General features: G+C 47.9%; 1 pseudogene; it reads left to right on the forward strand.

Annotated features, from left to right (window-relative positions):
- The first annotated feature begins 17,778 nt into the window (after window positions 1–17,778).
- On the forward strand, window positions 17,779–52,481 carry LOC147096248 (zinc-binding protein A33-like; annotated as a pseudogene).
- The last annotated feature ends 19,608 nt before the right edge of the window (window positions 52,482–72,089 follow it).

A 72,089-nucleotide genomic window follows, 5' to 3' on the forward strand; every position in this document is an offset into this window, starting at 1 on the left:
TTGGGGGAGGAGCAATTTTATAGGTAGTAGCTGCAAAACTAACAGGAGCTCTCGACTGGTATACCTTAGAAAAGTGGCCTTTCTTACTAACAGCGGCTCTTGACTGGCATACCTTAGAAAAGTGACCTTTCTTGCTGCAATGATTGCAGGTCGCTTTACGAGCAGGACAAAATTTCCTATAATGGAATGCTCCTCCACAGAAGAAACACTTCCTTCCAGATTGTCAAGATACCGCTAGGGCGGGGTCGTCATCAGTGTAGGCTTCTAGGGTAGGGTTGTCATCAGCCGGGTTGGAGCCTGAGGCCTATTGAAAGAGTCACGAAAAGAGATAGCAGCAGCCCGTGCACGTGGTAAAAGATAGGTGTCTGCATTCCTCTTTGCTAAGTCCAGAGAACATGCCTGGTCATAGGCAGCCTGTAACTTGAGGGTTTTATTCTCCAACAGATGCTGACGTATGAAGGGAGATGCAATCCCATTAATAAAGGAATCACAAATTAACTCCTCCTGGTATTGCTCAGCTGTAACAGCTTTAAGATTACAATCCTTGCTGAGCCTGCGAAGTTTCTGAAGGAATTCGTCAAGTGATTCCCCAGGTTGTTGTCGAGTTGTGGCCAGTAGATGCCGAGAAAAAATTTCATTTGGGGACTTGACATATTGCTGCTGTAGTATTTGGATAGTGGTGGCATAGTCTACACAGTCTTCGATATAATCAAACACATGAGGGGATACGTAATTAGCAAATATTTCTAATTTATCAGGAACATTTTCACCACACACCCTGAGGAAGTTGCTAAAAGTACGATACCAGTGTTTCCATACCTTAGCAGCTGTAAGTGAATTTGGGTCCAAGTCAAGATGGGCGGGGCTGAGTAGTTTCTCCATGATGGATTGATTACGTGTCTGAGTTCTCTGCTATGGTTCAAGTCATAGCTGGCTGTTCCCGAAATAACCCAAAGCGTGGAGTCGATTAGATTGACGTAATAAAACTCACTACGCACTTGGTTTGAGCATAAAGCAAGGCTTTAATCAACTTGTTTCAGAACATGGAAGTCTAGTTGTACTTCACCAGTTCCTTGTCTTACAAAATATCCCTGGTAAGCTGGGGCCAACGCCCGAGTATTTATACTCCTTGGACGGCGCCACCAGCTGGCCACCCAGTGTTATTTCATAGGTAGTTTCTCGATGATGAGATTTATGACAAGGTCCTAAAAGCTGGATATGGGGAGTTAGGAGGTAAATTAAAAAATAGGACCTCAAAGGTAGTAATCTCAGGATTGCTACCAGTGCCATGTGCTAGTCAGAGTAGAAATAGAAGGATATTTCAGATGAATACGTGGCTAGAGGAATGGTGCAAGGGGGAGGGATTCAAATTCCGGGGATTTGGAACCGGTTCGGGGGGAGGTGGGACCAGTACAAACTGGACGTTTTGCACCGGGGCAGGACCAGGGCAGAAGTCCTAGGGGGAGTGTTTGCTAGTGCTGTTGGGGAGGGTTTAAACTAAAATAGCAGGGGATTGGGAACCTGTGCAGGGAGACAGAGGAAACATAGAAATATAGAAACATAGAAGATAGGAGCAGGAGTAGGCCATTCGGCCCTTCTAGCCTGCTCCGCCATTCAATGAGATCATGGTTGATCATCCAAATTCAGTACCCTGTCCTTGCCTTCTCCCCATATCCCTTGATCCCTTTAGCCTTAAGAAATATATCCAACTCCTTCTTGAATATATTTAATGAACTGGCCTCCACCGCCCTCTGTGGCAGAGAATTCCACAGGTTCACCACTCTCTGGGTGACGAAATTCCTCCTCATTTCAGTCCTAAATGGCTTACCCCTTATCCTTAGACTATGACCCCTGGTTCTGGACTCCCCGGCCATCAGAAACATCCTTCCTGCATCTAGTCTGTCTAGGCCTGACAGAATTTTATAAGTTTCGATGAGATCCCCTCTCAATCTTCTAAACTCCAGTGAGTATAAGCCCAATCGACACAATCTCTCCTCATACGTCATTCCTGCCATCGCAGGTATCAGCCTGGTGAATCTTCGCTGCACTCCCTCCATGGCAAGAATGTCCTTCCTCAGATAAGGCGACCAAAACTGCACACAATACTCAAGGTGCGGTCTCACCAAGGCCCTGTGCAACTGTAGCAAGACATCCTTGTTCCTGTACTCGAACCCCCTTGCTACGAAGGCCAACATACCATTTGCCTTCTTAACCGCCTGCTGCACCTGCATGCTTACCTTCAGCGACTGGTGCACAAGAACACCCAGGTCTCTTTGCACTTCCCCTTCTCCCAATCTATTGCCATTCAAATAATAATCTGCCTTCCTGTTTTTGCCACCAAAGTGGATAACTTCACATTTATCCACATTATAGTGCATTTGCCATGTTTCTGCCCAATCACCCAACCTGTCCAAATCGTACTGGAGTTTCACGACATCCTCCTCACAGCATACCCTCCCACCCAGCTTTGTGTCATCTGCAAATTTGGAGATATTACATCCAATTTCCTCGTCCAGTTCATTAATATATATTGTGAACAGCTGGGGTCCTAAGACCGATCCTTGCGGTACCCCACTAGTCACTGCCTGCCACTCGGAAAACGACCCATTTATTCCAACTCTTTGCTTTCTGTCCACCTGTAGTGTATGTGCCTTTAAGTCAGTACTACTTTTTACAGCTCCTGTATACTGTAGTACCGGCAGTGACCACACCGGTATATAAGCTGTGCGCATGCCTCTGTACCCCAGTCTAGAGATTACCCTCCTCCAGTAAAGATCTGTTATTTGTTAATGAACAGCATCCGTGTGATTATTTATCCACTGAACCACGGATCTAACAGTGGCGACGAGTGTTGATTCGAATCTACCTGCAACATAAAAAAAATTTAAAAATAGTCGAGTCCAGGAACATGGGCGTCGACCGTGAGCAACCGCCCAGCAGTCAGGCAGAGATCCAACTTTGCTGGGGAGGCTGTGGAGAGCCGGACTTGGTTCCCCAGCCACAACGAGCAGTAAGAGACCGACGACAGGTCCAGAGCCGACCCTTCCCGAGCAGCGGTGGCTGGAGACGACCGACGGCAGAGAGAGAGAGCCGAGCAGCGTCGACGGGGTAAGAAAGAGGGTGAAGAGAGCAGGGCGCAGCCGGGGGTTGATCACCGAGCGGCGTCGAGGAAAAATACTGCAAACCGGAGAGAGAGAGGGTAAGAAACAGCCGGGTTCTAGACTGAGTGGCGTCGACAAATATCAAGAGAAGAACGCGCAGAGCACAGCCAGGGATCACGGGCTGATCAGGGTCCACTGGGCGAAGCAAGGGGAGACGCCATTGAGCCGCGGAGAAGCAGGGAGAGTGCGGGAGACGCCATTGAGCTGCGGAGAAGCAGGGAGAGCGCGGGAGGCGCCATTGAGCCGCGGAGAAGAAGGAAGAGCGCGGGAGATGCCATTTTGCGAAGCCGCAGCGGAGAAGCCGGGCGAGCGCGGGGAGGAAGGAAAGCGCGGGAGATGCCATTTTGTGCCAGCGGAGAAGAAGGGGAAGCGCGGGAGGCGCCATTGGTGATAGTTAACGCACAACCAAGGATGCCAAAGAGTGGCAGTATCTCTACGTTCGACAATGAAGTCGAAGATTGGGTGACATATGTGGAACGTATTGAGGTGTACTGCAGGGCGAATGAAGTGCCAGATGCTAATAAAGCACTGGTTCTGTTAAATTCCATGGGTGCAAAAACTTATGGGTTACTGTGAAATCTAATAACCCCAGAGAAGCCGGTAAACAAGAATTTTGAAAGCATAGTAGAAATCCTACAGGACCACTTAAACCCCACACCGCTGCTGATAGCAGAACGATTTAAGTTCCATAAAAGGAACCAACACAAAGACGAAAGCAATGCTGAGTACCTAACGGAACTGCGCAAGCTATCGAAATACTGCCAGTTTGGAGCGGGATTAGCAGACACGTTAAGGGACAAGTTTGTGTGTGGGCTACAAAGTGAAGGAACCCAGAAACGGCTTCTATCAGAAAAGGACCTTACGCTGGACAAAGCTTTCAGTATGGCAGTATCACACGAAGCAGCCACAAGGGGCGCTGCAGAGATACAACGGAGACCGCAAGAATATGGCACCAGCGAAATGACCTATGGAACAGGGAAGTGCTATCGCTGCGGCAGAACAACACATGACCAGAAAGATTGTTGGTTCAAGGACCAAGTGTGCAGACAGTGTGGGAAAGCAGGACACAAAGCAAGAGTCTGCAGGTCTGGGAAGAAAACCAACAGTAAGAAATCTCCACAGGAGAAGTACAAAAAGGTACACCAGGTGATGGACAGTGGTTCAGATGAACAGAAAAGTGACACAGACTCCGGAAGCAAGGAGCTGGGTTGTCTGAAACTACATAATGTAACCGAAATGGAGGATCACCAGACTATCTGGGTTACACTCAAGATAGACGGAGTCCAAGTGGAAATGGAATTGGACACAGGGTCAGCTCTAACAGTCATAAATCAAAGAGACTACAAGCGGCTATTTTCACACATACCTTGAAAGCTACAGAGATTGTCTTGAAGACGTATACGGGGCAAAAAGTCTACCCCAAAGGGAAAATAAGGGTGAAAGTGACATATAAAGGTCAGGAAATACCTAAAATGGATATATATGTACAGGTAGACTATCCTTTATCCGAAAACCTCGGGACCAGCCGAGTTTCGGATAAAGGAGAATTTCGGATTTCGGAAGGTGGGTCGGCGGGGGTCCGCGGGGGGGTCGGCGGGGGGTCGTGCGCACGACTTACGCTGACGCTCAGCGTAAGTCTGTCGGGGTCGGCGGGGGTCGGGGCCGGCGGGGTCCGCGGGGGGGTCGGCGGTTGTCGGGGCTGGTGGGGTCCACGGGGGGGGTCGGCGGTTGTCGGGGCTGGCGGGGTCGGCGGTTGTCGGGGCCGGTGGGGTCCGTGGGGGGGTCGGCGGTTGTCGGGGCTGGCAGGGTCGGCGGTTGTCGGGGCCGGCGGGGTCCGCGGGGGGGTTGTCGGGGCTGGCGGGGTCGGCGGTTGTCGGGGCTGGCGGGGTCCGCGGGGGCGTCGGCGGTTGTCGGGGCTGGCGGGGTCGGCAGTTGTCGGGGCCGGCGGGGTCCGCGGGGGGGTCGGTGGTTGTCGGGGCTGGCGGGGTCGGCGGTTGTCGGGGCCGGCGGGGTCCGCGGGGGGGTTGTCAGGGCTGGCGGGGTCGGCGGTTGTCGGGGCTGGCAGGGTCGGCGGTTGTCGGGGCTGGTGGGGTCGGCGGGGGGTCGTGCGCACGACTTACCCTTTATCCGAACTTCCGCAACCGGAACCCTCTAAAAACCGAAGGTTTTTTCGTTCAGCGTAAGTCGTAGGAGGACCACCACTGCTAGGACGTGAATGGATCCGAAAGACACAATTAGATTGGCATTCCATACAGGCACTGAAGGTTGAGGCCAAAAAGGATGACGACGTCACACCTGGACGACTGTCAAAAATGCTAACTGACGCAAAGGAAGTGTTCCAGGAGGGACTAGGAACACTAAAAGGAATAACAGCAACAATTAAAATAGAGGAAAATGCAAGCCCAAAGTTTCTGAAGGCCAGACCAGTGCCTTATGCGATCAGACCAGCGGTTGAAGCAGAGCTGGAAGGGTTGGAATGTTCAGGAGTACTGTCCAAAGTGGACTGGAGCGAGTGGGCTACACCCATCATTCCTGTAATGAAGAGGTCGTTGAGTAATACGCCTGGGGAACCAAAGAAGGTCCGCATCTGTGGGGATTTTAAGGTGACAGTGAACCCAGTCCTTCACACGGTGCAATATCCGCTTCCACAAATTGAGGATATTTTCGCCTCGCTATCTGGTGGTAAACGCTTCACCAAAATTGATCTAGCCCAGGCGTACTTGCAAATGGAGGTAGAAGAAGCTTCGAAACATTACCTTACGATCAACACCCATAAAGGTCTCTATCAATACAACCGGCTGGTGTTTGGAGTAGCCTCGGCTCCGGCTATTTGGCAAAGGGCGATGGATCAGGTCCTGCAAGGGATTCCAGGGACCCAGTGTTATTTGGACGACATCTTAGTCACAGGCGAAAATGACGGTGATCACCTCGCTAACTTGGAGAAGGTGCTCGCCAGATTAAAGGAATATGGGCTACGAGCTAATCGCCACAAGTGCGAGTTTTTCCAGAAACAGATCTCATATTGCAGCCACGTCATCGATGAAGAGGGGTTACATAAGTCCCCTGACAAGATTGAGGCAGTAGTCAAGGCTCCAGCACCGGAAAATGTGTCACAACTGAGGTCGTTCCTCGGGCTGGTAAACTATTACCACAAGTTCTTACCAAATTTTTCTACGGTATTACACCCGCTGAACACCCTACTGCAAACAGGGGTACCATGGAAGTGGGATGACGAACGTAGACGAGCTTTCCAGAAGTGTAAAGAATTGATCACATCAAAAGAGGTGTTGGCCCATTTCAACCCAGCACTACCAATTCGTTTGGCATGTGATGCATCACCCTACGGCATTGGAGCGGTGCTGTCGCACAAATTCCCAGACGGGTTGGAGAGGCCAGTAGCCTTTGCATCTCGGTCACTAACCTCAGCCGAGCGCAACTACGCCCAGATTGACAGGGAGGCCCTCAGCCTAGTATGGGGAGTAAAAAAATTCAACCACTATCTGCATGGGCAGAAGTTCACCTTGCTGACTGACCACCAACCACTTGTCTCCATCTTTAATCCTAAGAAGGGCGTGCCAGGAATGACTGCACAGCGGTTACAAAGATGGTCCCTGTTTCTAGGGACGAATCAATATGAAATAGAATATAAAGGCACGAAACAGCATGGGAACGCTGATGGGCTATCGCACCTGCCACTGCCTACGGTGGAGGAAGCACCAGCAGTGGACCCTGTCGAGATATTTTATTCGTCGATAATTGAACGATTGCCAGTAACAAACGCGGATATAGAGAAGGAGACCCGCAATGATCCGATGCTGTCACGGGTATATGAATTGACGGTGAGGGGATGGCCAACACATGGCGACTCACTGTTGCCAGCATTCTCATCCAGAAGAGAACAGCTGTCAGTATGCCAGGGGACAGTGATGTGTGGATCCAGAGTGGTGATTCCACCCAAGTTAAGGGTGAGAGTGCTAAATGAGCTACATGAAGGTCATCTGGGGGGAGTGAAAATGAAAAGCCTTGCTAGGGCTTATGTGTGGTGGCCAAGAATCGATCAACAAATCGAAGACCTAACTAAGAGCTGCTTAGGATGCCAGAAGGTCCAAAATGCACCACCACATGCCCCTCTACACCCATGGGAGTGGCCCTCCTCTCCATGGCAACGGGTGCACATTGATTTCGCTGGTCCATTCATGGACTCAATGTTCTTAATAGCAGTGGATGCTCATTCAAAGTGGCCTGAGGTGATAAAGATGTCTTCAACCACTATAGAGAAAACGATTGCAGTCCTACGGACCATATTTGCCAGAAACGGTTTGCCAGAGCAGATCTGCTCTGATAATGGACCACAGTTTGTGTCTGACGAGTTCCAAAAATTCATGAAAAGGAATGGGGTAAGGCATTACACATCCACCCCGTATCATCCAGCCACCAATGGATTGGCTGAGAGGTTCGTACAAACCTTTAAGAAGGCGATAAAGGCCATGTGCGATGAGGAAATTCCACTACAGCATAAGCTGGACAATTTCTTATTAGCCTACCGAAACGCGACACATGCAGTTACCAACCAGACCCCAGCCATGATGTTCTTTAACCGAAGGTTGAGATCTCGTCTGGACTTGCTCAGACCAAATGTGCGAAGAAATGTTGAGGACAAACAATTCCAGCACATCAACGAGAAGCCGACAAGGAGCTTCAATGTAGGACAACCAGTCTTGGCCCGGGACTATCGAACAGAGAAGTGGCAACCCGGAACGATATGTACAAGGCAGGGGCCATTAATTTACACAGTGGATGTCAGGGAGAACATTGTGAGACGCCACGTCGATCAGACCTTAGCATCACAGGAATGCGTCAACCCCATGTCTCGAGTGCCTGGGGATGAACCCGACATACCGGTAGCATCTACTTCAGACCCAGTAGCAGTGGAACCCGATGAACTACCCGATGAAAAGGGGTCAGAATCGCCTCTGCACCAAGAACAAGAACCTCTGGAAAGGCGCTATCCCGAAAGGGTCAGGAAGCCGCCCCAAAGACTGAATCTATAAATGGACTTTTGTTATTGAATGTACATGTAAAAATGTAATTGTTATTTGAATATTAAGGGGGTATTATTAATCTAAAAAGGGAGGAATTGTAGTGTATGTGCCTTTAAGTCAGAACTACTTTTTACAGCTCCTGTATACTGTAGTACCGGCAGTGACCACACCGGTATATAAGCTGTGCGCATGCCTCTGTACCCCAGTCTAGAGATTACCCTCCTCCAGTAAAGACCTGTTATTTGTTAATGTACAGCATCCGTGTGATTATTTATCCACTGAAGCACGGATCTAACACCACCAACCAGTTCTCTATCCAAGTCAATACCTTGCCCCCAATCCCATGTGCCTTAATTTTGCACGCTAATCTCTTAGGCGGGACCTTATCGAATGCCTTCTGAAAGTCCAAATACAGCACATCCACTGGTTCTCCCTTATCTATTTTACCAGTTACATCCTCAAAAATTCCAGTAGATTAGTCAAGCATGATTTACCTTTTGTAAATCCATGTTGACTTTGTCCGATCCTGTCACTGCTTTCCAAGTGCTCTGCTATTACATCTTTTATAATGGACTCTAGCATTTTCCCCACTACCGATGTCAAGCTTACCGGTGTATAATTCCCCGCTTTTTCTCTACCACCTTTTTTGAATAGTGAGGTAACATTAGCTACCCTCCAATCCATGGGTACTGTTCCAGAGTCTATCGAGTTCTGGAAGATGACCAGCAATGCATCTACTATTATATAAATTGGCCAGAAAAAGCAGCAAACCTGAGGATTGGGAGCAGTTTAGAATTCAGCAAAGGAGGACAAAGGGATTAATTAAGGGAGAAAATAGAGTATGAGAGTAAGCTTTCAGGGAACATTAGCACTGACTGCAAAACTTTTTATCGATATGTGAAGAGAAAAAGATTGACAAAGTCAAGCGTAGGTCCCTTGCAGTCAGAATCAGGGGAATTTATAATGGGGAACAAAGAAATGGCAGTCCAATTAAATACATACTTTGGTTCTGTCTTCACAAAGGAGGACACAAATAACCTCCCAGCGATGTCGGGGAACATAGGGTCTAATGAGAGGGAGGAACTGAATGAAATCAGTATTTGTAGGTAAATGGTGTTCGGGTAATTGACGGGATTGAAGGCCGATAAATCCCCAGGGCCTGATACTCTATATCCTAGGGTATTTAAGGAAGTGGCCCTAGAAATAGTAGATGCATTGCTGGTCATCTTCCAAAATTCTATAGACTCTGGAACAGTTCCCATGGATTGGAGGGTAGCTAATGTAACCTCACTTTTCAAAAAAGGTGGTAGAGATAACAGGGAATTATAGACCAGTAAGCCTGACATCAGTAGTGGGGAAAATGCTAGAGTCCATTATAAAAGATGTAATAGCAGAGCACTTGGAAAACAGTGACAGGATCGGACAAAGTCAACATGGATTTACAAAAGGTAAATTGTGCTTGACTTATCTACTGGAATTTTTTGAGGATGTAACTGGTAGAATAGATAAGGGAGAACCAGTGGATGTGGTGTATTTGGACGTTCAGAAGGCTTTCGATAACGTCCCACATAAGAGATTAGCGTGTAAAGTTAAGGCACATGGGATTGGGGGCAAGGTATTGACTTGGATAGAGAACTGGTTAGCAGACAGAAAGCAAAGAGTTGGAATAAACGGGTCTTTTTCCTAGTGGCAGGCAGTGACTAGTGGGGTACCGCAGGGATCGGTGCTAGTACCCCGGCTATTCACAATATATATTAATGATCTAGATGAGGGAACTAGATGTAATATCTCCAAGTTTGCAGATGACACATAGCTGGGTGGGCGTGTGTGCTATGAGGAGGATGCCGAGAAACACCAGTATGATTTGGACAGGTTGGGTGATTGGGCAGATGCATGGCAGATGCAGTATAATGTGGATAATTGCGAGGTTATCCACTTTGGTGGCAAAAACAGGAAGGCAGATTATTATCTGCATGGCAATAGATTGGGAGAAGGGGAAGTGCAACGAGACCTGGGTGTCCTTGTGCACCAGTCGCTGAAGGTAAGCATGCAGGTGCAGCAGGCGGTTATGAAGGCAAATCATATGTTGCAAAGGTGTCTTGCTGCAGTTGTACAAGGTCTTGGTGAGACCACACCTTGAGTATTGTGTGCAGTTTTGGTCGCCTTATTTGAGGAAGGATGTTCTTGCCATGGAGGGAGTGCAGCGAAGATTCACCAGACTGATACCTGGGATGGCAGGAATCACAGAATCACAGAAACCCCACAGTGCAGATAGAGGCCATTTCGACCCATCGAGCCTGCACCGACACATATCCCACCCGATCCCCGTAACCCCTACACCAACACATATCCCACCCTACCTCCGTAACCCCACACATTTTAATCCCCCTAACACTAAGGGTCAATTTATCATAGCCAATCAACCTAACCTGCACATCTTTGGACTGTGGGAGGAAACCGGAGCACCCGGAGGAAACCCACGCAAACACGGGGAGAATGTGCAAACTCCACACAGACAGTCACCCGAGGCCGGATTCGAACCCGGGTCCCTGGCGCTGTGAGGCGACAGTGCTAACCACTATGCCACCGTGCTGACGTATGAGGAGAGATTGAGTCGATTGGTCTTATATTCACTGGAGTTTAGAAGAATGAGAGGGGATCTCATTGAAACTTATAAAATTCTAACAGGACTAGACAGGCTAGATGCAGGAAGGATGATCCCGATGGTGGGGGAGTCCAGAAATGGGGTCACAATCTAAAGATAAGGGGTAAACCATTTAGGACAGAGATGAGGAGGAATTTCTTCACCCAGAGAGTGGTGAACCTGTGGAATTCTCTACCACAAAAGGCAGTTGAGGCCAATTCATTAAATATATTCAAGAAGGAGTTAGATATATTTCTTAAGGCAAAGGGGATCAAGGGATAAGGGGAGAAAGCAGGGACAGGGTACTGAATTTGGATGATCAGCCATGATCTCATTAAATGGCGGAGCAGGCTCAAGGGGCCAAATGGCCTACTCCTGCTTCTATCTTCTATGTTTCTATGTTTCTTTTGAGGCGTTGATACTCTTGCAATCACTTTGATATGATTGGTCTTGCTACCACAAGCCTGACAATCTATTAAGCGCAGAATACTCAGTGTGAGCAAAGGTCTGTGTTTATTAGTTTAGAAGGCAGCTTATCAGAACAGGAGGTAATCCATACTCTTTGCAGAAGTTTTATGTAACTCAATAATTTACTGACATGATTATTATCCCATTTAATTCTGCCAACTATCTCAAATAATGTCACTGGCTATGACTACAAAAAGAAAGACTTGCATTTCTATAGCGCCTTTCACGACCTCAGCAATTGCTTCAAAACACTTGATGACTTGGTAGATCACAGAAACAACTGTCCAGTGCTGGTCACTTCTGCAATTTGACCAGAGGAAATCCATTAATTGGGACGCTCACTTTGAAATTGCAGTGAATAGCAATGACTTGAGTGATAGACTAGTAACCGGCGCTTGGACTCCCTGCTTTAGAGTTTTTGCCTGACAAGACTGTAGTTTTCTTTTCATTTGCTTTATTTGAATTGTTAAATTAATGGAAGTAATAAAGATGGTGACAGTGCTCTAAAATCATGTGATTGCTGGTTGAATGCATTTTCATTAAGAAAAAAAAAATCAAGGAAGGAATTCTGGGGTGAAATTGGTCTTGGGCGGTAATGCAACATTTCCAGAAAATTGGACGGTTATAAAACTGCCGATTCATGATTGCCTGTTTCATGCTACCGCCCAAAGACCAATTTTACGCCTGTCCAGTCTGGTTTCCTGGGAACGATATTAGCTTGAGATGAAATTTCCAGGGGTCCCTTTCACCAATATTTCAAAGTAGAAGCAGAAAATGCAAACAAAATGCAGAGATATTCTGTATTAAAAATGGGAGCATTCTACAAAAATTGTGCAGTGGTGTATGCAAATATAATCAATATTATATTATATTGTGGCGGATCGCCACCTAAACGGGCGCAATCCACTTTTCCGTCCGTGGACAATAAATCGGGCACCTTGCCTTTAAGAAGCATGCTGCCTTTAAGGCATGACAAAGGAGCGGGCGTCGCCCTCAGTGTGTACTCAAAAGCGCGGGTGTCGCCCTTAGTCTGTTTTCGGGTTTAGCAGAGAGAGGAGCTGGGGCAGCCATCTCTCAAGAGAATGTAATAAAAGCCATGTGTTCCTCAGATCGGTTCGGCCTCCATTCGTGTTCCGCGGCAGCCGCAACATTGGTGACCCCGACGCTCAGAACGTATTCCGAGCACTGCAATGGCGGACACGAACGCAGTTTCCATGAAACTGCCGGAGTTTTGGGAAAACCAGCCCGAAGCCTGGTTCCTCCAAGCTGAGTCCCGATTCCGGCTGCGACACATCACCACAGATGGGACGAAGTATGACTACCTCGTCGCATCACTCGGTAGCTCCACAGTCACGAAGGTCTGGATAGCGCTGCAGAACTCACCAGAGGAGGGCAAGTATGCACATCTTAAGGCCGCGCTCCTTAAAAAATTTACGACCTCGACATACCAGCGAAACTGCCGCCTCCTCGACCTTCCAGGCCTCGGTGACGCCTCACCGTCAGACCTCCTCTCCCACATGCTCTCACTCACCGACGAGAGCCCACCCAGGTCCCTCTTCCGCACGCTGTTCATCCGCCAGCTACCTCCCAGCATCCGCCCAGCGATTGTGGCGTCCGGCCTCACGGACCTAGAAGCCCTGGCCGACGAGGCCGACAAGCTGCTGTCCGCTCACTCCAGCCGCGACGTCGCTCCGGACCTGGCAGCCACAGCCTGGGCGCGCCCCTCACCGGCCACCACGCGGCCACAAGGCCCAGCCACGGGGCCCACAGGGCCTTCGCGCCCCACAAACCCGGGCTACTGTTACTACCACGCACGGTTCGGCGCCAGGGCACAACGGTGCACACCTCCCTGCTCCTTCAAGTCCGCCCCCGTACCAGCCCCCGCGATGGCCGTGGGCCACGCGGGCTCCCTGCTGTATGTCACGGATGACAAAACCGGCCGCCGGTTCCTGTGCGACACTGGAGCTCAGCACAGCATCATCCCGGCCTCCGCCCTCGACATCCAAAAGGGCGAACGAGGACAGGCGCTGGCTGCCGCTAACAGCTCGGACATCCGGACGTACGGCACCTGCACAGTCACCCTCGACCTCGCTGGTCGCCGCTACCGATGGGAGTTCATCACTGCCAAGGTACTCTCCCCTCTCATCGGCGCAGACTTCCTGTGCGCCCACGGCCTACTGGTAGACATCCCTCGACCCCGCCTCGTGGACATGAACACCATGTCCCCCATCCTGGGCGCCATGGCCCCCCGTCAACCCGCCGACATGGCGTCACAGTGCCACGCCCGGGCCACGGATGACTACTCGGCACCCCTGGCCGAATTCCCAGCCCTCACCAACCCGACCTTCTCCGCGGAGGTCGCCAAACACGGGGTGGAACACTTCATCCCCACCACAGGCCCTCCAGTGTACGCCCACGCCCGCAGGCTGGACCCGGCCAAACTGGAGATCGCGCGGACCGAGTTTGCCACTATGGAACAGCTCGGCATCATCCGCCGCTCCAACAGTCCCTGGGCCTCCCCACTCCACATCGCCCCCAAACCAGGCGGGGGTTGGCACCCCTGCGGGGATTACCGCCGCCTCAACGATGCCACCACCCCTGATCGGTACCCCGTGCCGCACATTCAGGACTTCTCGGCTAGACTGGCCGGCCGCTCAGTCTTTTCCAAAGTCGACCTGGTGCGCGGCTACCACCAAGTCCCCGTCCACCCCGCGGACGTCCCCAAGACGGCCGTAATCACCCCCTTCGGGCTTTTCGAGTTCCTGCGGATGCCCTTCGGCCTCAAAAATGCGGCCCAGGCATTCCAACGGCTCATGGACTCGGTCCTTCGGGACCTGAAGTTCCTGTTCGTCTACCTGGACGACATCCTGGTAGCCAGTTCCTCCAAGCAGGAACACCTCGAACACCTTCGCATCCTGTTCGGGCGCCTCAGCGACCACGGGCTCATCCTCAGCCCAGCCAAGTGCCAGTTCGGCCTGGACAAGGTCGACTTCCTCGGCCACCACATCACCCATGCTGGGGCCATTCCCCTGCCCACCAAGGTGCAGGCCGTCCAGCAATTTCCCCACCCCACCACCATCAAAGGACTCCAGGAGTTCCTCGGGATGGTGAATTTCTACAGCCGCTTCATCCCCAAAGCGGCGTCCCTCATGAGGCCCCTGTATGAAGCCCTCCGGGGCAGGAGCGGCAAGATGGCGGTCGAATGGACGGCAGACGTATCAGCCGCCTTCAACTCCACCAAGACCGCGCTCGCCGACGCCACCCTGCTCGCGCACCCACGGCCCAATGCCAGAGTAGCGCTCACCACGGATGCCTCCGACCACGCGGTCGGCGCCGTGTACGAGCAGTGGGTCGACGGCACCTGGCAACCACTTGCCTTCTTCAGCCGCCAACTACGCCCCCCGGAGGTCAAGTACAGCACCTTCGACCGCGAGCTCCTCGCGCTGTACCTGGCGGTCCGCCATTTTCGTTTTTTGCTGGAGGGCCACCCCTTCACTGCGTTTGTCGACCACAAACCCCTGACATTCGTAATGGCAAAGACAACCGACCCCTGGTCCGCCAGGCAGCAGCGCCAGCTCGCGGCAGTGTCCGAGTTCACCATGGACATCCAACACGTCTCCGGCCGAGACAACGTGGTAGCCGACTGCCTCTCCCGCCCCGCCATCCACGCCGCACACCTGGCAGTCGACTGCGCTCAACTCGCAGCAGACCAGCTCACGGACCCTGATCTGCTCTCCGCACCTACCAACCTACCAGGGCTACGCCTGGCCGACGTTGCCTGCGGCCCGACCGCAGTCACAGTCAAGTGCGACATATCCCTATCTCAACCTCGGCCCGTCGTCCCAGCGTCCTGGCGCCGCCGGGTATTCGAGATTCTCCACAACCTCTCCCACCCTGGCGCCCGCGCATCCATCAAATTGGTAGCCAACCGCTTTGTCTGGCGCGGCCTTCGCAAGGATGTGCGTACTTGGGCCAACTCCTGCCTAGCCTGCCAACGGGCCAAGGTGCAGCAACACACGAAAGCACCCCTCGAGGAGTTCACCGTCCCTTCACGTAGATTCGACCACATCCACGTGGACATCGTCGGGCCCCTGCCGCCGTCGCAAGGCCACACGCACTTGCTGACGATCGTCGACCGCACCACGGGCTGGCCCGAGGCAATTCCACTGACCTCTACCACCACCGCCGACATCGCCAGAGCCTTCGTCAGCACCTGGGTTGCACGGTTCGGCGTCCCCTCCGACATGACGTCGGACAGAGGTCTGCAATTTACCTCTGAACTCTGCACCGCCATCGCACGCAATCTCGGGGTGACCATTCACCGCACCACAGCGTACCACCCCAAGCCAACGGACTGTGTGAGCGGTTCCACAGATCCTTGAAGGCATCTCTTCGAGCCAGCCTCCAGGACGGCGCCTGGACCGACCGACTCCCGTGGGTCCTCCTCGGCCTGCGCTCCGCGGTTAAAGAAGACCTCCATGCATCGGCAGCAGAGCTCGTGTATGGCCAGCCGCTGCGCGTACCCGGCGAGTTCCTGCCCACCGCCACGACACCCTGGTCAGCCGACCAGCAACGCCACGACTTCGCCTCACCGGCGCTACAGTTCGCCCCGGTGCCCATTGCCCGGCACGGCGAATCCACCTCACACGTCCCGCTAAGCCTGCACCAGGCACGGTTCGTTTTCGTCCGGCACGATGCCCACCCCGGACCCCTTCAACCCCCGCACGACGGGCCCTACAAAGTGCTACAGGCTGGGAACAAATTTTTCGACCTACAAGTGGGCGACAGGACTGAAAAAGTGTCGGTTGACCGACTCAAGCCAGCACACTCGGAGCCCGGTGAGCAGGTCCCAGTAGCTCGTCCACCGCCATGCGGCCGACCTGCCCTCAAGCCAGTACACCCGGTTGCTCCACGCCCGGCCGTTCCACGTCCACCGGCGTCCTACAAGAGCCGCTCCGGCCGGCCCATCAGACCGCCGCACCGTCTCGTCCACACCTCCTAAGCGGATTCTGGGGGGAACTGTGTGGCGGATTGCCACCTAAACGGGCGCAATCCACTTTTCCGTCCGTGGACAATAAATCGGGCACCTTGCCTTTAAGAAGCATGCTGCCTTTAAGGCATGACAAAGGAGCGGGCGTCGCCCTCAGTGTGTACTCAAAAGCGCGGGTGTCGCCCTCAGTCTGTTTTTGGGTTTAGCAGAGAGAGGAGCTGGGGCAGCCATCTCTCAAGAGAATGTAATAAAAGCCATGTGTTCCTCAGATCGGTTCGGCCTCCATTCGTGTTCCGCGGCAGCCGCAACAATATAATAGGTTAGCATTTCAGGTACACACCCTGCAGTGGAACTGGGAGCTGAAAGATCAGCAAGGACCTCTGTAGGGCTGGGGGAGAGAAGGAACAAATGGTAGGAGGAATAAGGAGGCCTCAGACTCCTGGGGAAATAAGAATCTAAATGGGTTCGAGGAGCAAAGGGATCTCGGGCTGCAGATTCACAAATCATTAAATGTAGCAACGCAAGTTAACGAGGCCATAAAATGCAAACACCGGGGTTCATGTCTAGAGGAATATAATTGAAAAGTAGAGAGGTTGTGTTAAACTTGTATAGAAGCTTGGTTAGACCACACTCGCTGTGTACTGAGCACAGTTCTGGTCTCCATATTGCAAAAAGGATACAGAGGCCCTGGAGAAATAGCAAAAAAGATTGACCCAGATTATAGCAGATCTGAGAGGTTATACCATCAGGAAAGATTAAACAGGCTGGAGCTCTTTTCTCTAGAAAAGTGAAGACTGAGAGGTGACCTGATAGAGATTGTGGTCGAGGACGCTGTGATGGTCAGTAACAGAGGGCAGGTAATGTGTGGGACTATTATTGATGGGGAATTGGGGTTGTGTTCACTGGTACCTCAGTCGGGTGATTCTATCACGGGGAGCCCGGGAATAAAGGAGCTGTCTGGGTTGTCTCTTCCCTTCCGCTTCCTCCTCTTCTGCTTCCACCTCCTTCAATTCCACTTCCTCCTCCTCCTCTTCTGCTTCCTCCTACACCTCTTCCTCTACCTCCTCCTCCTCAGCTGGTCGCTGTATGTCTGCTGGGAAGGGCTGTGCCCTCACGATGCCGAGGTTGTGGAGCATGCAGAAGACCATGGCGAATCTTGAGACCCGCTCTGGTGAGTACTGCAGGGCTCCTCCCGAGTGGTCCTGACAGCGGAAGCGTTGATGAAGGACACCAATGGCCTGCTCTATCAGATTCCGTGGGGCAGCATAGCTCTCATTATATGCACGCTGCCCACGTCTAGCATAGCAGAGTCAAGAGCCGGGTGATCAGTGGATAGCCCTTGTCGCCCATTAGCAACCCTCTGGTTTGTCCTGGTGGCTCAAAGACTGATGGTACCTGTAGCAGACTGCCCAGAATGAAGGAATCATGGCTGCTGCCAGGATACCGAGCATTGCCTTGCATGATGCGCTGAGTATGGTCGCACACCAGCTCGATATTGAGGAAATGGTTGCGGTAAATCTCCGAATTGATTTGTGAATCTGCAGCCCGAGATCCCTTTGTAACACTTTTATTCTGTGATTTTTCTCTCCCAATCCCAGGGTCAGGTGAAATCTTCCTTAGATTCTCTCACAGAGAAGAAATCGGCGGCTCTAGAAACGCAATTAAAACAGAAACAGCAGATTTCCGCAGTTAAGGTAAGGTCTCCCTGTGCTGATTTTCTGGGATCTCGGGTTAGTTGTGTTCCCTTTATCGCGGTACATTAATTATTTTTCACATTTCATTTGGTAGGAACAGTCGAGCAGTTTGCAGACCCGCATCACATCCGAGTTCGCTAAAATGCACCAGATTCTGAGTGAGAAAGAGCAGCGATTAATCCGAGATCTCAGGAAACAAGAGGAGAGGATTCTAGAATCAATGGAGGAAAATCTTCGACAGATTCAAGAGAATTTAAATTCTATTCAGGAGAAACTCTCAAAGTTGCACAAACAGATGGAGCAAAAGGACGAGCTGACATTTCTGACGGTGAGGATTATATTTCAGTTTAGTTCAGTGAAAGTTCACAGTCACAAAATGACGGGCGAGAATTTTGAAATAAATGCAGCATTTCCCCAATAATTCGGCACTGATTTAAACCGATCGATTGTTTTTTCCATTTGGGGCGGATCTGCTATTGTCACTGAACTAATCAGCCTCCCACAAAATCTACAGGATCCCGGGAATACCTGCATCCTCCCCGGGAATGAGTTGCCCTGATCTTGACACTCAGCTTGTAATTATTTCTGTGGTGCCCAACTTTAATATTCTCCTGAAACTCACATTCCAATCCAGTTCCAGTCCCATGTTGTGAGTGTGTGGGTGTGTCTGGTAGGGTGGGTGTGAGAGGCACTGTGTCTGTGAGTGACACTGATGTTGATTTCCAGTATCTGATACAAATCGTGTTTGACTAATCTAATTGAATTTTTTGATGTAGTAACAGGGAGGATTGATGAAGGGAATGCAATGGATGTTGTCTACATGGATTTTCGAAAGGCGTTTGACAAAGTACCACATAGAAAGCTGGTTAACAAAATTGAGGCTCATGGAATAGGTGGGTCAGTGGCAGCTTGGATAAGGAATTGGCTTAAGGACAGAAAACAGCGAGTTGTGGTAAATGGCTGTTTTTCAGACTGGAGGATGGTCGACAGTGGTGTTCCCCAAGGGTCAGTGCTGGGGCCACTGTTTTTTTTGATATATATTAAATGACCTGGATATAGTAGAATTTCTAAATTTGCCGATGACACCAAACTTGGGCGCGGTGGCAAACAGTGATAATGATATCAATCGACTACAACAGGACATAGAAAGGCTAGCAGAATGGGCAGACAAGTGGCAGATGGAATTTAATACAGAGAAGTGTGAGGTGATGCATTTTGGCAGAAGGAACAGGGAGAGGCAATATACACTTAATGGCACAGTTTTAAAGTGTGTGCAGGGACAGAGGCATCTGGGAGTTAAAGTGCATAGGTCCCTGAAGGTGGCGGTACATATTGAGAGAGTGGTTAGCAAAGCATATGGGATTTTGGGCTTCATAAATAGAAGTATTGAGTACAAAAGTAGAGAAGTTATACTGAACCTTTATAAAGCGCTGGTAAGGCCACAACTGGAGTATTGCGTCCAGTTCTGGTCACAACACTTTAGGAAGGATGTGAAGGCACTTGAAAGTGTGCAAAGGAGATTTACCAGAATGGTTCTGGGGATGGGGGATCTTAGCTACAAGGACAGGTTGGAGAAGCTGGATTTGTTTTCATTAGAGCAAAGGAGGTTGATGGGTGATTTGATAGAGGTGTACAAGATTATGACGGGTTTGGATAGGGTAGACGGGGAAAGGCTGTTCCCACTAGTTGATGGTACAAGGACTAGGGGACACAGATTTAAGGTTTTGGGCAAGAGATACAGGGGGGACGTGAGGATAAACTTTTTTACGCAGCGATTGGTGAGGACCTGGAACTCGCTGCCGATGGAAGTGGTGGAAGGGGAGGCTGGTTAGGCACTTGAGGGAAATAAACTTGTAGGGCTACGGGGATAGAGCGGGGGAATGGGACTGACTGGATTGCTCTACAGAGAGCCGGCACGGATTCGCTGGGCTGAATGGCCTCCTTATGTGCCATTATGACTCTATAACTCTATGATACACTAATCAGATTTATCAACTATATCCTGTTTCTATCAGATGCATTTAATAATTTTTGTGTAATTTCTGATGGCCTGTTTTCAAGTATGTCGTGCATAGAATTACATAGAATTTTACAGCACAGAGGCCGGATATTCGGCCCATCAGATCTCCACACGAGCCTCCTCCCCCCCCTTACTTCATCTCACCCTATCAATATATCCTTCTGTTCCTTTCTCCCTCATGTACTTATCTCGCTCCCTTTTAAATGCATCTGTGCTATTCGCCTCAACTTGTGGTAGCGAGTTCCACATTCTAAACACTCATTGAGTAAACAGATTTCTCCTGAATTCCCTTTTGGATTTATTAGTGAGGATCTTATATTTATGACCCCTCGCTTTAGACTCCGCACAAGTGGAAACATCTTCTCTACATCTGCCCTATCGAATCCTTTCATAATGTTAAAGACCTCGCTCAGGTCTCCTCTCAGTCTTCTCCTTTCTGGAGAATCATCTTTACACATGTCCAGATACAGGCAGTCAACTCAGATTGGTGTTTTATTTATTTCAGGAAGAAACTCGTCAGAAGAGGAGGTAGGACATGCTCTTTACTGAAACTCTGCACAGTTTGGTAAAATAGCTCAGAAAAGTGCTTTTGTTCAATTTATGACCAATTGTTTGATATTTGCAGGATTAGTGATGACGCTAATAAACTGACATTAGCAGATGCCGCCCTGTCTATCGAAAAATTCAACAGCCCTTTACCGTACGCAGTGTGGAGAGAAATGCTGGATGCCATTAACCCTGGTAAAACTCATATAGGTTACTTTGTCCTGATTTATATCTCATAATAATTTGAATCGTTATACATAAAAATACAATAGAGAGAATCATTTAGTACTAAGTAGTTGCTAAGGAACGCGGTTAAAAGCGGGCCTGGATGGAGTTAAAGTGTTATTCACGCACCAAATCCATCTTCTAAAAAGCACCACCTTCAACTGGTCAGCTGAAAATGTCAGCTCCCCGAACATGACCAACACAGGGACCCTCAGATGAACCACAGCCTCCAGAACCCATCGATACTTTGCACACTTCAGCAACAGGAAACACCGCCCTTCCCAGCTGAACCTTTCCTCCTCTACAATACTCATCTCCTGATGCATCTCCACCTTGTGTGTCAAACTCATGTCCGTGACCAAGGTCAGGACAGGAAGCCTGGGAGTGAGGTTTTCTCTGCCTGTTGAGGGAGGAGTGGCGAGGGGTATGGAGTTAGCTGGTGCTCACTGTGGACGTGGGAAGCAAGCACTGGATTGCAATCCATTTCCTGAAAGTGTCACCAAGGCTTCTTCTCTCAATTGTCTTGAGGAACCATTCGCCCCAGACAAATATCTATTATACATCCAGGGATAGTTTCAGGGTACAGGTATGACAGTGGTGTATCACACTGAATAACCGCTGGTGTTTTGCCTCCACGTGAGGCCCAGTATAAAGCCTCTAGGTTAGGATGGACCAGGCCGGAGATATCTGGAAGTTATGATATTGGCCAATATTTCCTAGTCAGCATCGAGGAGGGATTTAGTTTTCTACGAATACTGGAATAGACAGATCATACAGTGACAGTGAGGTTACTGGTACAGACATCATACAGTGACCATGAGATTACTGGTACAGACAGATCTTACAGTGACCGTAAGATTACTGGTACAGACAGATCATACAGTGACCGTGAGATTACTGGTACAGACAGATCATACAGTGACCGTGAGATTACTGGTACAGACAGATCATACAGTGACCGTGAGATTACTGGTACAGACAGATCATACAGTGACCGTGAGATTACTGGTACAGACAGATCATACAGTGACCGTGAGATTACTGGTACAGACAGATCATACAGTGACCGTGAGATTACTGGTACAGACAGATCATACAGTGACCGTGAGATTACTGGTACAGACAGATCATACAGTGACCATGAGATTACTGGTACAGACAGATCATACAGTGACCATGAGATTACTGCTACAGACAGATCATAAAGTGACCGTAAGATTACTGGTACAGACAGATCATAGTGACTATGAGATTACTGGTATAGATAGATCATGGAGTGATGGTGAGATTACTTGAACAGACAGGTTTTACAGAGTGACCATGAGATTACTGGTACAGACAGATCATACAGTGACCTTGAGATTACTGGTATAGACTGATTATACAGTGACCATGAGATTACTGGTACAGACAGATCATACAGTGACATTGAGATTACTGGTATGGACAGATCATAAATTGACCGTGTGATTACTTGTACAGTCAGATCATACAGTGACTGTGAGATGACTGGTACAGACAAATCATTCAGTGACCGTGAGATTACTGGTACAAACGGATCATACAGTGACCATGAGATTACTGGTACAGACAAAGCATACAGTGACCATGAGATTACCGGTACACACAGATCATACAGTGACCGTGAGATTACTGGTACAGGTAGACTACCCTTTATCCGGACTTCCGAAAACCGAAACCCTCTAAAAACCGAAGGTTTTTTCGTTCAGCGTAAGTCGTGCGTACGAACGAAAAAACCTTCGGTTTTTAGAGGGTTCCGGTTTCGGAAGTTCGGTTAAAGGGTAAGTCGTGCGCACGACCCCCCCCCCGCGGACCCCGCCGGCCCCGACAACCGCCGACCCCCCCGGCCCCGACAACCGCCAACCCCCCCGCGGACCCCGCCGGCTCCGACAACCGCCGACCCCGCCAGCCTCGACAACCGCGGACCCCGCCGGCCCCGACAACCGCCGACCCCGCCAGCCCCGACAACAGCCGACCCCCCCGCCGGCCCCGACAACCGCCAGCCCCGACAACCGCCGACCCCCCCGCGGACCCCGCCGGCCCCGACCCCCGCCGACCCCGACTGACTTACGCTGAGCGTCAGCGTAAGTCGTGCGCACGACCCCCCGCCGACCCCCCCGCCGACCCACCTTCCGAAATCCGAAATTCTCCTTTATCCGAAACTCGGCTGGTCCCGAGGTTTTCGGATAAAGGATAGTCTACCTGTACAGACAAATCATACAGCGACCATGAGATTACTGGTATAGACAGATCATACAGTGACTGTGAGTTTACTGGTACAGACAGATCATAAAGTGACCATAAGATTACTGGTACAGACAGATCATAGTGACTATGAGATTACTGCTATAGACAGATCATACAGTGACTGTAAGATTACTGGTACAGACAGATCATAGAGTGATGGTGAGATTACTTGAACAGACAGGTTTTACACAGTGACCATGAGATTACTGGTACAGACAGATCATACAATGACCGTAAGATTACTGGTACAGACAGATCATAGTGACCTTGAGATTACTGGTATAGACAGATCACACAGTCACCGTGAGATTATTGGTACAGACAGATCATACAGTCATAGAGTCATAGAGTTATACAGCACGGATAGAGGCCCTTCGGCCCATCGTGTCCACGCCGGCCATCACACCCTGTCTAATCTAATCCCATATTCCAGCATTTGGTCCGTAGCCTTGTATGCTATGGCATTTCAAGTGCTCATCCAAATGCTTCTTGAATGTTGTGAGAGTTCCTGCCTCCACAACCCTTTCAGGCAGTGAGTTCCAGACTCCAACCACCCTCTGGGTGAAAAAGTTCTTTCTCAAATCCCCTCTAAACCTCCCGCCCTTTACCTTGAATCTATGCCCCCTAGTTATTGACCCTTCTACTAAGGGAAAAAGCTCCTTAGTATCCATCCTATCTATGCCCCTCATAATTTTGTACACCTCAATCATGTCCCCCCCTCAGCCTCCTCTGCTCCAAGGAAAACAAACCCAATCTGCCCAGTCTCTCTTCATAGCTGAAGCGCTCCAGCCCTGGTCGCATCCTGGTGAATCTCCTCTGCACCCTCTCCAAAGCTATCACATCCTTCCTGTAGTGTGGCGACCAGAACTGCACACAATATTCCAGCTGTGGCCTAACCAGTGTTTTATACAGCTCCATCATAACCTCCTTGCTCTTATATTCTATGCCTCGGCTAATGAAGGCAAGTATCCCATATGCCTTTTTTACCACCTTATCCACCTGTTCCGCCGCCTTCAGGGATCTGTGTACTTGCACACCCAGATCCCTCTGACCCTCCGTCTTGCCTAGGGTCTTACCATTCATTGTGTATTCCCTTGCCTTGTTAGTCCCCCCAAAGTGCATCACCTCGCACTTTTCCGGGTTAAATTCCATTTGCCACTGTTCCGCCCATCTGACCAACCCATCTATATCGTCCTGCAGACTGAGACTACCCTCCTTGCTATTTACCACCCTACCAATTTTTGTATCATCCGCGAACTTACTGATCATACCTTTTACATTCATATCCAAGTCATTAATGTAGACCACAAACAGCAAGGGACCCAGCACCAATCCCTGTGGTGCCCCACTGGCCACAGGCTTCCAGTCACAAAAACAACCTTTGACCATCACCCTCTGCCTTCTGCCACTAAGCCAGTTTTGGATCCAATGTGCCAAGGCACCCTGGATTCCATGGGCTCTTACCTTCTTGACCAGTCTCCTGTGCGGGACTTTATCGAAGGCCTTACTGAAATCCATGTATACCACATCCACTGCGTTACCCTCATCCACACACCTAGTCACCCCCTCAAAAAATTCAATCAAATTAGTCAGACATGATCTTCCCTTGACAAAGCCATGTTGACTATCCCTGATTAATCCTTGCCTCTCCAAGTGGAGACTAATTTTGTCCCTCAGAATTTTTTCCAATAATTTTCCCACCACTGATGTTAGGCTCACTGGCCTGTAGTTCCCCGGTTTTTCCCTACTCCCCTTCTTGAATAATGGAACTACATTAGCGGTTCTCCAGTCCTCTGGCACATCCCCTGTGGCCAGAGAGGTTCTGAATATGTGTGTTAGAGCCCCCGCAATCTCTTCCTTTGCCTCACACAGCAGCCTGGGATACATTTCGTCCGGGCCTGGGGATTTATCCATTTTTAGGCCTGCTAAAACCGCCAATACCTCCTCCCTCTCGATGTTAATATGTTCGAGCATATCACAGTCCCCCCGCCCTATTTCTATGTCTACATCGTCCCTCTCCATAGTGAAAACAGATGCAAAAAATTCATTTAGAACCCCTCCTACATCTTCCGGCTCCACACACAGATTGCCACTTTTGTCCCTAATGGGCCCTATTTTTTCCCTAGTTATCCTCTTACCCTTAATATACTTATAAAACATCTTAGGATTTTCCTTTATTTTGCTCGCCAGTGTTATTTCATGGCCCCTCCTTGATCTCCTAATTTCTTTTTTAAGTATCCCCCTGCACTTTTTATACTCCTCTAGGGCTTCCTCCATCTTTAGCCTTTTGTATCTGCCAAAAGCCCTCCTTTTTTTCCTAATCCATTCTCATATATCCCCTGACATCCAAGGTTCCCTGTGGTTTTTGGAACCACCCTTGACCATTACGGGAACATGTTGCCATTGTATAATCTCAATCTCCCTTCTGAAAGCCTCCCATTGCTCCGATGCGGATTTTCCTACAAGTAGCTGATCCCAGTCCATTTTGGCCAGATCCTGCCTTATCCTATTAAAATCGGCCTTCCCCCAATTTAGAACCTTTATTTCCGGCCCATCCCTGTCCTTTTCCATGACCACCTTAAATCTCACCATATTATGGTCACTGTCACCAAAGTGCTCACCTACTAGCACTTTTTCCACTTGGCCGGCCACATTCCCTAGAATTAGGTCCAGTACCGCCCCCTCTCTTGTAGGACTTTCTACATGCTGGCTCAAAAAGCTCTCCTGGATGCACTTTAAGAATTCTACACCCTCTGAGCCTTTCACACTCTGACTATCCCAGTTAATATTGGGGAAGTTGAAATCCCCCATTATTATTACCCTATTATTTGCACATTTCTCTGAGATTTGCCTACATATCTGTTCCTCTATCTCCCCCTGACTGTTTGGAGGCCTATAGTACACTCCCAGCAAAGTGCTTGCCCCCTTTTTGTTTTTAAGCTCCACCCATATGGCCTCATTAGAGGAACCTGCTAATATATCATCCCTCCTTACTGCAGTAATTGACTCCTTAATTAATATTGCAACACCCCCTCCTCTTATACCTCCCCCTCTGTCTCGCCTGAAGATTCTGTACCCCGGAATATTGAGCTGCCAGTCTTGCCCCTCCCTCAACCACGTCTCCGTGATAGCAACAATATCATACTCCTATGTGTTTATCAACACCTTCAGTTCATCCACCTTATTTGCAAGACTCCTTGCATTAAAATAGATGCCATCCAGCCTTGCCCTTATATATTTGCCCTGTCTACCAAGCTTACTTGTTTTTTTCTCTATAATTGGCAGCACATCACCCCCTATTTCAGCTCCCCTCTGTATCCCATCCCCCTGCCAAGTTAGTTTAAACCCCCCCCCCCCCAACAGTGCTAGCAAACCTCCCCGCAAGGATATTTGTCCCGCTCTGGTTCAGGTGCAACCCGTCCGACTTGTACAAGTCCCACCTTTCCCAGAAGCAGGCCCAGTGATCCAGGAAAGTAAAACACTCCCCCCTACACCAACTCTTTAGCCATGCATTCATCTGCTCTATCCTCCTATTCCTATACTCACTAGCACGTGGCACTGGGAGTAATCCAGAGATTACAAACTTTGAGGTCCTGTTCTTTAATCTGCTACCTAGCTCCCTATATTCTTGATGCAGGACCTCATCCCCCTTCCTACCTATGTCGTTGGTCCCAATGTGGACCACGACCTCTGCCTGCTCCCCCTCCCCCTTAAGAATGCCCTGTTACAGATTACTGGTACAGACAGATCATATAGTGACCATGAGATTACTGGTACAGACAGATCATATAGTGACCATGAGATTACTGGTACAGACAGATCACACAGTGACCATGAGATTACTGGTACAGACAGATCATACAGTGACCGTGAGATTACTGGTACAGACAGATCACACAGTGACCATGAGATTACTGGTACAGACAGATCATACAGTGTCCGTGAGATTATTGGTGCAGACAGATCATACAGTGACCGTGAGATTACTGGTACAGACAGATCATACAGTGACCGTGAGATTATTGGTACAGACAGATCATACAGTGACCATGAGATTACAGGTACCGACAGACCATACAGCGACCATGAGATTACTGGTATAGACAGATTATACAGTGAACGTGAGATTACTGGTACAGACAGATCATACAGTGACTGTGAGATGACTGGTACAGACAGATCATTCAGTGACCGTGAGATTACTGGTACAAACGGATCATACAGTGACCATGAGATTACTGGTACGGACAGATCATAAAGTGACCGTGTGATTACTTGTACAGACAGGTTTTAAAGTGACCATGAGATTACAGGTACAGACAGATCATACAGTGACCGTGAGATTATTGGTACAAACAGATGATACAGTGACCATGAGATTACTGGTATAGACAGATCATACAATGGCCGTGAGATTACTGGTACAGACAGATCATACAGTGACCGTGAGATTACTGGTACAGACAGATCATACAGTGAACGTGAGATTACTGGTACAGACAGATCATACAGTGACCATGAGATTATTGGTACAGACAGATCATACAGTGACCATGAGATTACTGGTATAGACAGATCATACAGTGAACGTGAGATTACTGGTACAGACAGATCATACAGTGACCATGAGATTACAGGTACAGACAGATCATAAAGTGACCATAAGATTACTGGTACAGACAGATCATAGTGACTATGAGATTACTGCTATAGACAGATCATACATGACCGTGAGATTACAGGTACAGACAGATCATAAAGTGACCGTAAGATTACTGGTACAGACAGATCATACACTGACCATGAGATTATTGGTACAGACAGATGATACAGTGACCATGAGATTCCTGGTACAGACAGATCATACAGTGACCGTGAGATTACTGGTACAGACAGATCATACAGTGACCGTGAGATTATTGGTACAGACAGATCATAAAGTGACCGTAAGATTACTGGTACAGACAGATCATACAGTGACTATGAGATTACTGGTACAGACAGATCATAGTGACTATGAGATTACTGCTATAGACAGATCATACAGTGACCGTGAGATTACAGGTACAGACAGATCATAAAGTGACCGTAAGATTACTGGTACAGACAGATCATACAGTGACGATGAGATTACTGGTACAGACAGATCATACAGTGACCGTGAGATTATTGGTACAGACAGATGATACAGTGACCATGAGATTACAGGTACAGACAGATCATACAGTGACCGTGAGATTACTGGTACAGACAGATCATACAGTGACCGTGAGATTATTGGTACAGACAGATCATACAGTGACCATGAGATTATTGGTACAGACAAATCATACAGTGAGCATGAGATTACTGGTACAGACAGATCAAACAGTGACCGTGAGTTTACTGGTACAGACAGATCATACAGTGACCGTGAGATTACTGTTACAGAGAGAACATACAGTGACCATGAGATTACTGGTATAGACAGATCAAACAGTGACCGTGAGTTTACTGGTACAGACAGATCATACAGTGACCATGAGATTACTGGTACAGGCAGGTCATACAGTGACCATGAGATTACTGGTACAGACAGATCATGCAGTGACTGTGAGATTACTGGTACAGAGAGATCATACAGTGACCGTGAGATTACTGGTACAGACAGATCGTACAGTGACCATGAGATTACAGGTACAGACAGATCATACAGTGACCATGAGATTACAGGTACAGACAGATCATAACGTGACCGTGAGATTACTGGTACAGACAGGCTTTACAGTGACCGTGATATTACTGGTACAAACGGATCATACCATGACCGTGAGATTACTGGTACAGACAGATCATAAAGCGACCGTGAGATTACTTGTACAGACAGGCTTTACAGTGACCATGAGATTATTGGTACAGACAGTTCATACAGTGACCATGAGATTACTGGTATAGACAGATTATACAGTGACTAGGAGATTACTGGTACAGACAGTTCATACAGTGACCGTGAGATTACTGGTACAGACAGTTCATACAGTGACCATGAGATTACTGGTACAGACTGACCATACAGTGAACGTGAGATTACTGGTACAGACAGATCATTCAGTGACCGTGAGATTACTGGTACAAACGGATCATACAGTGACCGTGTGATTACTTGCACAGACAGGTTTTACAGTGACCATGAGATTACTGGTACAGACAGATCATAGAGTGACCGTAAGAATATTGGTTTAGACTGATCATACAGTGACCATGAGATTACTGGTACAGACAGATGATACAGTAACTGTAAGATTACTGGTAGAGACAAATGATACAGTGACCGTGAGATTACTGGCACACACAGATAATACAGTGACCATGAGATTACTGGTACAGACAGATCATACAGTGACCGTGAGATTACTGGTACAGACAGATCATACAGTGACCGTGAGATTATTGGTACAGACAGATCATACAGTGACCATGAGATTACAGGTACAGACAGAGCATACAGCGACCATGAGATTACTAGTACAGACAGATCATACAATGACCAATAGATTACTGGTACAGACAGAGCATAAAGTGACCGTGAGATTACTTGTACAGACAGGCTTTACAGTGACCGTGAGATTATTGGTACAGACAGATCATACAGTGACCATGAGATTACAGGTACAGACAGATCATACAGTGACCATGAGATTACAGGTACAGACAGACCATACAGTGACCATGAGATTACTGGTATAGACAGATTATACCGTGACTAGGAGATTACTGGTACAGACACACCATACAGCGACCATGAGATTACTGGTATAGACAGATTATACAGTGACTAGGAGATTACTGGTACAGACAGTTCATACAGTGACCGTGAGATTACTGGTACAGACAGATCATACAGTGACCATGAGATTACAGGTACAGACAGACCATTCAGCGACCATGAGATTACTGGTATAGACAGATTATACAGTGACTAGGAGATTACTGGTACAGACAGATCATACAGTGACCGTGAGATTACTGGTACAGACAGATCATACAGTGACCGTGAGATTACTGGTACAGACAGATCATACAGTGACCGTGAGATTACTGGTACAGACAGATCATACAGTGACCATGAGATTACTGGTACAGACAGATCATACAGTGATTGTGAGATTACTGGTACAGACAGATCAAACATTGACCACGAGTTTACTGGTACAGACAGATCATACAGTGACCGTGAGATTACTGCTACAGACAGAACATGCAGTGACCATGAGATTACTGGTGCAGACAGATTATACAGTAACCGTAAGATTACTGGTACAGACAGATCATACAGTGACTGTGAGATTACTGGTACAGAGAGATCATACGGTGACCGTGAGATTACTGGTACAAACAGATCATACAGCGACCGGGAGTTTACTGGTACAGACAGATCATACAGTGACCGTGAGATTACTGGTACAGACAGATCATAGAGTGACCGTGAGATTACTGGTAGAAACGGATCATACAGTGACCATGAGATTACTGGTACAGACAGTTCATACAGTGACCGTGAGATTACTGGTACAGACAGATCATACAGTGACCATGAGATTACTGGTACAGACAGATCATACAGTGACCATGAGATTACTGGTACAGACAGATCATACAGTGACTGTGAGATTACTGGTACAGACAGATCAAACAGTGACCGTGAGTTTACTCGTGCAGACAGATCATACAGTGAACGTGAAATTACTGGTACAGACAGATCATACAGTGACCGTGAAATTACTGGTACAGACAGATGATACAGTGACCATGAGATTACTGGTACAGACAGATCATACAGTGACCATGAGATTACTGGTACAGACAGATGATACTGACCATGAAATTACTGGTATAGACAGATCATACGGTAACCATGAGATTATTGGTACAGACAGATCATACAATAACCGTAAGATTACTGGTAGAGGCAGATCACAAAGTGACCATGAGATTACTTGTACAGACAGATTATACAGTAACCGTAAGATTACTGGCACAGACAGATCATACAGTGACCATGAGATTACTGGTACAGACCTGGCCTGTCAGGCCTGGACAGACTAGATGCAGGAAGGATGTTTCTGATGGCCGGGTAGTCCAGAACCAGGGGTCATAGTCTAAGGATAAGGGGTAGGCCATTTAGGACTGAAATGAGGAGGAATTTCTTCACCCAGAGAGTGGTGAACCTGTGGAATTCTCTGGCACAGAGGGCGGTGGAGGCCAGTTCATTAAGTATATTCAAGAAAGAGTTGGATATATTTCTTAAGGCTAAAGGGATCAAGGGATATGGGGAGAAGGCAGGGACAGGGTACTGAATTTGGATGATCAGCCATGATCTCATTGAATGGCGGAGCAGGCTCGAAGGGCCGAATGGCCTACTCCTGCTCCTATCTTCTATGTATTTCTATGTATTATACAGTAACCGTAAGATTATTGGTACAGACATCATACAGTGACCGTCAGATTACTGGTACAGACAGATCATACAGGGACCATGAGATTACTGGTACAGACAGATATTGCAGTGACCGTGAGATTACTGATACAGACAGATCATAAAGTGACCGTGAGATTACTTGTACAGACAGGCTTTACAGTGACCATGATATTACTGGTACAAACGGATCATACAGTGACCGTGAGATTACTGGTACAGGCGGATCATACAGTGACCGTGAGATTACTGGCACAGACAGATCATACAGTGACCGTGAGATTATTGGTAGAGACAGATCATACAGTGACCATGAGATTACAGGTACAGAGAGATTATACAGTGACTGTAAGATTACTGGTAGAGACAAATGATACAGTGACCGTGAGATTACTGGCACACACAGATAATACAGTGACCATGAGATTACTGGTACAGACAGATCATACAGTGACCGTGAGATTACTGGTACAGACAGATCATACAGTGACCGTGAGATTATTGGTACAGACAGATCATACAGTGACCATGAGATTACAGGTACAGACAGAGCATACAGCGACCATGAGATTACTAGTACAGACAGATCATACAATGACCAATAGATTACTGGTACAGACAGAGCATAAAGTGACCGTGAGATTACTTGTACAGACAGGCTTTACAGTGACCGTGAGATTATTGGTACAGACAGATCATACAGTGACCATGAGATTACAGGTACAGACAGATCATACAGTGACCATGAGATTACAGGTACAGACAGACCATACAGTGACCATGAGATTACTGGTATAGACAGATTATACCGTGACTAGGAGATTACTGGTACAGACACACCATACAGCGACCATGAGATTACTGGTATAGACAGATTATACAGTGACTAGGAGATTACTGGTACAGACAGTTCATACAGTGACCGTGAGATTACTGGTACAGACAGATCATACAGTGACCATGAGATTACAGGTACAGACAGACCATACAGCGACCATGAGATTACTGGTATAGACAGATTATACAGTGACTAGGAGATTACTGGTACAGACAGATCATACAGTGACCGTGAGATTACTGGTACAGACAGATCATACAGTGACCGTGAGATTACTGGTACAGACAGATCATACAGTGACCGTGAGATTACTGGTACAGACAGATCATACAGTGACCATGAGATTACTGGTACAGACAGATCATACAGTGATTGTGAGATTACTGGTACAGACAGATCAAACATTGACCGCGAGTTTACTGGTACAGACAGATCATACAGTGACCGTGAGATTACTGCTACAGACAGAACATGCAGTGACCATGAGATTACTGGTGCAGACAGATTATACAGTAACCGTAAGATTACTGGTACAGACAGATCATACAGTGACTGTGAGATTACTGGTACAGAGAGATCATACGGTGACCGTGAGATTACTGGTACAAACAGATCATACAGCGACCGGGAGTTTACTGGTACAGACAGATCATACAGTGACCGTGAGATTACTGGTACAGACAGATCATAGAGTGACCGTGAGATTACTGGTAGAAACGGATCATACAGTGACCATGAGATTACTGGTACAGACAGTTCATACAGTGACCGTGAGATTACTGGTACAGACAGATCATACAGTGACCATGAGATTACTGGTACAGACAGATCATACAGTGACCATGAGATTACTGGTACAGACAGATCATACAGTGACTGTGAGATTACTGGTACAGACAGATCAAACAGTGACCGTGAGTTTACTCGTGCAGACAGATCATACAGTGAACGTGAAATTACTGGTACAGACAGATCATACAGTGACCGTGAAATTACTGGTACAGACAGATGATACAGTGACCATGAGATTACTGGTACAGACAGATCATACAGTGACCATGAGATTACTGGTACAGACAGATGATACTGACCATGAAATTACTGGTATAGACAGATCATACGGTAACCATGAGATTATTGGTACAGACAGATCATACAATAACCGTAAGATTACTGGTAGAGGCAGATCACAAAGTGACCATGAGATTACTTGTACAGACAGATTATACAGTAACCGTAAGATTACTGGCACAGACAGATCATACAGTGACCATGAGATTACTGGTACAGACCTGGCCTGTCAGGCCTGGACAGACTAGATGCAGGAAGGATGTTTCTGATGGCCGGGTAGTCCAGAACCAGGGGTCATAGTCTAAGGATAAGGGGTAGGCCATTTAGGACTGAAATGAGGAGGAATTTCTTCACCCAGAGAGTGGTGAACCTGTGGAATTCTCTGGCACAGAGGGCGGTGGAGGCCAGTTCATTAAGTATATTCAAGAAAGAGTTGGATATATTTCTTAAGGCTAAAGGGATCAAGGGATATGGGGAGAAGGCAGGGACAGGGTACTGAATTTGGATGATCAGCCATGATCTCATTGAATGGCGGAGCAGGCTCGAAGGGCCGAATGGCCTACTCCTGCTCCTATCTTCTATGTATTTCTATGTATTATACAGTAACCGTAAGATTATTGGTACAGACATCATACAGTGACCGTCAGATTACTGGTACAGACAGATCATACAGGGACCATGAGATTACTGGTACAGACAGATATTGCAGTGACCGTGAGATTACTGATACAGACAGATCATAAAGTGACCGTGAGATTACTTGTACAGACAGGCTTTACAGTGACCATGATATTACTGGTACAAACGGATCATACAGTGACCGTGAGATTACTGGTACAGGCGGATCATACAGTGACCGTGAGATTACTGGCACAGACAGATCATACAGTGACCGTGAGATTATTGGTAGAGACAGATCATACAGTGACCATGAGATTACAGGTACAGAGAGATTATACAGTGACTGTAAGATTACTGGTAGAGACAAATGATACAGTGACCGTGAGATTACTGGCACACACAGATAATACAGTGACCATGAGATTACTGGTACAGACAGATCATACAGTGACCGTGAGATTACTGGTACAGACAGATCATACAGTGACCGTGAGATTATTGGTACAGACAGATCATACAGCGACCATGAGATTACTAGTACAGACAGATCATACAATGACCAATAGATTACTGGTACAGACAGAGCATAAAGTGACCGTGAGATTACTTGTACAGACAGGCTTTACAGTGACCGTGAGATTATTGGTACAGACAGATCATACAGTGACCATGAGATTACAGGTACAGACAGATCATACAGTGACCATGAGATTACAGGTACAGACAGACCATACAGTGACCATGAGATTACTGGTATAGACAGATTATACCGTGACTAGGAGATTACTGGTACAGACACACCATACAGCGACCATGAGATTACTGGTATAGACAGATTATACAGTGACTAGGAGATTACTGGTACAGACAGTTCATACAGTGACCGTGAGATTACTGGTACAGACAGATCATACAGTGACCATGAGATTACAGGTACAGACAGACCATACAGCGACCATGAGATTACTGGTATAGACAGATTATACAGTGACTAGGAGATTACTGGTACAGACAGATCATACAGTGACCGTGAGATTACTGGTACAGACAGATCATACAGTGACCGTGAGATTACTGGTACAGACAGATCATACAGTGACCGTGAGATTACTGGTACAGACAGATCATACAGTGACCATGAGATTACTGGTACAGACAGATCATACAGTGATTGTGAGATTACTGGTACAGACAGATCAAACATTGACCGCGAGTTTACTGGTACAGACAGATCATACAGTGACCGTGAGATTACTGCTACAGACAGAACATGCAGTGACCATGAGATTACTGGTGCAGACAGATTATACAGTAACCGTAAGATTACTGGTACAGACAGATCATACAGTGACTGTGAGATTACTGGTACAGAGAGATCATACGGTGACCGTGAGATTACTGGTACAAACAGATCATACAGCGACCGGGAGTTTACTGGTACAGACAGATCATACAGTGACCGTGAGATTACTGGTACAGACAGATCATAGAGTGACCGTGAGATTACTGGTAGAAACGGATCATACAGTGACCATGAGATTACTGGTACAGACAGTTCATACAGTGACCGTGAGATTACTGGTACAGACAGATCATACAGTGACCATGAGATTACTGGTACAGACAGATCATACAGTGACCATGAGATTACTGGTACAGACAGATCATACAGTGACTGTGAGATTACTGGTACAGACAGATCAAACAGTGACCGTGAGTTTACTCGTGCAGACAGATCATACAGTGAACGTGAAATTACTGGTACAGACAGATCATACAGTGACCGTGAAATTACTGGTACAGACAGATGATACAGTGACCATGAGATTACTGGTACAGACAGATCATACAGTGACCATGAGATTACTGGTACAGACAGATGATACTGACCATGAAATTACTGGTATAGACAGATCATACGGTAACCATGAGATTATTGGTACAGACAGATCATACAATAACCGTAAGATTACTGGTAGAGGCAGATCACAAAGTGACCATGAGATTACTTGTACAGACAGATTATACAGTAACCGTAAGATTACTGGCACAGACAGATCATACAGTGACCATGAGATTACTGGTACAGACCTGGCCTGTCAGGCCTGGACAGACTAGATGCAGGAAGGATGTTTCTGATGGCCGGGTAGTCCAGAACCAGGGGTCATAGTCTAAGGATAAGGGGTAGGCCATTTAGGACTGAAATGAGGAGGAATTTCTTCACCCAGAGAGTGGTGAACCTGTGGAATTCTCTGGCACAGAGGGCGGTGGAGGCCAGTTCATTAAGTATATTCAAGAAAGAGTTGGATATATTTCTTAAGGCTAAAGGGATCAAGGGATATGGGGAGAAGGCAGGGACAGGGTACTGAATTTGGATGATCAGCCATGATCTCATTGAATGGCGGAGCAGGCTCGAAGGGCCGAATGGCCTACTCCTGCTCCTATCTTCTATGTATTTCTATGTATTATACAGTAACCGTAAGATTATTGGTACAGACATCATACAGTGACCGTCAGATTACTGGTACAGACAGATCATACAGGGACCATGAGATTACTGGTACAGACAGATATTGCAGTGACCGTGAGATTACTGATACAGACAGATCATAAAGTGACCGTGAGATTACTTGTACAGACAGGCTTTACAGTGACCATGATATTACTGGTACAAACGGATCATACAGTGACCGTGAGATTACTGGTACAGGCGGATCATACAGTGACCGTGAGATTACTGGCACAGACAGATCATACAGTGACCGTGAGATTATTGGTAGAGACAGATCATACAGTGACCATGAGATTACAGGTACAGAGAGATTATACAGTGACTAGGAGATTACTGGTACAGACAGATCATACAATGACCATGAGATTACAGGTCCCGACAGCCATACAGCGACCATGAGATTACTGGTACAGACAGGCTTTACAGTGACCATGAGATTACTGGTACAGACAGATCATACAGTGTCCGTGAGATTACTGGTACAGACAGTTCATACAGTGACTGTGAGATTAATGGTACAGACAGTTCATACAGTGACTGTGAGATTACTGGTACAGACATATCATACAGTGACTATGAGATTACTGGTACAGACAGATCATACAGTGACCGTGAGATTACTGGTACAGACAGATCATACAGTGACCGTGAGATTACTGGTACAGACAGATCATACAGTGACCGTGAGATTACTGGTACAGACAGATCATACAGTGACTGTGAGATTACTGGTACAGACAGATCATACAGTGACCATGAGATTACAGATACAGACAGATCATACAGTGACCATGAGATTACTGGCACAGACAGATCATACAGTGACCGTGAGATTACTTGTACAGACAGGCTTTACAGTGACCATGATATTACTGGTACAAACGGATCATACAGTGACCGTGAGATTACTGGTACAGGCGGATCATACAGTGACCGTGAGATTACTGGCACAGACAGATCATACAGTGACCGTGAGATTATTGGTAGAGACAGATCATACAGTGACCATGAGATTACAGGTACAGAGAGATTATACAGTGACTAGGAGATTACTGGTACAGACAGATCATACAATGACCATGAGATTACAGGTCCCGACAGCCATACAGCGACCATGAGATTACTGGTACAGACAGGCTTTACAGTGACCATGAGATTACTGGTACAGACAGATCATACAGTGTCCGTGAGATTACTGGTACAGACAGTTCATACAGTGACTGTGAGATTAATGGTACAGACAGTTCATACAGTGACTGTGAGATTACTGGTACAGACATATCATACAGTGACTATGAGATTACTGGTACAGACAGATCATACAGTGACCGTGAGATTACTGGTACAGACAGATCATACAGTGACCGTGAGATTACTGGTACAGACAGATCATACAGTGACCGTGAGATTACTGGTACAGACAGATCATACAGTGACTGTGAGATTACTGGTACAGACAGATCATACAGTGACCATGAGATTACAGATACAGACAGATCATACAGTGACCATGAGATTACTGGCACAGACAGATCATACAGTGACCGTGAGATTACTGGTACAGTCAGATCATACAGTGACCGTGAGATTACAGATACAGACAGATCATACAGTGACCATGAGATTACTGGTACAGACAGATCATACAGTGACCATGAGATTACAGATACAGACAGATCATACAGTGACCATGAGATTACTGGTACAGACAGATCATACAGTGACCGTGAGATTACTGGTACAGTCAGATCATACAGTGATCATGAGATTACTGGTACAGACAGATCATACGGTGACTGTGAGATTACTGGTATAGACAGATCATACAGTGATCGTGAGATTACTGGTATAGACAGATCATACAGTGACTGTGAGATTACTGGTATAGACAGATCATACAGTGACTGTGAGATTACTGGTATAGACAGATCATACAGTGACCGTGAGATTACTGGTACAGACAGATCATACAGTGACCGTGAGATTACTGGTATAGACAGATCATACAGTGACCGTGAGATTACTGGTATAGACAGATCATACAGTTACCGTGAGATTACTGGTACAGTCAGATCATACAGTGATCATGAGATTACTGGTACAGACAGATCATACAGTGACTGCGAGATTACTGGTATAGACAGATCATACAGTGACTGTGAGATTACTGGTATAGACAGATCATACAGTGACCGTGAGATTACTGGTATAGACAGATCATACAGTTACCGTGAGATTACTGGTACAGTCAGATCATACAGTGACCGTGAGATTACTGGTACAGACATATCATACAGTGATCATGAGATTACTGGTATAGACAGATCATACTGTGACCGTGAGATTACTGGTACAGACAGATCATACAGTGACCGTGAGATTACTGGTACAGACAGACCATACAGTGACCGTGAGATTACTGGTATAGACAGATCATACAGTTACCGTGAGATTACTGGTACAGACAGACCATACAGTGACCGTGAGATTACTGGTATAGACAGATCATACAGTTACCGTGAGATTACTGGTACAGACAGACCATACAGTGACCGTGAGATTCCTGGTATAGACAGATCATACAGTGACCGTGAGATTACTGGTACAGACATATCATACAGTGATCATGAGATTACTGGTATAGACAGATCATACTGTGACCGTGAGATTACTGGTACAGACAGATCATACAGTGACCGTGAGATTACTGGTACAGAGAGATCATACAGTGACCGTGAGATTACTGGTAGAGACAGATCATACAGTGACCGTGAGATTACTGGTACAGAGAGATCATACAGTGACCGTGAGATTACTGGTAGAGACAGATCATACAGTGACCGTGAGATTACTGGTACAGACAGATCATACAGTGACCGTGAGATTATTGGTACAGACAGATCATACAGTGACCGTGAGATTACTGGGACAGACAGATCATACAGTGACCGTGAGATTACTGGTACAGAGAGATCATACAGTGACCGTGAGATTACTGGTAGAGACAGATCATACAGTGACCGTGAGATTATTGGTACAGACAGATCATACAGTGACCGTGAGATTACTGGGACAGACAGATCATACAGTGACCGTGAGATTACTGGTACAGAGAGATCATACAGTGACCGTGAGATTACTGGTACAGACAGATCATACAGTGACCGTGAGATTACTGGTACAGACAGATCATACAGTGACCGTGAGATTACTGGTACAGACAGATCATACAGTGACCGTGAGATTACTGGTACAGACAGATCATACAGTGACCGTGAGATTACTGGGACAGACAGATCATACAGTGACCGTGAGATTACTGGTACAGAGAGATCATACAGTGACCGTGAGATTACTGGTACAGACAGATCATACAACTTTAAGTTTCTTTTTTTCACCTTTTGATCTGCCGTCTCAGCAGCTTTTCCTGTCTCCCCAATTCCCTGTTTTTTTCATTCCTTTGCTGAGTTCCCAGATACCTGGTTTCTAGTTGCTGGAATTCTTTTCCCTCACTATCATTTTCTGCATTTCCAAATGTTCCCCTTCTCTTATTCTCTGTGTTGCTGAATGTTTTCCTTCTCTTACTTCACTACGCTGAGCACAGAAATGGGCTGCACAGCCTGCCCAGTGCTCCCCTTTGTCTAATTCCACCTTTCCCAGAGACACTTGACTCTGGACCCTCTCTATCACCTTATGATATGATTCTGCTTCTTGACTCGTCAGAATCGATACTAAATCGGTTACACATAATTTTCTCAACTCTTTATCTGTGACATGCTCAACTTCTGTCCAGCCCGTCAATTCTACTAACTTGTTGCTATTAATACTGGTCGGTCGCAGTGTCCTAACCCCTCGAAGGTTTTACTTCCTTAACTGACCAGGTCGCACTAACCACGCCAGTCCTAGGATCTTGCCTGCACCGAATAATTTATAAAAGAATCAGCTGTGAATCAACCTCCGGCTGAGCTCGCCAATTTATAAGATTCCAGAGATGGCAGGTCAGGTGATCTATTACAGCTCCACCATGTGGGAGCTGGTGGACACCATTGAGGTCCACGGCGACCACATTAGCAGTAAGTGTTGGTTGCTCGAGGAACTTCGGCTCCGTGTTGATGAGCTGGAGTCCGAGCTTCAAACACTGAGACACATCAGGGAGGGGGCGAGTTACCTGGACGCTGTGTTCCAGGAGGCAGTCACACCCCTTAGATTAATTAATTCAAATTTGATCCGTGGTCAGGGACGGGTGGGTGTGACTACGAGTGAGGCAGGTATGGGGACCCAGGAGGTCGTGGTGGAGGAGCCTCAGCCCTTGCTCTTGTCCAACAGTTATGAGGTTCTTCCTCTCTGTGTAGGCGAGAGCAGGGACTGCAGTGAGGATGAACAAACTGACCACAGCACCGTGGTACAGGGAGCCATTCAAGTGGGGGGAGCAAAAAGAAATGTGGTAGTGGTCGGGGACTGTATATTTAGGGGGATAGACACTGCAGACAAGAGCGTGAGTCCCGAAGGCTTTGTTGCCTGCCCGGTGCCAGGGTAAAGGACATCTCCTCTGGGCTGGAGATGAACTTAGAGTGGGAGGGGAAAGATCCAGTTGTCGTGGTCCATGTCGGTACCAATGATATAGGATAAAGAAAGAGGTTATGCTGAGGGAGTATGAGCAGCTAGGGGCTAAATTAAAAAGCAGAAGCGATAAAGGTAATAATCTCTGGATTACTACCTGAGCCACGTGTAAATTGGCATAGGGTAAATAGGATCAGAGAGATGAACGAGTGGCTCGAAGATTGGTGTGGGAGAAATGGGTTTCGATTCCTGGGGCACTGGCACCAGTACTGGGATAAGAGGGAGCTGTTCCGTCGGGACGGGCTTCATTTGAACCAGGCTGGGGCCAGTGTCCTGGCAAATCAAATAACTAGGGCTGTAGATAGGGCTTTAAACTAAATAGTGGCAGGGAGGGATATGCTGAGCGGAAATTTAAAAAGTCAAAAGTAAAATGAGAAGGCAAAAGTGCATGGTAGCGATAGGGGTAATGATAACCAGAGTGTGACAGGAAGGGACAGAGCCTATACACATAAGAGTGCATCAGAAAGAGGGGTCAGAGTAGGGAAAAATGGTAAAAAGACAAAATTAAAAGCTCTATACCTGAACGCACGCAGCATTCGTAACAAGATCGATGAGTTGACAGCGCAAATAGAAATAAATGGGTATTGGTGAGACCACGCCTAGAGTACTGCGTACAGTTTTGGTCTCCTTATTTAACGAAGGGTATACTTGCATTGGAGGCAGTTCAGAGAAGGTTCATGGGGTTGATTCTTGAGATGAAGGGGTTGTCTTATGAAGAAAGGTTGAGCAGGTTGGGCCGATACTCATTGCGTTCAGAAGAATGATCGGGGATTTTATTGAAATATATAAGATTCTGAAGGGGCTTGACAGGGTAGATGCAGAGAGGATGTTTCCCCTCATGGGGGAATCTAGAACTCGGGGGCATAATTTCAGAATAAGGAGGCACCCATTTAAAAGGTAATGAGGAGGAATTTCTTCTCTGAGGGTCGTGAATCTTTGGAATTCTCTTCCCCAGAGAGCAGTGGATGCTGGGTCATTGAATGTATTTAAGGTGGAGATAGACAGATTGTTGAACGAGAAGGGAGTCGAGGGTTATGGGGAGCGGGCAGGGAAGTGGAGTTGAGGCCAAGATCAGATCAGCCATGATATTACTGAATGGCGGAGCAGGCTCGAGGGGCCGAATGACCTCCTCCTGCTCCTATATCTTATGTTCTTATGTTATGTTCAGAGGGTCCCTGATTCCAAATGATTCGAGGTTGACCCGTATTGGGGACAGTGATTTAACTTTATTCAGCACAATCAACGCTTCATTCACTAGTGTATTCAAGCAGAAGTTACAGAGTATAATTGAGACTTATATTACCACTCATACTCTGGGTACAAGCCGCAACTGTGAGTAAGCTGCACCCTGTGTCGCTTGTCTCTCATCTCTTCTCGTCTCCCGGGGGTCTCCTTGATTCTTCCTGAAATCTTCTACTGTGTCTCTGGAATCTCCTACTCCTGGAATCTCCTACTCCTGGAATCTCCTACTCCTGGAATCTCCTACTCCTGGAATCTCCTACTCCTGGAATCTCCTACAATTTGAGGCTGTTAAGACCTCCTTCTTATATCCTTACTCTCATTCAAAACCTATGGAGCCCTCCTGAACCAATGATTGACTGACACCCAAACCCAAAATCCAATCATAAAGATGCCACGTTGGTATCACCCTGGCTTATGCAGGCTTTTGGTCTGATGACACTCTTACATCATCTGTTTTTGACCATCAAGACACTTTTAAAAATATGTTTATGGGATGTGGGCGTCGCTGGCAAGGCCAGCATTTATTGCCCTTCCCTAATTGCCCTTGAGAAGGTGGTGGTGAGCCACCTTTTGAACTGCTGCAGTGTGTAGAATATGAGAGTAAGCTTGCAGGGAACATAAAAACTGACTGTAAAAGCTTTTATAGATATGTGAAGAGAAAACGATTGGTGAAGTCAAGTGTAGGTCCCTTGCAGTCAGAATCGGGGGAATTTATAATGGGGAACAAAGAAATGGCAGACCAACTGAATACATATTTTGGTTCTGTCTTCACAAAGGACACAAATAACCTCCCAGAGATGCCGGGGAACATAGGGTCTGATGAAAGGGTGGAACTGAAAGAAATCAGTATTTGTAGGGAAATGGTGCTAGGAAAATTGATGGGACTGAAGGCCGATAAATCCCCAGGGCCTGATAATCTACATCCCAGGGTACTTAAGGAAGTGGCCCTAGAAATAGTAGATGCATTGCTGGTCATCTTCCAGAATTCTATAGACTCTGGAACAGTACCCATGGATTGGAGGGTAGCTAATGTTACCCCACTGTTCAAAAAAGGTGGTAGAGAAAAGGCGGGGAATTATAGACCGGTAAGCTTGACATCGGTAGTGGGGAAAATGCTAGAGTCCATTATAAAAGATGTAATAGCAGAGCACTTGGAAAGCAGTGACTGGATCGGACAAAGTCAACATGGATTTACAAAAGGTAAATCATGCTTGACTAATCTACTGGAATTTTTTGAGGATGTAAGAATGAGAGGCGATCTTATTGAAACATATAAGATTGTGAAGGGGTTGGATCGGATGGATGTGGGGAGGATGTTCCCGATGATGGGTGAAACTAGAACTAGGGGGCATAGTCTTAGAATAAGGGGCAGCTCTTTCAAAACTGAGATGAGGAGGAACTACTTCACTCAGAGGGTGGTAGGTCCATGGAATATGCTGCCCCAAAAAGCTGTAAAAGCTACATCATTACATAAATTTAAAACAGAAATAGACAGTTTCCTAGAAGTAAAGGGAATTAAGGGTTACGGGGAGCGGGCAGGAATTTGGACATGAGTCTAGGTTCAGATCGGTCATGGCCCCGTGGGTAGCGGAGCAGGCCCAGGGGCCGTGTAGCCTGATCCTGCTCCTATTTCGTGTGTCTAATTCTGTTAGATTCAGGAGATGGTTCTGTGATAGTGGATTGGCGGTTAGGATCAGATCAGCCATGATCTTATTGAATGGCGGAGCAGGCTCGAGGGGCCGATTGGCCTACTCCTGCTCCTATTTCTTATGTTCTTATGTAACTGGTAAAATAGATAAGGGAGAACCAGTGGATGTGGTGTATTTGGACTTTCAGAAGGCTTTCGATAAGGTCCCGCATAAGAGATTAGCGTGCAAAATTAAGGCACATGGGATTGGGGGCAAGGTATTGACTTGGATAGAGAACTGGTTGGCGGACAGAAAGCAAAGAGTTGGAATAAACGGATCGTTTTCCGAGTGGCAGGCAGTGACTAGTGGGGTACCGCAAGGATCGGTCCTAGGACCCCAGCTGTTCACAATATATATTAATGATCTGGACGAGGGAATTGGATGTAATATCTCCAAATTTGCAGACGACACAAAGCTGGCGGGGAGGGTATGCTGTGAGGAGGATGTTGTGAAACTCCAGCACGATTTGGACAGGTTGGGTGATTGGGCAGAAACATGGCAAATGCACTATAATGTGGATAAATGTGAGGTTATCCACTTTGGTGGCAAAAACAGGAAGGCAGATTATTATTTGAATGGCAATAGATTGGGAGAAGGGGAAGTGCAAAGAGACCTGGGTGTTCTTGTGCACCAGTCGCTGAAGGTAAGCATGCAGGTGCAGCAGGCGGTTAAGAAGGCAAATGGTATGCTGGCCTTTGTAGCAAGAGGGTTCGAGTACAAGAACAAGGATGTCTTGCTGCAGTTGTACAGGGCCTTGGTGAGACCACACCTTGAGTATTGTGTGCAGTTTTGGTCGCCTTACCTGAGGAAGGACGTTCTTACCCTGGAAGGAATGCAGCGAAGATTCACCAGGCTGATACCTGGGATGGCAGGAATGACGTATGAGGAGAGATTGTGTCGATTGGGCTTATACTCACTGGAGTTTAGAAGATTGAGAGGGGATCTCATCGAAACGTATAAAATTCTGTCAGGCCTGGACAGACTAGATGCAGGAAGGATGTTTCTGATGGCCGGGGAGTCCAGAACCAGGGGTCATAGTCTAAGGATAAGGGGTAAGCCATTTAGGACTGAAATGAGGAGGAATTTCTTCACCCAGAGAGTGGTGAACCTGTGGAATTCTCTGCCACAGAGGGCGGTGGAGGCCAGTTCATTAAGTATATTCAAGAAAGAGTTGGATATATTTCTTAAGGCTAAAGGGATCAAGGGATATGGGGAGAAGGCAGGGACCGGGTACTGAATTTGGATGATAAGCCATGATCTCATTGAATGGCGGAGCAGGCTCGAAGGGCCGAATGGCCTACTCCTGCTCCTATCTTCTATGTATCTATGTGTGTGGTGAACGTACTCCCACAGTGCTGTTCGGTAGGAAGTTCCAGGATTTTGACCCAGTGACGATCAAGAAACGGCAATATACTTCCAAATCAGGATGGTGTGTGACATGGGTGGTAACTTGGAGGTGGTGGTGTTCGCATGTGCCTGGTACCCTTGTCGTCCTAGGTGGTAGAGGTCGCGAGTTTGCGAGGTGCTGCCAAAGAAGCCTTGGCGAATTGCTGCAGTGCATCTTGCAGATGGCACACACTGCAGCCACGGTACGCCGGTGGTTGTGGGAGTGAATGTTTCAGGTGGTAGATGGGGTACCAATCAAGCGGGCTGCTTTGTCCTGGATGGTGTCGAGCTTCTTGAGTGTTGTTGGAGCTGCACTCATCCAGGCAAGTGGAGAGTATTCCATCACACTCCTGACCTGTGCCTTGTAGATGGTGGAAAGGCTTTGGGGAGTCAGGAGGTGAGACACTTGCCGCAGAATACCCAGCCTCTGACTTGTTGCCACAGTATTTATGTGGCTGGTCCAGTTAAGTTTCTGGTCAATGGGGACACCCAGGATGTTGATGCTGGGGGATTCGGCGATGTTAATGCCATTGAATGTCAAGGGGCAGTGGTTAGACTCTCGCTTGTTGGAGATCGTCATTGTCTGGCACTTGTGTGGCGCGAATATTACCTGCCACTTAACAGCCCAAACCTGAATGTCATCCTGGTCTTGCTGCATGCGGACATGGATTGCTTCATTATCTGAGGCGTTGTGATTGGCACTGAATACTGTGCATCATCGCTGTGAATATCAGCGAACATCCACATTTCTAACCTTATAATGGAGGGATGGTCATTGATGAAGGAGCTGCAGATGCCCTGACGATCTCCTGCAGCGATATCCTGGGGCTGTGATGATTGACTTCCAACAACCACAACCATCTTCCTTTGTGCTAGTTATGACTCCAGCCCATGGAGAGTTTTCCCACAATTCCCATTGACTTCAGTTTTACTAGTCCTCCTTGATGCCACACTCGGCCAAATGCTGCCTTGATGTCATGGGCAGTCACTCTCACCTCACCTCTGGAATTCAGCTCCTTTGTCCTTGTTTGAACCAAGGCTGTAATGAGGTCTGGAGCCGAGTGGTCCTGGCGGAACCCAAACTGGCCATCAGTGAGCAGGTTATTGGTAAGTAAGTGCCGCTTGATAGCACTGTCAATGACACCTTCCATCACTTTGCTGATGATTGCGAGTAGACTGATGGGGCGGTAATTGGCCGGTTTGGATTTGTCCTGCTTTTTGTGGAAAAGACATACGGGGGCAGTTTTCGGCATTGTCGGATAGATGCCAGTGTTGTAGCTGTACTGGAACAGCTTGGCTAGAAGCGTGGCTAGTTCTGGAGCACAAGTCTTCAGCACAACCCCCAGGATGTTGACAGGGCACATAGCCTTCGCTGTATTTTTTTTAATTCATTTTTATGGGATGTGGATGTTGTTGGCAATGCCAGCATTTATTGCCCATCCCTATTTGCCCTTGAGAAGGTGGTGGTGAGCCGCCTTCTTGAACCGCTGCAGTCCTTGTGGTGAAGGTACACCCACAGTGCTGTTAGGTAGGGTGTTCCAGGATTTTGACCCAGTGACGATGAAGAATCGGCGATATATTTCTAAGTCAGGATGGTGTGTGACTTGGAGGGGAACTTGGAGGTGGTGGTGTTCCCAAGCGCCTGCTGCCCTTGTCCTTCTAGGTGGAAGAGGTCGCGGGTTTGGGAGATGCTGCCAAAGAAGCCTTGGCGAGTTTCTTTAGTGCATCTTGTAGATGGTACACATTGTAGGCACGGTACGCTGGTGGTGGAGGGAGTGAATGTTTAAGGTGGTAGATGGGGTGCCAATCAAGCGGGCTGCTTTGTCCTGGATGGTGTCGAGCTTCTTGAGTGTTGTGGAGCTGCACTCATCCAGGCAAGTGGAGAGTATTCCATCACACTCCTGACTTGTGCCTTGTAAATGGTGGTAAGGATTTGGAGAGTCAGGAGGTGAGACACTCGCCACAGAATACCTAGCCTCTGACCTGCTCTTGTTGCCACAGTATTTATGTGGCTGGTCCAGTTAAGTTTCTGGTCAATGGTGACCCCCAGGATGTTGATGGTGGGGGATTCGGCGATGGTAATGCCATTGAATGTCAAGGGGAGGTGGTTAGACTCTCGCTTGTTGGAGATAGTCATTGTCTGGCACTTCTGTGGCGCGAATGTTACCTGCCACTTATCACCCCAAGCCTGAACATCGTTCAGGTCTTGTTGCATGCGGGCATGGACTGCTTTATTATCTGAGGAGTTGTGAATGGCACTGAACTCTGTGCAGCAAACATTCCCATTTCTGACCGTATCCAGTGCACACAGCCGTTTCTTGCTACCACATGGAGTGAATTGACTGAAGAATGGCTTCTGTGATGGTGGGGATCTCAGGAGAAGGCCGATATCCACTCGGCACTCCCCGCTGAAGATGGTTGCAAATGCTTCAGCCTTGTCTTTTGCACTCACGTGCTGGGCTCCACCATCCTTGAAGATGGGAATATTCATGGAGTCTCCTTCACCCGTTAATTGTTTAATGGTCCACCACCATTCACGACTAGATGTGGCAGGACTGCAGAGCTTTGATCTGATCTGTTGATTGTGGGTTCGCTTAGCCCTGTCTATAGCATGCTGCGTCTGCTTTTTAACATGCATGTAGTCCCGTGTAGCAACTTCCCCAGGTTGGCACCTCATTTTTAGGTACGCCTAGTGCTGCTCCTGTCCTGCTCTTCTACACTCCTCATTGAACCAGGTTTGGTCCCCTGGTTTGATGGTAATGGTAGACTGAGAGATATGTCTGGCCATGAGGTTCCTGATTATGGTGGAATACAATTCTGCTGCTGCTGATGGCCCACAGCACCTCATGGATGCCCAGTTTGGAGCTGCTTGATCTGTTCTGAATCTATCCCATTTAACACGGTGGTAGTGCCATACAACACGATGGAGGGTGCCCTCAGTGTGAAGACTGGACTTCATCTCCACAATGACTGTGCAGTGGTCACTGCTACCAAAGCTGTCATGGACAGATGCATCTGCGACAGGTAGATTGGTGAGGACGAGGTCAAGTAGGTTTTTCCCTCATGTTGGTTCTCTCACCACATGTCACATGCCCAGACTGGCAGCTATGTCCTTAAGGACTTGGCCAGCTCGGTCAGTAGAGGAGCTACTGAGGCACTCTTGGTGATGGACATTGAAGTCCTCCACCCAGAGTAGATTCTGTGCCCTTGCTACTCTCAGTGCTTCTTCCAAATGGTGTTCAACATGGAGGAGAACTGATTCTTCAGCTGAGGGAGTGCGGTAGGCGTTAATCAGCAGGAGGTTTCCTTGACCTTGCTTTACCTAAAGCCATGAGACTTCATGGGGTCCGGAGTCAATATTGAGGACTCCCAGGACCAATCCTTCCCGACTCTATACCACTGTGCCGCCACTCCTGGTAGGTCTGTCCTGCTGCTGGGACAGGATCTACCCAGGGATGGTGTTGGAGGAGTTTGGGACAGTGACTGAAAGGTATGATTCTGTGAGTATGAGTATGTCAGGCTGTTGCTTGTCTTGTCTGTGGAACAGCTCTCCCAATATTGGCACAAGTCCCCAGATGTTCGTGAGGAGGACTTTGCAGGGTCGACTGGGCTGGGTGTGCCATTGTCATGTCCGTAGCTGGTACCGATGTCAATGCTGGGTGGTCCATGCGGTTTTATCTGGGGTATTTATGGCAATACTGAAGGAATATGTCTCCACAGGTTGAGATACGACTCTTGCTGTTGGCCTTTGTTTTTATAATTCACTGCGGATGTTCTAACATTTCAGCACAATGGTAACTGCACCTGACCTTGGTTCCCAGGCTAACTGCAGTCTATTCGACCATGGCAATCTCTTTCTCACCCCAGGCTGTCTGGTTACAGCTTCCTCACAGACTTTTAAGCATAAGAATAAGGGTTACATGTGATACATCATTCAGGTTATCATTGCATACAGTTGATGATTACAAACTTCTACATTTAATTCTTACACACGATTATGGATCTCTTACTGATGATTATAAGATATTATTGGTTATAAGATATTAAAACAAGAATTCAAAAAAACAACTAACATGTAATTTATAACAATCTTACAGTCCCTGCCTCGTATCTCAGTCTTTGGAATTCCATTCATTCTCTCAGCTTTTCTCACAGACTGACTGTCGCTTTGCTAACAAGGCTTGTTAAAGTCTGCACCTTTAATATTTGGTCAAGCAGGCCCAAGGCCTCTTTCTTCCATTTTAAAATCTAACCGAGTCTACCCAAGGCATATTACACTGGTTTATAAACATGATTATTCAAGACTCGGCGAGCATTGACTAACAGTTACACAATACCAACCTAAACCTACAACTAATAATGTTTATTTCATTTCGTCCATGTTAGCTAGTGGGAATCTGAAATGGGGATTTCTCAGGATTCTTACACTGGTACAGATAGATACTCACTGGAGGACTTATCAGGAAAAGTTGTAAGCGTGTAGCTCTCATCTCCTTACGCTGCTTGAAGTCCAAGTCCCTCTGAGCTTTTGGGTGTTGTTCCATTTATCGACTCCACCCATAAAACTGGCCCCGCCGCCAGATCGGGATAATAAGCATGGCGAGTTTCCGCTGATTGTGCCCGTTTCAGGAAGCTCTTCAAATTGAACCCATTTTTTCAGGGGCACAGGCACTAGTAGGCATGTTTTAACAGTTTTTAAATATTAAAAAATATTTAATTTACGAAGAAACTGACTAGTGTACACCAGTGAAACTAGTAAATGGTTCAGTACAGTTTTAAAGTCATTTTTAGTGATTTGAAAGCAGACTACTCACGGGTGGAGGATTAGACACTCTTAATAAAATGCTTATTTTTGTGATCATAGAATGATACAGAACAAAAGGAGGCCATTCGGCCCATCTTTGGTAGAGCTATCCTATTAATCCCAGTCCCCTGCTCCTTCCCCACAGCCTTGTCATTTTTTCCTTTGAACTATTTATCCAATACTCTTTGGAATGTTACTATTGAATCTGCTTCCACCGCCCTTTCAGGCAGCGCATTCCAGATCACAACAACTCGCTGTGAAAAAATGTTTCCTCATGTCGCCTCTGGTTCTTTGGCCAATCACCTTCAATCTGTGTCCTTTGGTTACCAACCCTTCTGCCATTCGAAACAGTTTCTCCTTATTTACTCGATCAAAAGCATTCATGATTTTGAACACGTCTGTCAAATCTCCTCTTAACCTTCTCTGCTGTAAGGAGAACAACCCCAGTTTCTCCAGTCTCTCCACGTGACTGAAGTCCCTCATCCCTGGTACCATTCGACTAAATTTCTTCTGCACCCTGTCCAAGGCCTTGACATCCTTCCTAAAGTACGGTGCCCAGAATTAAACACAATCCTCCAGCTGAGGCCTAACCAGGGTTTTATAAAGGTTTAGCATAACCTCCTTGCTTTTGTACTCTATTCCTGTATTAATAAAGCCAAGGATCCCATATTATTTTAACAGCCTTCTCAACTTGTCCTGCCACTTTCAAAGATTTATGTACAGACACCCCCAGGGGTCTCTTTGTTCCTGCACACCTTTAAAATTGTACCATTGAGATCATATTGCCTCTCATTTTTCCTACCAAAATGTATCACTTCACACTTCTCTGCATTAAATTTCATCTACCATTTGTCTGACCATTTCTCCAGTCTGTCTATGTCCTTCTGAGGTCTGTTATTTTCCTCCTCATTGTTTACGAGTTTCATATCATCTGCAAACTTTGAAATGATGCCTTGTATACCCAAGTCCAGGTCATTAATACATATCAAACAGATCAGTGGTCCTAATAAGGACCCGCAGGTTTAGCCCTGTCCTCTTTTTAAAAGAGCGGTGTAACATTTGCAATCCTCCGGTCCTCTGGCACCACCCCCAGATCTAAGGAGCATTGGAAGATTGTGACCAGAGCCTCCGCAATTTCCACCCTTACTTCCCCCAGTAACATAGGATGAATCCCATCCAGACCGGGTGACTTTTCTACTTTGAGGAACACACACACACACATCTACCCATATACACCCAGTCCCACAGAGTGACTTTCCTCAGTTAGTAATCTGGTAAGGAGTATGGAATGTGTTCAACCCCCAGGTATTTTAACCCCAGGTTGTGGTGCATTAAACTGGGAACAGTATTTAGTTGTACATTGAGGCTCCAGTTCCAGCTTTTGTTCATTTTAGTATTTATATCCCCACAGAATCCTACAGTGCGGAGGCGGGTGTAATGTTTTCAGAAGCTGTGATCCCGGTGTTTTCTGCTGTTGTCAGATCCTCGTTACCTTCCCTCAGGGCGGTTCTTTTCTCGTGTTGAGAAACAGGAAATCAGTTAGAAAGGCGCATCTCCTCGATCCCCAGTGAGTCTCTCTCCAATCCCGGGTGAATCTCTCTAATTCTCTGCTCTTTCTCCCAGTCTCTGTGACCCTGGATGTGGAAACAGCGAATCCAGAGCTCGAGGTGTCTGAGGATCTGAAAAGTGTGAGACTGATCCGGACCGAGAGGAATCTCCCTGACACCGGGAAGAGGTTTACAGTCTGGTTCTGTGTGCTGGGATCGGAGGGATTCACATCGGGGAGACATTACTGGGAGGTGGAGGTGGCGGGGAATCGGGGCTGGAGTCTGGGAGTAGCCGCAGAGTCTGTGGAGAGGAAGGAAGAGGTCACAGTGAGCCCGGAGAATGGATTCTGGAGCATCGGGCGGGCTGGGAATGAGTTTAATGTAAACACCTTCCCTAAACCCCGTCTCCCCGCCCGTCAGATCCCCGGGAAGGTGGGAGTTTATCTCAGTTATGAGTCCGGGACAGTTTCATTTTACAGTGCGGACACCAATTCCCATCTCCACACCTTCACTGGGAATAAATTCACGGGGAAACTTTATCCTTTCTTCTATACTTGGCAAATGAACAAGTGGCTGAGAATCTGCTCCGGTTCCAATCCGGGTCTGTAAAAGGGGCGGGGCCTCGGGCTGGTAATGTAAAAAGTAAAACCGACAGCAACTCCATCCCAGCCCTTTCTCATGACTGCCCCACTCCTTTGTATTAAAAGGCAGGTATAAGTTGTGCTTTGAATTTGAGGACATTCCTCAGTTAATCAGCCCCATTAGTGATGAGAAATACACAAACTATCTCTCCTCAAGAAGACGGGGAGCTTGAAAATCTTTGGTGTAAAAGGCTGAATGTTCACTTTTATTGCCGTGCGGTGTGTAAAAAGGGCGGCCGATCCGCTAACGCCTGTTGTGGTAAAAGTGAAAATTCACCCCAGAATGTTTGACGTTCCCCTGCAGTTGATTGTAGTGCCACTTTCAACCAGGAGATGGGGATGGCGAGCTGTTTTGTAAAGTTTTACAGTGCAGTTTCACCACCTGCTGGTGGAAACCGGTACTGAGGGAATATCAAAAACAGCAAATGCTGAAACACTCGGCTGATCAGACAATTCAGGCAGGACCTTCCTTCAGAACTGAAAGATATGGAAAATAAACACGAGCCTGGACTTCCCACTTCAATGCTCCTGTCTGGAAAATCCGCATTCCCGGTTTGTCCAATGTTCAAAAAAGCACAGGTTGGGAGTGTGGAATTTCCCAATATGGGCTCTTGCTGTGTGTCAAGAGAGCGGAATTCCAAAATCTGGGCCTGTATTCCGAGTACCGAGAGGAGATTAATCAGTTAAAAAATCTCTGAAGTGGGTGCTGAAGACATGGAATTTATTTCCTGAGGGTGCCTGGGAGATACTTTGGTCAAAAGTGAATGGAAACTAGTTACTGGATTATCTGAGGCAGTGCCCTAGGTATGTGTCAGACCGTTACTTCACCCCTTGGTCCTGGATTTGAATCAAACAACAACAAATTGCATTTATATAGCACCTTAAACATAGTAAAATGACCCAAGGCGCTTCACAGGAACGTTATCAAACCAAATTTGACACTGAGCCACATAAGGAGCTTGGTCAAAGAGGTAGGTTTAATGGAGTTTGTTAAAGGAGGAGTGAGAGGTAGAGAGGCGGAGAGGTTTAAGAAGGAAATTCCCGAGTTTAGGCCAAGGCTGCTGAAGAAACAGCCGCCAATGGTGGAGCGATGAAAATCGGAGATGCGCAAGAGGCCAGAACTGGAGGAGCACAGAGATCTCGGAGGGCTGTGGGACTGCAGGAGGTTAGGGAGAAAGGGAGGGGTGAGGCCATGGAGGGATTTGAAAACAACGATGATAATTTTGAAATCGAGGCATTGCCGGACCGGGAGCCAATGTAGGTGAGTGAGCACAGGGGCGAAGGGTGAACCGGATCTGCTGACTGCACGGTGCAGCCGCGACCGTAACTAAAAACCCAGTAGAGTCTGAATGTTGTGGGGTCAGGGCCCTCGTCTTGCTGAGTACATAACCTGAGCTGACACTCCGGTGCAATAATGAAGGAATCAGAAGGAAAGAGCTTGCATTTGTATAGGTCCTTCACAACCTCAAGACATCACAAAACGCATCACAGCTAATGAATTCTTTTTGAAGTGCAGTCACTGTTATTTAGATGTACCATCTTTAGGTTGAGGTGTTAGAGGCCCTGTCTACCTGTTAAACTGGGTGTTAAAGATCACGAGACACTATTCAAATAAGGGCAGGCAGGTTACCCATGTCCTGGCCAACATTCCTTCTACAATCAGTTGATGAATCTGGAGGAGTTGGGCAATGGAACATGCACTTATTTACAAAGCTGACATGGTACGTTGGTCGGTTTTTCAGTGCATGGTCTTAAAATTTACAGCGAGATCTCGGTTATCTACAAGAAAGTTAGTGGGAGTCAGGCTGGGTTTACATAAAGTGAGTAAATACAACTGAGTGTTTTTAACTAATTTCCCACAGGCTCCGGGTTACTGGCCCAGCAGGATAAGTAGTTGTTATCTGGATGGCCAGTACCTGATGAAGTTTACTTTTCCTGTATTGAGGTCAATTCAAGACACCAGAGGAATCCGAGTTTCATGTCTGAGGCCAGCAGAGTCAGGTTGCCAACACTTTATTTCAAGAAAATGCATTTTGCATTTAAAATAGAAATATCTTGTGTGCATACGCTGGAGACTTGATTATAGAATCAAAATAAACCAAAGTGTAGCAAACTCAGAGTCAGAGTAAGTATGGGGGCCTGGATTATCCACCCATTTCCACTATCTATTGGGGTCCCCTCCATCAGAGCAGATGATCCAGATTCCATTATAGTTTACTTCTCGAGAGAGGAGGAGATGATTTTGGCGTCTCTCTGTTCTGATTGGATCAGTTCCTACTATTTGATTACAGTTTAGGTGTTGGCGTTCCTCGTGTGTGGCCCTGATGGCTCAGTGGGTAAATGTACAGCCTGGTGTGGTACTGAGCCGTGCAGAGCAGGGAGGACCCCCACCCGTACTAAGTTAACTGGTCTCAGCCTGAACAGTGGTGGGGATACTCCGGGTGTCAGAGGGTAGCGAGTTCCACATTCTCACCACTCTCTGGGTAATGAAGGTTCTCCAGAATTCCCTATTGGATTTATAGGTGCCGATCGTATATTTATGGCCCCTTGTTCTGGTCTCGCCCACAAGTGGAAACATCTCCTCTACGTCTACCCTACCCTTTCATCGTTGTAAAGACCTCTATCAGGTCACCCCTCAGTCTCTAATCTAGAGAAAAGAGCCCCAGCCTGGGTGCTCTCCAGTGACTCCTCCCGCTGGACGTGGCCATCAGGTGAGGACACAACTGAGCTCAGCTCTGCTGTTCCCGAGACTGGAGTTAGTGCCTTCAGGAGAAGAAGCGAGGAAATTGAGGTTTGAGGGACTTCTACAAAGAAAGCCACATTATAAAAAGGCGATTGGCTGTGCTGGTGCTCAGCTCACTGTGCCACAGTGCTCGCTGCACTCCACACATGTTGATCTCCCAGTCTGAGCTGTGCTGCCCTATAAGCTGGAGGGAAATCTCTTTTACAGTCCTCAATGCATTGAGAAATATTGTAGTTTCCAACTTATTTTTTTCATGAGGAAACTCTGTCACTCTAGTGTGGCAAATTTAGTTGTCCCCTTTCCCCCGCCCCTCCAGTGCCACACATCTGTTCCCAGCTGATGGGGCTCACTGGCAAACTGTTCCTACCGGATATAAAACACAAAGTGCCGGCAGTGCATGGCAGGCCAGTCAGTATCTGTAAAGAGAAAAGAGCCGATTGATGGTTTGAATGTGAATCTTTTCAACAGAACTCGTGATGAGGCGTTATACACCTGAATCACCTTTTCTAATTCAGATTTATTGTATTAGTAGTAGATTTTGTTTTTTATAGTATTGTTCACACCAGGTCTCTGCTAATACGGAAATGTAACCTGCTTCGAGCAGATACAGAAGAAGAGAGCACCTTTGTTTCATTTCTTTACCTCCCTGTCTGTGCTGGGACGCGTCTTGGCTCTGATGTGAACACCCTGCTTCTGCTGGGATGCTGATTGCTTCTGCTGTGTGCTTCATGCATCTGCTGGAATACACCCTGGTTCTGCTGGGAAACTCCATGCCGCTGTGTGGGGGGCACGGTGGCATAGTGGTTAGCACTGTTGCCTCACAGCGCCAGGGACCCGGGTTCAAATCTGGCCTCGGGCGACTGTCTGTGTGGAGTTTGCACATTCTCCCTGTGTCTGCGTGGGTTTTCTCCGGGTGCTCCGGTTTCCTCCCACAGTCCAAAGATGTGCGGATTAGGTTGATTTGGCTATGATAAATTGACCCTTCGTGTTAGGGGATTAAATACATGGGGATAGGGTGGGATATGTGTCGGTGCAGGCTCGATGGGCCGAAATGGCCTCTATCTGCACTGTAGATTCTGTGATTCTGTGTGATTGATGCTCCTTTCCTCTCTTCTTTACCTGCCCCTGTTGACCGGAGTAAGATCTGGATCTCAATGTGTGGCCAACAACATTGCCCGTGAACTTTATTCCACTACATCCACGGGTATCTTGCTGGTTTGTCCTGATGTTGCACCACCTGCACCTTGTATTAAGATTGTGAAAAGTGAGCATCTTGTATCTCCTCTTGCATCAGTACCAGTCGCTGACTGAGATGGTGGATGAGAGACATGCTCCAGTCCTCAGCCTCGGGAGATGGTGGATGGGAGACATGCTCCAGTCCTCCGCCTCGGGAGATGGTGGATGGGAGACATGCTCCAGTCCTCAGCCTCAGGAGATGGTGGATGGGAGACATGCTCCAGTCCTCAGCCTCGGGAGATGGTGGATGGGAGACATGCTCCAGTCCTCCGCCTCGGGAGATGGTGGATGGGAGACATGCTCCAGTCCTCCGCCTCGGGAGATGGTGGATGGGAGACATGCTCCAGTCCTCAGCCTCGGGAGATGGTGGATGGGAGACATGCTCCAGTCCTCCGCCTCGGGAGATGGTGGATGGGAGACATGCTCCAGTCCTCAGCCTCGGGAGATGGTGGATGGGAGACATGCTCCAGTCCTCAGCCTCGGGAGATGGTGGATGGGAGACACGCTCCAGTCCTCAGCCTCGGGAGATGGTGGATGGGAGACATGCTCCAGTCCTCAGCCTCGGGAGATGGTGGATGGGAGACATGCTCCAGTCCTCAGCCTCGGGAGATGGTGGATGGGAGACATGCTCCAGTCCTCAGCCTCGGGAGATGGTGGATGGGAGACACGCTCCAGTCCTCCGCCTCGGGAGATGGTGGATGGGAGACATGCTCCAGTCCTCAGCCTCGGGAGATGGTGGATGGGAGACATGCTCCAGTCCTCAGCCTCGGGAGATGGTGGATGGGAGACATGCTCCAGTCCTCCGCCTCGGCCTGTTACTAGGTGCAGTAGAGCAGCCCAATTACACACAATGCTTCTTCCACCCAGCTCCTGCGGGCAAGTGTCTGCAATTATCTCACCGTGCGTGCAATATTCCTGCTGGGTCACTATTCATTTTTACAAAGTGTTGTTCTGTGGCAGTTATAAAAAACACATTTCCTGATTCAACTAATCACCTATTACCAGGAAACAGGGTGTTTGAAAGGCCAGCTCTATATTTTTTATTTGCTTTGCTCTCTTTAGACAGGTAAACGGTAAGGATTTCAAACCCTGCTCCCACTATTGGATCACACTTTGTTTTCTTCAACATACTGAATGTCAAAGTTGATTTTGTCTCCTTTTTGCATGTCAATTACTTTGATCATAATTGATGTAAATATTGTAAAACAAATTGTTTACTACTAAAAATAAACTCAAAACTTTAACTGACTTCTGTAATTGTAATCACCCTATATATCAATAAAGAGCCTGTTGTAAGCTCCCTGTGGTGTTATGTCAATGTTAGTTATGGTAACAAGAGTTTCAAAAGAAATGAGGAAGACATTTGATCAGAGTTGTATCACACACACATTTTGAAAGCCAAATTAATTCATGTTGCCTTCACAGCAAGACAAAAGCTAGATAGCCAATATGTTTTATGGGGTTACTGGCTTACCCAGGTACACAGATGGTGTCTACATTGCTCGGCAAACCCGTACATTTAACCCCCTCAACAGAAAGGGTTTCCATTTGCTGAATGATCAGATTGTGTGTGACAACAAGCAAATCAATGTGGAATTAACTGAAAGTTGCCAGGGTACGTTCACCCTGCACTCTGAAAGGAAGAAAATTATGTCAATGGACAGCCTGTGGGTGATGCGAATAATAGTCCCACGACAAGTTGCATGAATGGTACCGGGGGAGTGCTACAGAGGCACATTGAGAGGATCATCATCATCGTGGATTTAAAGGGGCATTTTTGTGGTCATGAGGGGCTGTGCAACATGTTTCAGCTTGTGTGTCCCACAAAGTTAAGCACAACTGTGCCATCCATTGCTGGGGAGCTGGTGAAGTGGGACATTCAAGAATTAAGGGGTTAACAATGCAGCTTGCACACTAGAAACAGTTGAGACAGAGACCGGCGGAGATAGCTCAGGCATGCTGACCACAAGGTCTCGATGCTTTTCAAGATTAGATGAAATTAGCTCAGAAGCACTGTCGATGATTAACCATAAACTGTGGAACCTAGAACAACAGGTGAGATCATAAAGATCATGTGACACGAGCTTGTATGAAATATAGGCGAACAGTTATGTGACGCGAGATAGGGAATTAGCCAATCAGCAACTGTGCACGAGGGCTTTAAGCCAATTAAACTGTGTAACAGGATCATGCATGAGGCTGAACTTGTATGAACAAGCTGGCCACCAAACTCCACACTCTTGGCTTGAACACTTCCCTTTGCAACTGGACCCTGGACTTCCTAACTAACAGACCCCAGTCTGTCAAATTAGGTAACCACACCTCCCCCCCCCCGACCCTGAACACGGGGGCCCCATAAGGTTGTGTGCTGAGCCCCCTCCTCTACTCCCTCTTCACCCACGACTGTGTGGCTGTTCATGGTTCCAACACCATCATCAAGTTTGCGGATGATACCACGGTGGTAGGCCAGATCACCAACAACGATGAGTCAGCCTACAGGGAGGAGGTCCAGCATCTCGTGAAGTGGTGCGCCGATAACAACCTGGCCCTTAACATCAAGAAAACCAAGGAAATCATTGTGGACTTCAGGAAGTCTAAAGGCGGAAGTCACACCCCCATCCACATCCATGGGGCTGTGGTGGAAAGGGTGGACAGCTTTAAGTTCCTCGGAGTCCACATCACGGAAGACCTCTCCTGGTCCCTCAATACCTCCTCTTTGGTGAAGAAGGCCCAGCAGCGCCTATATTTCCTAAGGAGGCTGAAGGGATGTAACCTGTCACCCCTGATTCTCTCTAATTTTTACCGCTGCACAATAGAGAGCATCCTGACGAACTGTATCACAGTATGGTATGGCAGCTGTAGCTACTATGATCGGAAAGCCCTGCAGCGGGTAGTCAAAACTGCCCAACGCATTACCGGCACCCGGCTACCGACCATAGAGAACATCTACCAGAAACGCTGTTTACGGAGGTCACTGACCATCATCAAAGACCCTACCCACCCCAGCCACAGTCTGTTCGCCCCCCTGCCATCTGGGAGACGCTACAGATGCATTCGCACCCGAACGACCAGATTTAGGAACAGCTTCTTTCCCAGGGCTGTCATCCTACTGAACTCTACAAATAAACTCTAAAGCCTGCACATCTGCCAATGCACTTTATTATGTTTATGTTTATGTATTACAAGCCAAATGAATGTTGAATGTTAAATGTCTTAATCAAAATGTACACTCTCGGGAGCCGCAAGCCTACATTTCGTTGTACTGCACTTGTGCACTAACAATGACAATAAAGTTGATTATTATTATTATTATTATTATAAAAGATTGCTTAAAAGTTGTAACAGCGGAGAAGTCTCCTGGTGCGCCAGTAGAGATTATCTCCCCATCGGTGTAACAAAGACCATTTGAATAACGATCTAAAACCTTGGGTCGCGTGTTGGTTTAAAATACTCCACAACAATGGTCATAGCTGCTCTGAGGCAGAAGTATATGAAGGAGAGCATCAGGATGCCTGTCATTCACAGGACACTGGATCCATGCTCAACCCTGCCTCCTCCCTCCCTCTCTCCACCCACCCCCACTGCCAATCCTCCACCCACCTGGTTCAATTATTCCCCTTCTGCCCTCTTACCCTGTTTATCCTTCACAAGGCACACTGAGTGAATGGGGCTGAAATAGTTGAGGATAAAGAGGAGGATGCAAAGAGGATTCAAGGCGATTTAGACAAGTTGAGTGAGTGGGGAAATACATGGCAGATGCAGTATAACATGGATAAATGTGAAGTTATCCACTTTGGTAGGAAAAACAAAGGCAGAGTATTATTTAAATGGTGATAGATTGGGAAATGCTGATGAACAAAGGGACCTGGGTGTCCTTGTACACCAGTCACTGAAATCAAACATGCAGGTGCAGCAAGCAGTTAGGAAGGCACATGGTATGTTGGCCTTCATTGCAAGAGGATTTGAGTGCAGGAGCAAGGATGTCTTACTACAGTTATACAGGGCCTTGGTGAGACCACACCTGGAGTAGTGTGTGCAGTTTTGTTCTCCTTAACTAAGAAAGGATATACTTGCCATAAAGGGAGTGCAGCGAAGGTTAACCAGACTGATTCCTGGGATGGCAGGACTGTCGTATGAGGAGAGATTGGGTCGACTAGGTCTGTCTTCACTAGAGTATAGAAGAATGAGAGGGGATCTCATTGAAATGTATAAAATTCTGACAGGGCTAGACAGACTGGATGCAGGGAGGATGTTTCCCCTGGCTGGGGGTCTAGAACGAGGGGTCACAATCTCAGGATACGGGGTAGGACATTTAGGACTGAGGTGAGGAGAAATGTCTTCACTTAGAGGGTGGTGAGCCTGTGGAATTCTCTACCACAGAAGGCTGTGGAGGCCAAGTCTCTGAATATATTTAAGAAGGAGATAGATAGATTTCTAGGCACAAAAGGCATCAAGAGGTAGGGGGAGAGAGCGGGAATATGGTATTGCAATAGAGGATCAGCCATGATCATATTGAATGGTGGAGCAGGCTCGAAGGGCCGAACGGCCTACTCTTTGTTCTATGTTTCTGAAGCTGAAAGAGACCTTGGAGAGTAAACACAATGTTAATTATAGCCAAACAATGCAGAGCAACAATCAACAAGCTAACAGGATATTGACCTACCCGGTGTCCGGAGGGGGAAACCAGAGCGGCTGTAGCAAAGGCTGGTTTTGGAGAGTCTGGGGGAGCGCTCCTGCTCCTCCCGGCCTCACAGTAATGAAGGGGAATGTTTCTTTGGGATCCTCTTTGGCTGGGCTGCCAGCTGATAGTGTTCGGAGTGTGAACGGTGCATGGTCTGCCCAGCTCAGTCAAAAAATGGCAATCGATGTCATGTGTACATCTAGAAAAGCTAGGCTTGTTCTCCTTAGCGCAGAGAATGTCAAGGGGAAATTTAATAAGGTGCTCAATATCATGAAGTGTTTTGATAGAGTAAATAAGGAGAAATTAAGGGATAGTCAGGATAATACCACAGGTAACAATAGGGAGATGGCAGAACTATTAAATCATTATTTCGCATTGGTATCTTCCAGGGAGATAGAACGTGTGGACATGACATTGGAGGATGAGATTAGTAATGAAATAAGTGCATTTAAAATAAAAAAGGGGATATATTAAATAAATTAATCAAACTCAAAGAGGATAAATCCCCAGGTCCGGATGGATTGCATCCACACATTTTAAAAGAATCTAGGGAAGAGATAGCAAAGGCATTACTATGCATATTTAATAGTTCATTAGAAAAAGGTATAGTGCCAAGGACTGGCGGATAGCTAACGTAATAACTATATTCAAGAAGGGGGATAGATCATGTCCAGGCATTTATAGACCAGTCAGCTTAACATCGGTGGTAGGAAAAATAATGGAATCTCTACTAAAGGAGAAAATATAAGAACATCTAGAAACCAAAAATATAATAATGAATAGTCAACATGGATTTCAAAAGGGAAAGTCTTGCTTGACCAAACTTATTGAATTTTTTGAAGAGGTAACAGAGAGAGTAGACAATGGTAATGTAGTAGATGTAATTTATCTGGATTTTCAAAAGGCCTTTGATAAGATACCCCATTATAGGCTGATGAACAAGGTCAGAGAATGCGGAGTCAGGGGACAAGTAGCAGAATGGTTTGTTGGCTGGCTTCAGGACAGAAAGCAGAGAGTAGGAGTAAAGAGTAGCTATTCACAGTGGCAGAAGGTGGGTACTGGTGTTCCACAAGGATCAGTGCTGGGACCACTGCTGTTCCCAACTTACATAAACAATTTAGACTTGGAATCAAAAACACAATTTCTAAATTTGCGGGTGACACCAGATTGCGGGGGGGGGGGATAGTCAATGCTGAGGAGGACTGCAACAAGTTACAGGAGGACATTAATAAACTTGCAGAATGGGCATATCATTGGCAAATGAAGTTCAATACAGATAAATGTTAGGTATTACATTTTGGTAGGAAAAATAGGGAGGTCACTTATCACTTGCAGGGTGCGAGTCTAGGTGGGGTAGAGGAACAAAGAGATCTAGGAGTAAAAATACACAAATCACTAAAAGTTGCTAATACAAAAGCAAAATATTGCAGATGCTGGAAATCTGAATAAAAACAGAAAATGCTGGAAATAATCAGCAGGTCAGGCAGCATCCGTGGAGAGAGAAACAGAGTTCTGCCAGTTTTGATGAAGGGTCATCGACCTGAAACGTTAACTCTGTTTCTCTCTCCACAGATGCTCTAATTTCTAAAATTTCTGGGGGGGGGTTTTAGTTTGGAAAGAACGTGCCTTAATCACTTGATAGAACAGAGAAACAACCATCCAGTACTGGTCAGTTCTGCAATTTGACCAGAGGAGACCCATTAGTTGGAGTTGTGCTTCTAAACGTTCACTGTGATATTACAGTGAAGAGTAGCAAAGTTATTCATAGACTAGTAACCAGCACTTGGACTTCCTACTTTGGAGTTTGTGTCTGACAAGAATGTTTTATCTTTTATATTTGAATTGTTAGATTAATGGAAGTAATAAAGATGGTGAGACTACTCTAAAACCACGTGGGCCTTCGTTGGATGCAAATTCATTAACAATAAAAAATTGAAGAAATACTGGGGCTAAAAATGGTCTTGGTTGATAGTGTAAAATTTCCATCTAATTGGGTGGGTGTAAAAAGGGCCGCACTGTTGTTGTTTGGTAAACAGACCTCTGCCTTGCGGAGGTTGAAAGCCAACCCTCCGATACCTCCCCCTACCTCCCCCTGGTCCACCACCCCACCACCGAACATTAAGCCATCGTTTCCCAGACTGTCAGTGACCTTATCTCCTCTGGAGATCTTCCCCCCACGGCCTCCAACCTCACACGTCCCTCAACCCCACACAGCCCAGTTCTAGTTCCTTCCCAAGATCCACAAACAGGACTTCCCTGGTAGACCATCGGTTCAACCTGCTGTTACCCACAGAAGTTAATTCTTCCTATCTCACAGAACTCACAGAACTCACAGAAACCCCACAGTGCAGATAGGGGCCATTTCGGCCCATCGAGCCTGCACCGACACATATCCCACCCGATCCCCGTAACCCCTACACCAACACATATCCCACCCTATCCCCGTAACCCCACGTATTTAATCCCCCTAACACTAAGGGCCAATTTATCATAGCCAATCAACCTAACCTGCACATCTTTGGACTGTGCTGGGAACACACAGCAGGTCAGGCAGCATTGTGGAGAGAGAAACAGAGTTACTGTTTCAGGTCGATGACCCTTTGTCAGTACTGGAAAAGGTTAGAGAAGTAACAGAGTTTTAGCAAGTGTGGGGCAGGGACAGGGGGAGGGGAGGAAAGAACAAAGGGAAGGTCTGTGATAGGCTGGAAGGCAGGAGAGATTGACCGACAAAAGCGATGATGGTGCAAGGCAAAAGGAGATGGTAATGGGACAAGTTAAGAATGAAAAGATGACTCTAGATGAGGTGTAACTGGCAATGGCAGAATCATCAACAGCTGCCATGTGAGAGAAAAAAAGAAAAAAAAAGGAAAAAAATATAGGGGCCGAGGTTATAGTCTGAAATTGTTCAACTCGATGTTGAGTCCGGAAGGCTGTAAATTCCCTAATCGGAAGATGAGGTGCTGTTCCTCGAGCTTACGTTGAGCTTCATTGGAACAGTGTAAGAGGCTGAGGACAGAGAGGTCAGCGTGGGAGTGGAGCAGAGAATTAAAGTGACAGGCGACCGGAAGCTCGGGGTCACCCTTACGGACTGAACGGAGGTGTTCCTCAAAGCGGTCGCCCAATCTGCGTTTGTCTCCCCAATGTAGAGGAGACCGCATCGTGAGCAGCGAATACAGTATATTAAATTGCAAGAAGTACAAGTAAATCGCTGTTTCACCTGGAAGGGGTGTTTGGGGCCCTGGACAGTGGGAAGGGAGGAGGTAAAAGGGCAGGTGTTACATCTCCTGCGCTTGTACGGGAAGGTGCTGTGGGAAGGGGAAGGGGTGTTGGGGGTGAGAGAGGAGTGGACCAGGGTGTTGCGGAGGGAGCGATCCCTTCGGAATGCTGAAAGGGGGGGGGAGGGGGAGATGTGTTTGGTGCTGGGATTACACTAGAGGTGGCGGAAATGGCGGAGGATGATCCGTTGAATGTGGAGGCTGGTGGGGTGAAAGGTGAGGACAAGGGGAACCCGATCGTGGTTCTGGGAGGGAGGGGAAGGGGTGAGAGCAGAAGTGCGGGAGATAGAACTGACACGGTCGAGGGCCATGAACCACAGTAGAGGGGAATCCTCAGTTGAGGAAAAAGGATGACATATCGGAAGCACTAGTATGGAAGGTGGCATCGTCAGAGCAGATGCAGCGGAGACGGAGAAACTAGGAGAATTGAATAGAGTCCTTACAGGAAGCGGGGTGGGAGGAAATGTAGTCCAGGTAGCTCCCTTTCCCCGCCCCACACTTGCTTAAATATCTGTTACTTCATCAGGTCATCGACCTGAAAAGTTAACTTTGTTTCTCTCCACGGTGCTGCCTGACCTGCTGAGTGTTTCCAGCATTTTCTGTTGTTATTTCTGATTTCCAGCATCCGCACTATTTTGCTATTGTCTTATTTATTCTCTCCTTGTCCAGTCTCTTCCAACTACATCTGTGACTCTTCCAAAGCCCTCTGCCACTTTATTAATTTCCAGTTTCTTAGCCCTAACCTTCTCGTTTTTGCCATGGATGACCAATCCGTCTACACCTCCATCCCACACTTGGGCGACCTGCGCGCCCTCCACTTCTTCCTTGAACAGAGGCCCAACCGGTCCCCATCCACCACCAGTCTCCTCCGCCTGACTGAACTTGTTCTCACATTGAACAGCTTCTCCTTTGACTCTAGTCACTTCCTCCAAATAAAAGGTGTCCCTATGTGAACCCATATAGATCTTAACTATGCCTCCCTTTCCATGATGACTGAATCGGTGCCACTTCCTGCTCTCACCCTGAACTGGAAAAGTTCATCAACTTTGCTTCCAATTTCCACCCTCCTCACCTTCAAATAGTTCATCTCCAACTCTTCTCTTCCCTTCCTTGGCTACTCTATCTACGTTCCTGGGTATAGGCTGTCCATCAATATCAACTATAAGTCCACTGACTCCCACAGCTATCCTGATTACACTTCCTCCCACTCCACTTCCTGTAAAGACTCTCCCTCTCTGTCCCATCTGATTTGACAATGCCACCTTCCACATCAGCGCTGCTCCTTTGTCAGGTGAAGTGAAGAGATGCATATAGGCACAGCATATATATTCAGAGAACGCTGCCAGATGATTACAGGTAATCTTTCTAACTGCCCTTTATCACACCTCGGCAGAGAGATAGGGGTCAAACTTCTTACAGAAACTCAACTATGCATCTCTTCACTTCACCTGACAAAGGAGCAGCGCTCTGAAAGCTTGTGATTTCAAATAAAGCTGTTGGACTATAACCTGGTGTTGTGCGACTTCTCACATTTGTCCACCCCAGTCCAACACTGGCATCTCCACATCATGGCTACTATCGACACCACAAACTGCCGGCTCAAAGTGGAGAGGATCTCCAAGAAGATCGCGCATATCGACACAGACATCAAGTTTCTACAGAGATGCAAGACAGCAGACAAGATCCCGAAAGGACTACAAGTCACGAACCCACTCAAGTCGACATACAACACAGACTATGCTGAGAGACTCTGCCGTCGTACCTCTTGCACACTCCTCAACCATCTCGTACACCAGCTCTACAGCAGATGCCGCAACCTCGAAACCAAGATAGAGTCCATGTTCTCAGCCTGTGCTCAGGACACAGCAGACCAGCTACGAGACACCGCCAAACAGATGAGGCAACGGAACTACGCTGCCTACATGCACACCTAGAACAGGAAGCTTGAGAAACTCGGCATCACCACCGGCACCAACCAAGCCTCCCCCGGTACCACGGTTGAAATCACAGGGCAGTCCATCGTCAACTTGTCCGACCACACCCTTCAACTAGACGAAATCAAAGTTCTCAGCCGAGGGCTCAATTTCTGCCCCACCACCAAAATGGACCCCATCGGTCTCGCGGCAGACACAGAGGAATTCATCAGGAGAATGAGGCTCCGGGAATTCTTCCACAAATCCCAAGATGTCAGCAGCGAACCCAATGAGACAATCAATGATCTGGAACAGCAGACAGAGGGATCCACGATGCAGCAACCGAAGAAGAAAGAGTCAAATTGGACCCCTCCGGAGGGTCGCTGCCCTAAGCTTGACATGTATGCTCAAGCTGTCAGGAGATGTATCAACGCCAGATTCATCAGCCGCACTCACAAGACAGTCCAGAATGTCACCCGAGCACAACGCAATGCCATCCGCGCTCTCAAGACCAACCGCAACATCGTCATCAAACCAGCGGACAAAGGAGGAGCCATCGTCATACAGAACAGAATGGACTATTGCAAAGAAGCATACCGACAACTGGACAACCAGGAACACTGCAGACAGTTACCCGCAGATCCAACCAAAGAACACACCCGCCAACTCAACAGACTGATCAAGACCTTCGATCCAGACCTTCAAAGCATCCTACGCGCTCTCATCCCACGTACTCCCTGCATGGGAGACTTCTACTGCCTCCCAAAGATATACAAAGCCAACACACCCGGACGTCCTATCGTATCAGGCAACGGAACCCTGTGTGAGAACCTCTCTGGATACGTCAAGGGCATCCTGAAACCCATCATACAGGGAACCCCAGCTTCTGTCGCGAAACTACAGACTTCTTACAGAAGCTCAGCACCCACAGACCAGTTGAACCAGGAACACTCCTCGCCACGATGGATGGGTATTGTGCAATGAGAAGGGACTTATCAGCAATCTTCTTGTACGAGGCCCCTTGGGTCAGAGCGATCATAATATGATCGAGCTCTCAGTCGAGATGGAGAGTGAGGAAATTGAATCAGAGACTAAGGTCCAGAACTTAAATAAAGGGAATTACGAGGGTATGAGACGGGAATTGGGTAAGATTGATTGGGTGGTGTTTCTGGGGGGATTGACAGTGGATAGACAATGGCAAGCATTCAAAGATAGAATGGAAGAATTCCAGAACATGTTTATACCGGTTTGGCATAAAAATAAACCTAAAAAGGTGGCTCAACCGTGGATAACGAGGGAAATTAGGGACAGCATAAAATCAAAAAAAAGGGCATATCAACTGGCAAAAAAACGCACTAGACCGGAAGATTGGGGGCAGTACAGGATACAGCAAAAGAGGACAAAGGGATTAATCAGGAAGGGGAAAATAGAATACGAAAGTAAACTTGCAGCAAACATAAAGACAGACTGCAAAAGCTTTTATCGGTATATCAGGAGGAAAAGACTGGTAAAATCCCAAGTCGGTCCCTTGCAGTCCGATTCGGGAGAATATATAATGGAGAATAAGGAAATGGCAGACCAATTAAACTCATACTTTGGTTCTGTATTCACAAAGGAGGACACAAATAACCTCCCAGGAATATCGGCAAACATAGGGACTAATGAGAGGGAGGAGCTGACAGAAATTAGTATCTCTAGGGATATGGTGTTGGGTAAGTTGAGGGGACTGAAGGCCGACAAATCCCCGGGGCCTGATAAACTACATCCTAGGGTACTTAAGGAGGTGGCCCTGGAGATAGCAGATGCTCTAAGGATCATCTTCCGGAACTCCATTGACTCGGGAACAGTACCCGTGGATTGGAGGGTAGCTAATGTTACCCCAATATTTAAAAAGGGGGGTAGAGAGAAAGCAGGGAATTATAGACCAGTAAGCCTTACATCGGTTGTGGGCAAAATGCTAGAGTCCATTATTAAGGATAAAATAGCGGAGCACTTGACAAATGGGGAAAGGATCGGACAGAGTCAACATGGATTTACAAAGGGTAAATCGTGTTTGACTAATCTGCTGGAATTTTTTGAGGAATGATATACCTATCAATTCCTCCAATAAAAGGCGAAGAGTTACGAAGGTGACTAAAGGTTTTTATTGACTAAATAACAGCCCACTCTCGTGGGTGATCCGATCCAAGCAGGAGGAATACCAGCCAGTCGCTCACCTTTATACCTGGCCTGGTGGGTGGAGCCAAGGCGGAGTCGGCAGTGGTCATCCCAGGTATAGCAGTGTGGCAAGAGGCGACCTCGTACCGTGATACAATAGTGGTCAGTGATACAGTTATAACGAACAGTGGTGAACAGTGCTAACGATAGTGAACGTGGTTTACCACATTCACCCCTTGTTTAGAATTAAGTCCGGCGGGGTGAAGTGTACTACCAATTCTGGTAGGTCAGTCTGTCCGGAGGCTTCGTAAGCCTCTCCGATCGCCGCAGCGGTGGTGTTGCCTTATCCGGTGCTGGTGCCTTATCCGGTGTTGATGCTGGTGTTTGCGTGGTCGGCGAGGGCTCGTGGGGTTCCGGCATGCCGTCTACCTGGACTGAGGTTGGGGGGGGTGGTGGCGGTGTTTCCGGATCGGCTGAGGGTGCGAGGTCTCGTAGGGAGACAGTGTCCTCCCGCCCGTCTGGGTACGCCACGTAGGCGTACTGGGGGTTGGCGTGCAGGAGGTTCACCCTCTCGACCAGGGGGTCCGTTTTATGGGTCCTCACGTGTTTCCGCAGCCAGACCGGCCCCGGGGCGGTCAGCCAGGTTGGTAGAGTGGTTCCCGTAGTCGACTTCCTGGGGAAAACGAACATTCGTTCATGGGGGGTGGTGTTAGTGGCCGTGCAAAGTAATGACCGGATGGAGTGCAGCGCTGTCGGGAGGACTTCTTGCCAGCGGGAGGTTGGGAGGCCCTTAGACTTTAAGGCTAAGAGGACGGCCTTCCATACCGTCGCGTTCTCTCTTTCCACCTGACCGTTACCTCTGGGGTTGTAGCTGGTGGTCCTGCTTGCTGCAATACCTCTCTCTAGGAGGAATTGCCGGAGTTCCTCGCTCATGAAGGAGGAGCCCCGGTCGCTGTGTATATAGTTCGGGAACCCGAACAAGGCGAAGAGGGCATTCAGGCACTTAATGACCGTGCTACTGGTCATGTCGGGGCAGGGGAAGGCAAAGGGGAAACGGGAGTACTCATCAACGATGTTGAGGAAGTACACATTACGGTCAGAGGACGGGAGGGGCCCCTTAAAGTCGATGCTCAGGCGCTCGAAGGGGCGGGTGGCCTTGATCAGGCTTGCTCGGTCCGGCCTATAGAAGTGCGGTTTGCACTCCGCACAGGTCTGGCAGTTCCTGGTCATGGTCCTGACCTCCTCGATGGAGTAGGTCAGGTTGCGGGCCTTAATGAAATGGTAGAGTCTGGTGACTCCGGGGTGGCAGAGCTGGTCGTGGAGGGTCTGAAGCCTATCGATATGCGCGCTGGCGCATGTCATTCGTGAAAGGGCATCAGGGGATTCGTTCAGCTTGCCTGGCCGGTACAAGATCTCATAATCGTAGGTGGAGAGCTCGATTCTCCATCTCAAAATCTTGTCATTCTTGATTTTGCCCTTCAGCTTGTTATTAAACATGAAAGCCACCGAACGCTGGTCGGTGAGGAGGGTAAATCGTTTGCCTGCCAGGTAGTGCCTCCAGCGCCGTACTGCCTCCACGATCGCCTGGGCCTCTTTCTCGACCGACGAATGTCGGATCTCGGGGCCCTGTAGGGTCCTTGAGAAGAAGGCCACTGGCCTCCCCTCCTGGTTTAGGGTGGCGGCTAAGGCGAAGTCGGAGGCGTCGCTCTCCACCTGAAAGGGGATGGACTCGTCCACTGCGTGCATCGTGGCCTTGGCTATGTCTCCCTTAATGAGGGAGAAGGCCGCGCACGCCTCCTCCGTGAGGGGGAAGGAAGTGGCTTTCAGGAGGGGTCTGGCTTTGTCCGCGTAATTGGGTACCCATTGGGCATAGTAGGCGAAAAGCCCCAGGGTTCTCCTAAGTGCTTTAGGGCAGTGGGGGAGGGGTAGCTCCATGAGGGGGCGCATTCTTTCTGGGTCGGGGCCGATGATTCCGTTCTCCACTACGCAGCCGAGGATGGCAAGGCGCGTGGTGTTAAACACGCATTTCTCCTTATTGTAGGTGAGGTTCAGCCGTTGGGCCGTACGGAGGAATTTCTCCAGATTCGCGTCATGTTCCTGCTGGTCGCGGCCGCAGATAGTGACGTTATCTAGGTAGGGGAATGTAGCCTGCAGTTCGTTCTGGTCAACCATCTGGTCCATCTCCCTTTGGAAGACCGAGACCCCATTAGTGACACCGAAGGGGACCCTAAGGAAGTGGTATAGGCGCCCATTCGCCTCGAAGGCGGTATACTGGCGGTCCTCAGGGTGGATAGGGAGTTGGTGGTAGGCCGACTTCAGGTCGATGGTCGAGAATACTTTATACTGTGCAATCTGATTGACCATGTCAGATATGCGGGGGAGGGGGTATGCGTCCAGCTGGGTATATCTGTTTATGGTCTGGCTGTAGTCGATGACCAGGCGGTTTTTATCGCCGGTCTTTACGACTACGACCTGGGCACGCCAGGGGCTGCTGCTCCCCTCGATAATGCCCTCTTTCAGGAGGCGCCGCACCTCAGAGCTAATGAAGGCTCTGTCCCCGGCGCTATACCGCCTGCTTTTGGTAGCGACGGGTTTGCAGTCAGGGGTAAGGTTAGCAAACAGAGAGGGTGGCGGGACCTTGAGGGTGGAGAGGCTGCAGGTGTTACGCGGTGGGCGGTTTAACGTTTGCTGGTTGTTGACTGTGAGTGGGGGGAGGGGTCCACCGTATGCTAGGGTTACGCTTTGGAGGTGGGATTGGAAGTCCAGCCCTAGTAGGACGGCAGCGCAGAGATGGGGGAGGACGAGGAGTTTAAAGTTTTTATACTCCGTGCCCTTAACCGACAGGGTCACGACACAGTAGCCGCTGATGTCCGTGGCGTGGGACCTCGATGCCATCGAGATTCGGCTGCGCGTTGGTAGGACAGAGAGGGAGTAGTGGCTCACCGTGTCTGGGTGGATGAAGCTCTCCGTGCTTCCGCTGTCGAACAGGCAGGTCGTGGCGTGGCCGTTCACTTTGATGTCCATCATTGACTTGGACAGATGGTGCGGGCGGGCTTGGTCCAGGGTGACGGAAGCTAGTGTGTAGCTGAGCGAGTCGTTGTCATCTGCGGGCGAGGCGGTCGGGCGTGGTGAGTAAAATGGCGTCTCCCACGAGGTAGGGCCCCATGAGGCACTATTGGGGTCGGTTGCCTTAATCAAAGATGGCCGCCCCCATGACTCATGTGTGGGGATGCTGGCCTCAGTTGCCCTAAACAAAGATGGCCGCCCCCATGACTCATGTGTGGGGATGCTGGCCTCAGTTGCCCTAAACGAAGATGGCCGCCCCCATAGTTCGCATGCGGCACTGCTGGCCTCTGAGGATCCGCTCCTGCAGGCCTTGGAGAAGTGGCCTTTCTTCAGGCAGGTTCTACATATGGAGTTCTTGGCTGGGCAGCGCGACCTCGGGTGCTTCTCCTGGCCACAAAAAAAACAGCCGGCGGCCCGATCGCGGATGCCCGATGTCGGGGCCGGTGCCGGGGGTGGCAGGGCCGGTCGGGTCCGGGACGCCGACGCAGAGGTAGGTCCCGGGGGCGGCGCTGGGAAGGGTGCTGTGGTAGGGGTC

The sequence above is a fragment of the Somniosus microcephalus genome, unplaced genomic scaffold (assembly GCF_052327205.1).
Source record: "Somniosus microcephalus isolate GS21.2 unplaced genomic scaffold, FLI_Smic_1.0 unresolved_chr1, whole genome shotgun sequence".
In the NCBI taxonomy this organism is placed as follows: domain Eukaryota; kingdom Metazoa; phylum Chordata; class Chondrichthyes; order Squaliformes; family Somniosidae; genus Somniosus; species Somniosus microcephalus.